This window comes from Nelumbo nucifera, chromosome 2 (genome assembly GCF_055504915.1).
Source record: "Nelumbo nucifera cultivar China Antique chromosome 2, China Antique-T2T, whole genome shotgun sequence".
Lineage (NCBI taxonomy): Eukaryota > Viridiplantae > Streptophyta > Magnoliopsida > Proteales > Nelumbonaceae > Nelumbo > Nelumbo nucifera.
The window spans coordinates 46,252,362-46,324,450 of record NC_142650.1 but is presented as its reverse complement, the minus strand read 5'-3'; the positions used below and the strand labels follow the sequence as shown (position 1 = coordinate 46,324,450).

Sequence of the window (72,089 nt, the reverse complement as noted above, 5' to 3'; positions counted from 1 at the left end):
TATATTCTTCTAGAAGAAATTCTGCACACTTCGCGTCGTGATCATTGCGAGAGGTTCAACCTCCACTCACTTAGTGAAATAATCGACTGCTACTACTAAGAACCTCCTCTGTCTTGTCACTGGTGGAAACGGTTCAAGTATATCGATCCCCCACTGTGCAAAGGGCCATGGGCTGGTAAGGTACTTTAGGTCGGCGGCGGGCTGGTGGTAGATGTTGGCATGCTTCTACACTTGTCACACCTTCTCACAAACTCAATCGCATCTGCCTTCATCATTGGCCAATAATATCCCTGTCGTAGCGCCTTCTGGGCAAGAGCCCTGCCCCCCATGTGTCCGCCGCACAAACCCTCATGAATGTCGTGGAGCACGAGCTCGGCTTCAGAAGGTCGTAAGCAGCGCAGATAAGGGAGCGTGTAGGATCTTCGGTACAGCCATCCGTCTATCATGACGTATTATGCTGCCTGATGCCCTACCCTTCTGGCAGCATTACGATCTGTAGGGAGGGTCCTGTGTAGCAGGTAGCTCACGAGTGGATCAACCCAGCTCGGCTTTGCTTGTACGACAGGGTGACCTCCTCTGCCCCCCCGAGAATGCTAGGCTGAGGCAGGTTCTCTATGTACACGGTTCTCATGTTGTTATCGCTTGTGCTGGCTAATCGGGACAGGGCATCGGCCTCGGCGTTCTCGGATCTTGGGATTTGCTTGATGAAGTAGGGTTGAAAGTTGAGCTGAGCCTCTCTGACTTTGGATAAGTAGGCGACCATGGTTGGCGCGCGATCTTCATATTCGCCGGTGACCTGGTTGACCACGAGTTGGGAGTCGCTGCAGATAACGATGTGCTTAGCTTTTACTTCACTCGCTAGGGTCAGCCCGGCTATCAACACCTCGTACTCCGCTTCATTGTTGGACGCAGGGAACTCGAAATGTAGCGCATACTCCAATTTCACACAGCTTGGCCCGTACAGAACGACTCCAGCCCCGCTACCCCGCTGATTTGACGAGCCATCCACATGGAGGATCTAGGGCTCCTCATCCCAGGTCAGGTTCGGTTTAACCAGGAGAGAGGCCGCGCTGGTTGAAGCTTCCTTGCTGTGCTCGGGCTCGTCCGACTTGGGGACTTCAGTGCTGAAAGTGCATTCCGCGACAAAGTCAGCTAAGGCTTGGGCCTTGATAGCAGTTCGCGGCTTGTACTGGATGTCGTACTCGCTGATTTCGATGGCCCACTTCGTCAACCTACCGGAGACCTCGGGCTTGAGCAAGACTTGCCTCAAAGGCTTATTGGTGAGGACGACGATCGTATGAGCTTGGAAGTACGATCGAAGTCTCTGAGCTGCAACAACTAGCGCGTACGCCAACTTTTTGATCTTCGGATACCTCGTCTCTGCTTCCTGCAACACTTTGCTAACATAATAGATGGGTCGTTGGACCCGATCTACTTTTATCAGTACTGAGCTGACTACCTCGTCACTCGCGGAGAGGTACAGCTCCAAAATATCTCCCTCCTCGGGTCGGGTTAACACCGGGATGCTAGCGAGGTACCTTTTGAGCTCGTCAAAAGCGAGCTGGCACTCTTCGGTCCAATCGAAGCCCTTCTTTTAATTGCCTTGAAGAAAGGCATGCAGTGATCTGCCGATTTAGACATGAAGCGGCTCAGAGCGGCTCTGCGGCCGTTCAACCTCTAAACCTCCTTCAATTTCCGAAGTGGTCTCATATCTAAGATGGCCTTAATTTTATCAGGGTTGGCCTCAATGCCACGTCGGTTGACGATGTAACCTAAGAATTTACCTGAGGTGACACCAAAAATGCACTTGTTCGGGTTTAATTTCATGTTAAACTTGCGCTAAATTTCAAAAACAGAATGCAAATCTTTTATTAAATCATTCGAAAACTGGGTTTTGACGACCATGTCGTCTACGTAGCACTCTACTTTTTTGCCGATCAATGGCTCAAACAATCGGTTTACAAGTCTTTGGAAAGTAGCCCCGGCATTTTTCAGCCCAAAGGGTATGACCTTGTAGCAATACAGGCCTAGTTCGATTATGAAGGCCGTTTTTTCTTTATCGCCAGGGTCCATTATGATCTAATTGTAGCCCGAGTAAGCATCCAAGAAGCTCAGCAACTCATGCCCTAAGGTCGCATCCACCAAACAGTCTATCTTGGGAAGTGGGAAGCAGTCCTTTGGGCAAGCTCGATTCAGGTCGGTATAATTGACGCACATGCGCCACTTACCGTTGCCCTTTTTTACCAAAACGGGGTTGGCTACCCAGCTCGGGTAATGGATCTCCCTGATGAAATCGGCTGCGAGGAGCTTCCCAACCTCCTCGTCAACTACTCCCCAACGCTTTGGGCCTAGGTTGCGTTTCTTCTGTTTAACGGGCCTAACTACAGGATCAGTGTTCAGTTTGTGAGTAATGACTCCAGAGTCTGTGCCGGGCATCTCTTCCGCGGACCATGCAAAAACATCTAAATTTTTAAGTAGAAAGCTTACCAGCTGAGATCGTAGAGGCTCCTCGATTGAAGCACTGATCTGGATAGTCCGAGTTGGATCATTTGTCGAAGTAGGTACAATGACCGTCTCTTCTATGGGCGTAGCTCGCTCTTCATGCTGCTCCATAGGTCGCTCCAACTCGAGGTCGTCGGCCACCTTGGCTTTCCCTTTCAGGGCGGCGATGTAGCATTTGCGAGACTCGAGCTAGTCGCCCCGCGCTACCCCTACTCCGAAGTCCGTTGGGAACTTCATAGCCAAGTAATTGGTGGACACCACTGCGCGTAAAACGTGGGTGATCGGCCGATCTATTATGGCATTGTACGGGGAGGGAGTCGCGACCATTAGAAAAGTGTGGTCGAATCTCACAATACTAGGCCATGTGCCGACCTCCACAGGTACTGTAACTCTCCCCAGGGGCCTGACTTCCTCTCCGCTGAAGCCCACCAAGGGAGTGTTCACGCGCTTGACATCGCTTTCCCGAAGCTGAATTTTGTCAAACGCAGCCTTGAAGAGTATATCCGCCAAACTGTCGAATTCGACGAGGATGCGCTTTACCTCGAAATCATTGATTCTCATCTTCACAACGAGCGTGTCGTCGTGGGGGTACTGGACTCCGTGCACGTCATCTTCGGTGAAGAAAATCGGTTCCTCTATCCTTGGCCGCTTCAGGGGATTCTGCTCTTCTCTTTCGATCTCGCGAGCCGAGGTCCTTGCTGCGGTTGAGGTGCAGCCCACAACGATCGATCCGCCGGTGATCATTTGGATTGTTCCCCGAACTGGCCTCTCTTCGGGTGGTTGCCTCTGCGACTGCTCATTTTGCCTGTTGCTGGACTCGGGAGCGTCTCTACCTTGCTCCCCCTGCCGTCCTGTTTTATTATCACTTTGTACAAAATTTCTCAAATACCCGCGACGGATGAGTTCTTCTATCTCATCGTGGAGGTTTTTACAATTTTTGGTGTTGTGACCGTGATTTCTATGAAAATGGCAATACAGATTTTTATTTCTAGTATTCGGGTCTCCTCTCATTCGAGGTGGCCACTTCACATAAGACGCATCCTTGATCGCCATAAGGATTTATGCTCGCTTCGCGTTCAAGGGCGTGTAGTTCGTCCTTTCAGCTGGAGGAGCTCGGAGAGACTGGTCTGGCTTTCCTCCCCGAGCTGGTTCCTTCTTCCTCTTATTGTCCCCGTTAGTTGAGGTCGCACCTTCTCTTTTCCTCTTCTCCGGTGGGTTCTCGTTCTTTTGGTTCATCTCCTCCTCTGTTCCGATGAACTGGTCCGCGAGCTTGAGGACTTCGGTTACATCTTTAGGCTTGTTGGCAACCACGTGCCACTTGAATTCTTTGTGTGTTATGCCTCTTTTGGCTGCTGTGAGCCTTACTGCGGGGTCTAGATCAGGTATCTGTAGGCATGCATCATTGAATCTCTTGATGTAACTGTGGATATATTCCCCCTCCCTCTGGACTATGCCGAGAAGGCTTTCTTGAGACCTCGGACACCTCTTGTTGGTGATAAAGTGTGAGGTGAAAATCTGTACAAACTGTGCCCAACTCTTGATTGTCTCAGGCGCGAGGTTTCTATACCATGTCCGAGCTACCCCCTTAAATGTACTAGAGAAAGCTCCACACATGCAGGATTCACCTGCCCCGGCTATGTGCATCTGAGACTGAAAAGAATCTACATGATCATTCGGATCGAATGATCTGTCATACTTGTCCAGGGGAGGTACCTTGAAATCTTTTGGCATCGGGACGGCCAGGAGTTTGGGAGACAAGGGAGATGGCACAGAGAGGAGCGAAGTCGCTTTCCCTGCTCTCGAGCTTGCTTCTTCCTTTCCTTTGAGGAGTCCGAGCAAGTTCTGGGCTGTAGCTCGGCGGGCTCTGCAGCGTCTCCATTGCTTCTTTGTCAGCTCCGCATTGGTGCTGCTGGCCTCTGTGTTGTTAGGCACAGTTCTTGCAGGGAGTGGCCCAGACTGCTGGCGATGGCTATGGATCGAGGGACCTTGTCTAGAGTCCGCGGCCAGGACCTCGAATCGGTTTTCTATGAGCGGGATCTCAAACTCTGAAAGCTGAGGTGATGCGGGTCTGTTAGGCTGAGAATCTCCCGACCTAACCATGCGTGGCGAGGTGGGAGTAACTGGTTTCTCTCTCCTGCCCGCGGGACAAGACTTGGCTCTTAGGAGCATTTTGGGTCTAGGGGGTCTCTCCCCAGCGAGAGAGGTGTTCGCTCCGACGGCGAAGCCCAGCTTGTTGTGTGGCCGGATGCCGAGGTGGAACCGGCTGCTAGTTCTGAGGCAGTAGTGGGAACTGTTGTTGATAAACATGGTGCAATGCTTATTGCTGATATAGTTGGAGCTGCTGGACTTGCTGTGTTTGAGCTTGTATAGCTTGCATGCAGTGCATCAGGTCTTTGAGTTGGTTTTGTCCGACTACCGGGGGAACAGACGGTTCGGCGAAGGTTGTACCTACCGTGGAGGGGAGTGGAGCACTCACTGGCACTGTGATCTGAGGCATGTTCAGAGTCGGAACCCCATCCATAGAGAGTGGTAGGGTGAATTAATCGACACACACCATTGGGATCTGAGGTTGCTCCCCGGAAGTATCCATATCCGCACTGCGCCCGACGTTGCTGGAGGAAGCCATGAAAACTTGACTAAAAATGCTTGGCCAAAAGAGGCTTTTCGAAGCATTTCCCACAGACGGTGCCAATTGATGATGCGCTATCTAGTCACTCCTAGCTGGAAGTGGTTGTGCTCCTAGCTGGCGACGGACGAGAGATACCTGTGAGGAAGAAGATGACACAATACCTTCGCCCCTGGGGGTCGGGGTCCTTATATACTAGTATCCTGACATGTCAGGTGCAACCGCCTCCGAATCTTTGTTGTGGCGATCTACTGTCAAATAACGGCTTGGAGTGGCTAGCCATTATTTGTCAGAGCTGAGCTGGCGGGCAAAGGTGATCGCTGCAGAGTACGGTCCTGCCAAACAAGAAACAACCTCCAAGGTTGGTAGGCACAACGCCGCCAGGCGAGAGACGTGGGCGCAGTCTCCAGATTTGGCAGGTGTGGTTGTCAGGCAGAAAACCCCCTACGATACGCCGAACTGCTCTGCAGCGAGCTACCTTGCACCGAGTAGTATCTCATGCTTTCTACCATCTCAGTTCTCAAATTGTTTCTTATATTTCTTATAAAGTATAATTTCAAACGCCTTATATGAAATTGTTAAAGTAAATCATGAGAAATACTAAAACCTTATTTGGGGCGAGTTGCACTAACTGAGCCACTTTGGTTGAATACCCAGATTTCAGATAAATTACTTAGTATGTGTTTGGTATGGTTTATGTTTATTAAATAAATGTTTGTACTTAATTTGTTTTTAAAACCTAGAAAAATACTTGATACACTGTTTATGGACAATTAGGCACTTCATCGGCAAACAGTGAATAAATGCTCAACTGTTGGGGAAAGCATTAAAATGAAGTTTCCCCCAACGGTTGGTGTGCATGTAAATCAAAATCCACTTTTGTGAATATCAATGTGTGCGGATGAATAAGATGGGAAAATGCTGATTTGGTAATGACATGGTGACATTTTGATAAACGTCTATCACAAAACGCCCATGGAGCAAAATACACGCTTAGGGTAATATCATGTTACAATCATGATTTTAACATTTGGAATACCCATATTGATTTCCTACATTTTCACCAAACACAACTTAGGAGGTTTCCATATTGGAAACACCATAAACCACATCTTAAAAACCCTCCCAAACAGTCACTAAGAATGTTTGTCGGTATCCTATATGCATGTACATTAGGGCTGCAAGTCGAGCCGGGTTAGGTCAGGTTGAGGTCAACCCTAGCCCAACCTTATGTTCTAAACCCCCAACCCTAACCCTAACCCAACCCTAACCCTAACCCGAACTAATTCCTTCAACCCTAACCCAACCCGATGTCAACTTTGGGTTGGGTTGGGCTCAACCCAACCTTCCCATCACTTAAAATCTAGTAGAAAAATAAGTACTTATTTATCAAGAGTTATGACTTATGATAGATTTTTTCTAAAAAAATATAAATTCATGAAATCAACCATAATGAAACATAAAAGGAAAAGACAAGTAGAGGTGTAGACAAGTAGTCTAGTACTATAGGGGTCAGGTTCGGATTGGGTCGGGTTGCCCAAGGGGTCCACCCTAACCCAACCCGAACTAATGTCGGGTTCAAGAATTCAACCCTAACCCTAACCCGATCATCAACCTGGCCCAACCCAATCCAACTTTTTCGGGTTGGATTCGGGTCAACCCGGCCCAAGTTGCAGCCCTAATGTACATCATAATTTGTTGAGTCTTAATGGGGTTGGAACACGTAAACCAGTCCAACCCAAATTATAATCCAAAATCGAAATGCAGACCCAGAAATTGACCCAATGGTGACCCACAATGTAGACCTGGACCCTGTGTTATTAGCGTTGGGTACTTGGGTTAGTTCAGAGTGGCCTGGGGCCCTGGACCATTGACAGCCCTAACTACCCGAACCATAAATGAACCACGTATCGGACTCAGTATATAACCTAAAAGTCTGAAAACAAGAACCAGGATGCACCGTGGGTCCGTCCCTTTTAAGAGCTTTGAACATCTTCGAATGGAACAAATAGAAGTAGACAAGCAGTTACGCAGCGGTTTGGATTTTTGAATTTTGACCCAAAGAGTTCCGTTTCCATTAGGGTTGATTAGGTCAAAAATGAGATACGTCTTTTGACAAGTGTGATTCCCTCAAGGATCCAACGACCAGATAAACTCTCTAAGCACGGAGGACCTGGTCTTCATAGTCCACTCTCGGTGACCTGCCGACTTGGTGTTCCCATGGGTGAGGTTGATAGAAGATTTGAAACATGGCCTGAACTCTGAAGTTAACTGAACATCGTCTCATGAATAAGTACAAACTGTTTTCTTGTTGTAAACATCCAAACAAAATCCAATCAAGGTTTTAACGTCATCGCAATTTATGCCAATGTTTTTTTATTGCACTTTTGATTTAATGGATTTTAACGATACTCTGTTCGTTTGATAATAAGTCATTATGTGCAAATGCATTTATCTGGTAAGTATTATGGAAAAATGTTATTTGGCTAAATATATTTAGCCTTTTTTTTTTTGCCAAATGGGTAAATGAGTGAGTTTTCTAAAGGATTTATAATTCTTTCTTTGTTGGAACGAGATGCCATTTTAATTCTACACAGTTTGGCCAATTTCTCGCTGGGTAATTAATTTATCCACCTTCGGTGCCAAACTTACCTCGTTCACTTTTGGGTAAGTTATTTATCTGGGTAAATTTAATTTCTTGAATAAGTTTTTGTTAAGAAACATTTATGTGGGTAAGTGCATTTATTTTCCAAATAAATAATGCAATTACCATTTTAACTATAATAATTCATTATTAAAATGGACATTTTTATCCTATTCAAATATTGGCAATTTTTCCTGATCCCTACATAAATCTGAAAAAAGAATATGGGATTCTTGGTCAATGAGAACCAAAATCCCATTGACCAACTTTTCCCCTCTCAAAATCTTAAAAAAGAACGTCCTCTCAGAGAGTTGTAGTTGACACAGGTCCAGAGGCCCCATTTGACACTGTCAAAGCAAGCTCCCATGTTCGATCATCTTAGAAATAAAAGCTTCGTCGTTGGATGCTGTCAACCTCTGTTAGCAGAGGATGCGGGACGAAACTTTCTTGGGGCATAGCGAATGGGATGTATGTCACATGCGTGTACGTGTATGTGATTCGTTGTTCTAAGATCCCTTTCTGTCTTATTATTCTTCAAGTAGTTAAATATTGTAAATCCTAACCCAGTCAAATGGTTCTGGATTTATCAAATGCTTACTCGGTCCAACTCCCTTATTTTTTATTTCTCCAAATTGAATAAACTTTATTACTTCTTCATTGCCATATCCATCCCTGTTATCTATCATCGTTGTCATTGCCAGCAACAGAATTATGTTAGGTAAGAAGTATTGTTGATGTAAAGAAAAAAAGAGAAAAGCAAAAGATCTTGAATCTACAAGAAGAGAAAACTTGAATTAGACTCTTAATCAGAGTATCAGACTCAACCTCTCTTAAACATTGTATTCGAATGAAAAATGGGTTCCCAATCAAACTTGAACTCAAATATGAAAAAAAAAATGGCAAGGATGTAAAACTTTGCTTCAACTATGATATTGGAAAAGCTTCTAACCAATCAACCTATCATAAACCAGTGGTATTTATTAAAATTCATGAAGGGAGGGCTATTCCCGTATCATATCTTCCCAGCAGCATAGATTTTCCGTGAATAAGTAGAGTATTTTTTTCAGAAAAACCTGTGATTGAAGGCCAAAACGATAGAATTTGCCAATTTGGGCCTGAAAAAGGCAAATAAATCCATAATTTGAGAATGTCTAGTGCTCAATTGCTCATAGAGATTAGAGACTATTGTTTCGACAAATTATATGTCAAAAACATATGCCCAAGTCAAAAGTTATGGTGGCTTGAAGTTTCAGTCCCTGTGTTTTAGCCTCTTTTCTTAAAAACCTTTCACCAACTTGTTCTACAATCTACATCCATTATCCTAAAACTACATGGCCATTCATCAAAAGTGGATTCATAACCCCTATTCACTTGCTCTTCTCATAAATATTACAAACTGCAAATGTTCTCCCAAAATATTAGAACCTTGGACAGCACAATCATAAAGTTTGTAGTATAAACAATTGCCATTATAGCATAAGAATACACCCCCATAGCTCTCTTGATGAAAAAAAGTTGGCAATGGAAGAAAGATGCATAAAGATAATAAGGAATTTAATTTATAGACTAATTAAAATTTATAGGAAATACATCAGAGGAATGGATAAATAATTACAAGAATGGGCTCTTTTCTTTATTCTCCACATTGGAGGTTCAAATAATAAAATTGTAGTTAGATATCTATTAATAATATAAGTCAGGGGTCTTCTGCTACAAGTGTAGACCATCTTTGTTTTGCTGCTATGCTGTTATATCTCAAGCAAAGCCAGTTTGCCACAACAATCACCATCTATGGCCTTTCAATAAGCCTAACTTTTTAGCTTTCTACACGAGCAAGTTCCTTTGTAAAAACACTGGCAGGCCAGAATCAGGTCTCCGTAGCCTATTTGTTTTGAAGGAGCTCTTCTCTAGAAACAAATCTATATCAAATAAAACGACCCAATGGAACTACCATTACACTAACGTCGTCAGTGGAACCTCTCATAACAGACAACTCTACAAGCCTTTTACATGCGGACAAAAGTTTCAGCTTTTGGGTGTCCATGCAAAATGGACGAATTAAATCTACTGCCTCCTGATTACTGACCTGGAAAGAGAGAGAGAGAAGAAAAATATTTAAGCTTCTGAAGAATTGGAGAAAGTTAATCAGGTCTAATTTTTAGGTCTAATTTTAAGCTTCTGAAATTATAAAGCAGAGCGGAATTACCTTATCCCATAGCCCGTCAGAGGCTAGGATTAAGAACTCGCATTCAGGTCTAATTTTTAGGATTTTAGTTTCGGGCTCTGCAATGACCCATTTCTTGAGGTGTCTATCTCCTATTGCTCTGGATACAGCGAGAGAACCCTGTAATCTCCATACCCCATGGCAGCAATCAACGTAACCACCCTGAAAAGATATTTCACTACAACTCGTTAGCATTTGTTTTGGAGAGATTGGAAAACATTTCTTTGGGATTTTAAGAAAGTTTGAATACTAGATGATATAATGGTAGGCTTACCAGGGTCTCAATCCTGTCCTTCTCATCTTCCCTTGAAGGTCGGTGGTCAGATGTGAGGGCTTCAGCAATTCCTTCTCTGCTAATAACAGCACGACAATCTCCCGCATTAGACACTACTAGATCACCTTTCCTGATCACCGCTGTTACACAACAAGCTCCACCATAAGCGTCCTCTTTGAGAAAATCTGAGTCTGTGGTCAGGTACCCATATTTAACTGCATCTTCAATTTCATCTTCTCCTCTTCTCATCAACTCGTCCATAATGTTCTTATCAATATTCTCTGATGCATATGCAGCAGCTTTTGTACCTCCATGCCCATCAAAAACACCAAAGAATGCCTGAAATTACAAATAAAAAAAAAACCCACAAATGATAAGAATCTATCAGATTATGATCCAGAACAATAAGAAGAAAAATGAAAAAGGACAACTGGGGAAGGTGTTCTGCAATTGAATGACCCATCTCTAGGTCACATTTGCTACCTATTCTATGATTTCCAAACTTTTTCGGTATATATTTAACCTCTCTCATTTAAGTTCTTTCTTGATGAAATCCCATCTGTTGGAATCTTTTGTATCCTTACTCTGAGGTAAGACTACGCATTCCCTATCCTAGCTAAATCGCTAATAATAAGATTTCAAAGGTATCAACTTTTTCATTTATTCTTTCAACACTTAAGATATTTTGTTCATACATGTTATCTATATCTTTCCCCATAATTTTTTTTTTATCTCCTTCTAATCCTATATACATATTGATAGCTGATTATAATGAAATTGAATATCCAACAACGTTTTCTTCTTTTTATTTTTACAATTTCTCTATCTGCTCAATTTCTAAAATTTAACATTTTAAGACAGAATCACGATCAACATTGCTTGGATTTCTACTTCATACCAGCAGCTTTCATTATCAATCTAATTCTAGCAAGATCAATATGCAAGGGGTTTAATAAAAGGAAAGAAAATTTTTAACCTACCTGTTTGGAATCTCCTTGAAGATTGACGACAGCAGAATATCGGTCCTCCATGGCCTCCCTCCTCCCTTTCTTGCAATAAACAGAGAATCCATCTCCCTCAACCTCAACCTCCTTCCTCCCATCCGTCGCCGCAGCGAAGCTCAAAGAAGTAACTGGAATATCGAGCTTGGCCGGTCTCTTTCGTTTAAAAATAGAGGACGAAGACGAAGAAGGAGGAGGAGGAGAAGAAGAAGAAGAAGAAGTCGAATCAACACCAACACGGCCTTCCTTGCACGACCTCAAACCACTCAATGATTTATGAAGCCGAATCCTGAAAGGCGAAGGCGGAGAAGACGACGAAGGAGAACCACAACAGGACGACGATAACCCATGATGGTTTAAGGTGAGACTCAAGGGTTCGGGCGACGAGGCTGTGATTTTGCAGAAGAGGGATGAAACCCTGGATGGCGAGAAGACAGGAGAGCTTACCACTGCAACGGCACAGGACATAGTCGTTGTGGTTTGCTTTATTGGTTAATAATTCTCTTCTCTTCGCTTTGCCTTGATTTTCGCTGTTCGTTTCCTTTTCTTGGTGAAGAGTAACTGAGCAAGGTATTTAAAGCAGTTTTTTCAGAAGAATCTAATAGGATAATAGGAGTGTGAATAACCAACCATTAACCATTTAACCCAACCCGTTCAATGGTCGGCTTCAGCCTTCTATCTCAAAATAACGCCTGGCTCGTTACCAAGGGGCAACGGAAGGTCTCAGGAAGTTACCGTTGAAGGCTTCGGATAAGAACTAGTGTGAAGGGTGCGACATCAAAGAGTGAACCCGCTTCCTGCTTCCTTAATTTCAAAGATATGATGACCATTAAGTTTTTATGACGTGGCCCAGCTGGTGATGAGTGGTCCCCCCCGTTTGTCTCGCCACGTTAGTCGTTCCTCCCTCCTACTTCCCCTTTCTCACCTCCTTCATGGCATGATGTTGGAACGAGACCGGATCGACTCCCAGCAAACACCTGTTCTCAGGCATATGAGTTGGGTCCCAAGTCTTATGATGAGATGTCAGATGTGCGGACTAGAAGCTCGTTGGGACAATTTCTGATCCCAACTCTTATGGAACCCCGGTGCAGATCCGGAGTGATTTCCTAATTCTCACTTCAATTTGTTCATCGGGACCGTTAAATAAAAGGGTGGCCCACCATGGTCGATCAGACGAGATGAGACCATCTGGACGGCTCAGTTGGCTCGATAATATGTAATATGTCAGCATGGATGTCACCATGCATTACTCCTAAAACTAAGCATGTGGTGGGATGTGAGTTGTTTCTTTTCTATCATCATATTATGGTCAAATCAAAAACAATGAAATGATCCACAAAAGTAATAAAAGAGGCAACCGTGTTGGTGTTGTGAGTCTCGTGACTCATGTTTGTGATTGAGGCGTCAACCGACATGCCACGATACCCAATTCTTCCGTGTCACAGTGTACCCCACCCGTCCCTCCAACGGTTTATAAATATAATCTTCAAAACACGTTGAACGATCTTGTCAAGAGTGCCAGTATCATTAATTGCGGAGCAGAGTCAATAGTCGGAATTAAATAGAAATGGTGCTGGTGCCACGGTTGCCAGCTGGATCAAGCTTGATAGCTCCCTCTAGCTTACACGCCAAATTTTCCAATGTTTCACTCTGAGAGCTTAACAAAATTAAAATAAGGTATTTGGCGGAAGGGAGACCGGATCTCCTCCTCTCACACCTGGTGCCTCACACGCACATCCTATCATGTATTGGGAACATCTACTTATTTGTTATTATTCACGAGAGATGTTCCCAATGCACGGTGGATGTGTATGTGAGGCGCCCATTTGTTAGGAGCAGATTCCGTCGCAGCTAGAGGATGATGGTTTTCTTTTCTCATCCTATTTGACTATCGTATCCATCGTTTTTTAAAACCAGACTGGACCAGAAAAACCAGGAGCAGTTATCAGACCGGTTTCATTTTACCCCAGAACTTTCATTTTGGACGAAAACCGTTGATTTGGTCAGCAAATGCTAACCTGGGCGGTCAAACCATTCGAACTGCCCAATGGTTTATAGCCTTTTTTTATTTTTTTTTGCCATTAATACGATAGATATATTAGAGATGTATCCACATGTTTTGTATATTTTTTTTATATTTTTATCATTTAATTATAACATCAAGGGTAGTTAGCACATTTGACCCAAAAAGGAAGAATTGTTGACCCCCACCAAACAGGAAAAAAATTTCATTTTTGTTTAATATAATTAATATAAAATATTGTAGATTTACCCAATTTTTTTGCATTGTTTTAATTTATATTTTATAAATTTTATTAGTTAAATGTGACATCATTAGTTGAACTCTTTGACTTGAATGGTTGTAATGCTTATCTGTCACTTAGATACAAGGACGATTTGTTCTTGAGCTGGTTTTAAAGAAGATAGGATTATATTGTTGAAAGTATTGGCATTGGATCTAATTAATAGAATTTGTTGATGAGAATAAATACCATAAATACATGATTGATTGAGAGGGAAAGGGAGAATATTCCTTAAATATAAGACTTAATGAAAAGGAATCTAATGAGATGAAAATTTGTGATTTAAATTATATTTATATATATTTATCCTTACCATTTTAGCCATACCAAATTTAGAAAAAGAGTATTTTAGTTAAGAAAAAAATTCCACACTCTTTGATGAAGGTAGATTTGGCCCTCCAATGACACTGTGACACATGGCATCTCAGAACAGCTAGATGACACCTAGACACCACCTAAGTGATGATTTGGAGTCCTAGATCGCGGCTCGTCTTTACCCTGACCTGGCAACCTGCCTTTACGCCGACCTAGCGACCTCAACCACAACTTAGGTCGGCTTGCAGCACCTTGTCTAGGGTTAGCCTGTAGCACCTCGTCACCGGCCAAAGTGACCTCAATGCGAGGAGCGACCTCCCTCAAGGGCTTGTTGACCTGACTGAGGACCAGGCAGTAACCTGCGAGATGTTCTCGCCGACAAATTCGGCATGCATATCCCGATGCTCCCAGGTTTCTCGGAAGTTGGCCCACGTACCAAATGTTCCGGAGCATGGTCAACGTACATGGCGGTTACCACCGAGGATCTCGGACCAGTTAAGCATGACCTCCCGAAAATCTTGGATGCGATGCGTGAGGCCCACACCAAACAATGCCTATATAAAGGCACCAACCCCAATGACACAAAGGAGAGGCGAGTAAGCACATTCTAGCTTTCATACTTTCTGATTTTTTAGCTTGCGATCTATTATGAGAGTACTAACTTAATCATTGGAGCGACCTCGCCGGGTTAGCCACCCCGAGTCCTCTAACATTGATTCCTTGTAGGTTTATCTGAAGAACTACCCAGCTCAACAATCAATCTAGCTCAACACCCAATCTACCCCCCAGCTCGGCATCCAAGTCTTCATCCAGCAAAAATCCTCCACTTTGGCCACTAAGTCATCGGCCACCTGGAAGTAGTCCGAACAATAGGGTGCTGCCAAAATACCCTTCATCACTCTTATTTGCATTTGTAATAATAGCATAATATGAATATAGGTATAGGAAAAAACTATTCTATTATTGGAAAGACATGATACCAAAAGAACTTTGAGCAATCAAAACCTTCACAAATTTTGATACATACCAGTTGATTGGTTATAATAACTTTTACTATATTGGTTGATTAGGTGCATGTTTTTCCAATATCATATCTTTCTGGTATCATAGTCAAACCCTAAATATACATATCGGCTAGGTCAGTCTACAAATCATCACCCCTAATGAAAATATAAATTATACAGTTAATCTCCAAGATTTTACAGTTGAAGCCCTAATAATAGTGCACCCCAGACAGAATACCTAAATGGCCATGAACTACTATGATACAATGGTTGGTCCTATTTTTCCCTGAGAGAGATGGTGGTATATATATATATTGAAGATGCTAATGTTTGTTGTTTGAAGATGTTAATGTTTTAAAAGTAGCACAAAGGTTGAACTGCTTTACTCAGGGTGGACAGTTCAATCATCCAAATCAATGCATTAGCTTGTGGCATCAATAATTAAAAAATTCAGCATATAATAATTGTTCGGGTTATGGTTGAGCTGGCACCGGATGCCATGTGGCACCTACATGGCCGCCTTATATGCTCGGCCATGATAGCACCATGTCATATCCACGGCCTGCCTTATCTCCTCGACCACGTGAGCACTACGCCATATCCTCGGCCCTATTCTATCTTTCCAGCCACGTTGACTCCACGTCATGATGATAAGCACAACCATGATAGGAGAGCGAATGGGGACAATTTTGCAACGGATTAGGTCTTATCCCAAAGACTTCGACGATTAACCTTGTCCCAACAACCCTGGAAGCCTCATCCGACCAGGACACGGATCTTCGGCTATAAAAGGTATCCCTCGGTCAAGGTAAAGGATCCATCTCTTCACTCTCATACCGTTACTCTGCTTGTACCAGCACTGCTCTCTAGTTGCTCAGCCCGACCACCTACTCCTTTCTACTGACTTGAGCATCAAAGTGTCTACCCGGGGATAACTCCTTGGGCCTCTGACTTCCTTCTTGGTTTCAAATCTTATTGTGTGGCTTCATCCTTCCACCTCGTCTCTGACCAGCTAGCAAGGACTATTTGACTATGACCTCGGTTCTTGCACCACCTATTTCGAGCAACATCAGATTGGTATTGTTTGTGGAAAACACACAAAAAGCCTTTCCCTAATCTTCTCTCACCGCGCAATCAAGAGCTAATCAAGAAAAACTCTGAAAGATCAACAAGTCGATCCCCCCTCAAGGATCCCATTCTCATCGTAGTCCTCCGTGCCATGAGACCCAGCAGCCTCAGCAGCAAGCCGTAATCGACCTTATCCAGTTCCATGTGATGCAAGAAAAGGTCGACAAGATCTTGACAATGATGCAGTCATTGGGATCCACAGTGCCGCCCACTTAAACCGTCCCTCCTATTGACCCGATGCGTATGAAGGTTGATCCTCGCCCCAATGACCCCAAAACGCACTGATTGGAGAAAGATAGGGCACGGTAAGAGCCTGTATTGATGGGATCAGGGGTTCACTGTCTTCAGTAGTGAATTTGGCCAGGCCTAGTAACAAAGGCTAGGCTGAACCCATATGACTTTTGTGGAGATCAATGTTAGAGTCCCACGCCATACAAAGAGAGCCTAGCTAGCCAACAAATTAAAGAGGAAGTGAGCCTAATGACTTAATGGGCCTAAAGCCCAATTCGAACTAGGCTATGATTAATTAATTATGGGTGAATTTGAGATCAAATCTGCTTCTAGATAAGCAAGAGGATAAGATATGTCTTATCCACTAAAGAGTTTTGATCTAAATAAAGATTTGGATCAAAGAACCCTCTCCTAATAGGATTTGGAAGTTGATCTAGAAAAGTTATAAATAGAGGGAGAAATCCTCCCGTTAAACACTTTTTGCAAATCCAGATATTCTCTCTGCTCTTGCTGCCCTGCCCTGTTCGATTTCCAGTTCTTTGAGTGATCAAGATTGGATCTTGAAATTGTTTCTTGTTGGGAGAAACAATCTTGAAGTTATGCTCACATCCCTGTGTGATTCTTGCTGAAGAATTAGGGTTCTTACTGAAGAATCTCTTTGTTGATCCTTCCTCACCCTAAACTGTGTCATCTTCAGTGGAGGACGAATTTGGTGAACTCTTTGGGTGTGAGCACCTACATTGGGAATTATTGTTGATTCCGTATCAGGTATATCCCTCCCTTAATCTTGGTTATAGATTTGGTCCGGTTTGTTTCAAGAACGAACCTTGAAAAATGCAGTATTTCTAAATTAGGGAATTGGATTCCCGGAAGGGAGAAAGAAAATTTTTGAAATTTTGCCCCGCCACCCTGCATGGTTCGGCCATCTATATGATGGATCTCCTTTCCCTTCCATACGAACGTGACAATCGTAGTAGAACTCACCAGTCTGCTTGGATTCCAGCCAAGGAAAGGCTCGTTAAGCGGGTGCCGCATCAGACGGTCTCCATTACCGAGTCCAGTCCGATTAAAGACCGACCAGCACTGCCCAAGAAGGAGAGGGCCGCATACGCTACGACTCCCAATGACAAGGACGTAGAGATCCAAGAGCTTAGGCAACGATCGACCGAACTAGAGCATAGCCAGGTAGACAGAAGCGTAGCCTTACCTGCAGCCCGACCAAAGGAGCCAAACGGCTAGTGCGCAAAAGAGCCACCCTTTATCCAGGAGATTGTGGATGAGCTCCCCCCGGTCGGCTAGCGAGCACTACAGTTCCAAAGGTACGGCGGAAGTGGAGACCCCAGCGATCACCTTGAAGCCCTCAAGGCCCAGAAGATGCTACACGACACGTCCGAAACCCTAATGTGCAAGGTTTTCATGGCAACTCTAAAGGGCATAGCCCTCACCTAGTACTCCTCCCTTCCTCCGCACTCTATTTCTTCCTAGGAGCAGTTGGAGGACTAGTTTGTGGCACAGTTTACAACTAGAAAAAAACACTGGAAGACTTCAACGAGCCTCATGCAAGTGCGGCAAAGGAAGGGAAAGTCTCTCAAGGAGTACTTCACCAGGTTCAACATTGAAGCACTACAAGTCCGACACCTGAACCAGTCCGTGGCCATCATAGCCATACAGCACGGTCTGCGACCTTCTCTGTTCAACTTCCCCATCTCAATAAATCCTCCTTAGACCATAGCCGCACAAATGAGCCATGCACAGAAATACATCAACACGGAAGAAGCCCAAGTACAGCAAAGAGACAAGGAGGAACGATCAAATAGAAAGAGACGAGATCCCAAAGATCGCGGAACCGAGAGGACGGACGGAGGAGACAAGAGACAGGATCACCCGTAAGACCGAAGACCAAGGACCCCACCACCAACTTACAGGAATTTCACGCCATTAAATACACCACGGTCAGAAATTCTGATGTAGACTCGTGACCATAATTACATCCAATGGCCCAAGAAGATGAAGTCTGAGAGCAATAAGAAGAACCACAACAAATACTATGCGTTCCACAAAGACCATGGCCACGACACTGATGATTGTTACGATCTACGCCCCCACATCAAAGACCTGATCAGGCACATATACCTTGATGGTTTTATCGATAGAAAGGGCGAGAAAACAGAAGAACCGCAACCAGCGGACATACCTCCACCCTAGACTCCCCCAGTCGGGGTCATTGCCATGGTCTCAAGTGGGATGAGCATCGGGGAGGAGAGCGACACAGGCCGAGAAAGGCAACCAACTACAGGAACCCTGACGATGAAAGGCTCATACCAGAGAGCGGGATTATCAAGAACCTAAAGATGTACTACTTATGATTCCAATCAATAAAAACAACTTTCTTTTGCACTTAGTTTTTCAACACGCACTACACGGCATGTACTGCACGGTCACGACTCCCGACAGATCGCACGACACACGCCGCACATTACACATCATCCAGGAGAACTCTTAAATGTCTGAAACTTCTGCGCAATGACTTGGACAACCTATAACGGCTAGAGCCTGCAATACAAAGCAACACACTAGCTCGGCATCGTATAGCCGACCAGTTCAGTTGACTCAGCCGTTGACGGCAGAGCCCAAAGCGGAGAAGATCACCCTTGCCTCCAAAGGCTAGAGGGCGGTCACCGAACTCCACACACTCCACTGACGGAGCATCATATCAGAACTAGTTGAGAAACGGCTAGCCCACGAAGAGCCAAAAGCTCCCGAGACTTGCAACTGAGCATCCCTCCAAGAGATGAGAGCCCAAACACTTCGGCTAGACCGAAGACTAATGATCTTGGCCTCAACCGTCCTTGGTCATGATAAGACCGAGGCCTACGACTTCGTAAAGAAAAGAGGGCGAAAGTGACCGACAGAAGTGCACAATCTCGGAACTTAAAAGCACGAGATATATATATATAAGATAGAAATTGAAAATTAAAAAAAGTAACAGAATGATTAAAAATAAACTTAAATATGTATTATTCAATTATGACATCACGGGTTTCTTTGAAAAGTTGGATCACCGACCCACCATCTAAATAGGAAAATAGCTTTGCTTTTGGATTAGTTTTAAATTAGGGAAAATTATAGTCATAGCCGACTATACATTTAAAATTATGCTACATAATTGGTCTATAAACTAACAAAACTCTGACAACCAGCTCTACATTTCAAATTATAAAAACCCTTGCCATGTCATCAGAGGCTTATGTGGTTGTTGCCAACATGGGACTCTTAATCCATGTTGGACACACCGAAAAGCTTATACTAAAATTGCCCATTAATGTCGGGTGATTAGAAAATAAAAAGGTTTTTAATTTCTCTCTCTCTCTCTCTCTCATACTCTCTCACTCATAGTCATCTTTATCTACTCAATGATTATGTGATTTGAAAATAAATAAAAATGGTTTTTGGTTTCTATGTTTACATTCTCTATATCGATTTCTCTCTATCTATCATTCTCCCTCAATCTCTCCCATTCTCCCTTTGGCTCTATGGTTCTCCCTCAATTTTTCTCTTGCTCTCTCTCTCTCTCTTGTCTTTTTTATTTTCTTACACACGTATATGGTATTAATCATATCTTATAAAAGAACATGAGACCAACTTGGTATGGTTCAAAAATTATTACATCAATTTGATAAAAATTCACAAGAAGCTATTGGCAATGAAATTTACATCAATTGGAGAACGATAGAGATTGAGGAAGAATGAGATATTGACCGAAAGGGAGAGTGAGGGAGAAGAATGAGAAAGATTGAGGGAGAACAATAGAGAAAGGTTTTGATTTGGCTACAAAAGTTGAGAGAGTGGGAAAGACAGAGGGAGTGAGAGATCGAGATATGACTGTAAGAGTGAGAGATAAGGGAGGGAGATCGAGAGATAGAGAAAGTGGGAGAGAAATTGAAAACCTATTTTCGGCATAGATTTTTTGTTGTGTCCAACATGGACTAAGAGTCCCATGTTGGCAACAACCACATAAGACACTAATCACATGGCAGGGGTTTTTATAATTTGAAATGTAAAGCTGGTTGTCAGAGTTCTGTTGGTTTCTAGACCAACCTGCAACCTAATTTTAAATGTACAACCAATTTTGATTATAATTTTCCCTTTAAATTATATATTTCATTTACATTATATAAAATATTTTGTACTTATCACACTTAACTTTGGTTTGTCTATGGTATCATTTGACTCAAACCACTAGCCCACCATCTAAAAATAAAAATTGTTTGATTTCTAGATTGACATTAAATTTTGTCTTACATTTCCATCATTGATAAAATTATATCTTATGTATAAAACTTATTTTTTTTCAATATAATGAATGCACAATATTAGATACATACCCAATATTTTATATTTTATAAATATATAATATTAGATATGTGCCCAAAATTTTCTTTATCTTTTTTTATTTATTTTTGTGATTCCTTGCATTTTCTATTATTAAAAATTTTATTATTTGACTATGACATCATTTCATTTCTAGGTAGATTTGAATTTGACATTCCATTTTCATCATTAATAAAAGTACTTCTTATATTTCATAGTTATTTATTTTAATTTTTTATTATTTAATTATGACATTATTTATTAATCCATTTGACCCCAAATGGTCAAATTGCTAACACACCACCGGGAGGTAAGAAAATGGTTTTGTTTTCAAATTACTTTTCAAAATATTTATTTTTATACTATTAAAATTAATATTGTGGATTTAATTACAAGAATTTAATGGTGAGAAAAATATATCTTAAATATAGTATTTAATGAGAGAGAATAGGAAAATATTTTTATTCCCAATTGGTTTTAAATTTTACATTCAATTTGCATTATTAATAAGCACATTTCTTATTTATCTTACTTATTATTATTTAATATGCATGTTAAAAATGTTCCCATTTTTTTAATTTTTTTTTCATTTTATCTATTTTTTAATTTTATTATTTACTCGTGGCAACATGGGTTAACCCATTTGACCCAAAATGATTTAATTTTTTACCACCACCTAGGTGAAAACACTATTTTTGCTAGGTAGATTTTAAAAGTATAAGCTTTTATGTTAGGGTAAATTTCTTAAACTACCCTTGTGGTTTATCTAATTGACTAAGTGTACCCTTACTGTTTGAAATTTGACTAACTCTTCCCCTACTGTTTCTAACAATTGACTAACTCTACCTTTACCATTAACATCTGTTAATATTCCGTCAAAACTCGTACACGTGACATCATGTGACCTTTAAATTTTTTAAAACCCAATGCTACCCTTGGCCTTATCGCCTTCCTCCCGATGCGGCTCTCTCTTTCCTTTATTTTCCTATTACAATCACTGGAGAGAACTGCACTGTATAACAGAACAAAAAACCAAAAAAAAAAAAACTATCAATCTTTTCACAGTCAAGGACCTAAAAGAAAATACAATTCTATCTTTCTCTCTGCAAAATCCAAAGAGGACGAAGGGACGAAGGGAATTATACAAAAAAACAGGAGACAGGCATAGATTTTTAAGGTTTACTTGCGGGTCTTGATGAGAGGGAAATAGAAAGAAGAAGTCCAATTTTTTTCTCTCTCTTTCTCTCCTTCCTCTAGGCGGCAGTGGCAGCAACCCAACTCCCATCTCTCTTTCTCTCTCTCTCTCTCTCTCTCTCTCTCTCTTCTTCCTTTGGGCGACGGGCAGCAGCCCCCTCTAAAGTCCGATCTCTTTCTCTTTCTCTCTCTCTTCTTCCTCTGAGTGGCGGCAGCGGCAACCCCCTCTGATGAAGTCCAATCTTTCTCTCTCCCTTTTTCTTCTGGTCGACGGCAGCAGCAACCCCTCTAAACTCTGATCTCTCTTCCTCTCTCTCTTCTTCCTTTGAGCAATGGTGGCGGCGGCAATCCCTCTAAACTCCCATCTCTCTTTCCTCTTCCTTTGGGTGAAGACAACGGTAATCCCCTTTGAACTTTTGATGGATGTATTCTTCTTTCTCACGAGTAGGGGGCTGGCTCAGGACCTTCCTCTGCTTCTGTTCCCTCCATGGCTTCTTAGAAACCTCGCTAATGGAGGTGGGAACTTGACGGCGATAGCAACCCCTCTAAACTCCGATCTCTCTTCCTCTGAGCACTGGCGGCGACGGCAATCCCTCTAAACTCCCATCTCTCTTTCCTCTTCCTCTGGGTGAAGACAACGGTAATCCCCTTTGAACTTTCGACGGTTGTATTCTTCTTTCTCACGAACAAGGGGCTGGCTCAGGACCTTCCTCTGCTTCTGTTCCCTCCATGGCTTCTTAGAAACCTCGCTAATGGAGGTGGGAACTTATCCATTCGACATGGGCTGGAAAAGGGTTTGGAAGAAAGACGCATGTAATGTTAATCAGAGAAAGACACAAAGAAAGAGATACCCGAACAACTAGATTTCGAAGAAAGTTCTTCCTTTGCGAATTCTGCATTTTTAAGCCACAGGCTCTTGGACCATTGCAAAATCGAATATTTTGGATTATAAAAGGGTAGTTTAGGCATTTTGCATAGGTTTTGACGGAAGTTAACGGTAAAGGTAGAGTTAGACAATTGTCAGAAACAGTAGGGGTAGGGTTATTAAGTATGGATATTGGAATTATTGATTATTGATTTATTAAGGATACACTTAGTCAATTAGCTAAACCATAAGGGTAGTTTAAGAAATTTACCCTTTATGTTATTGGAATTATTGATTTATTAAGTATGGATTTAATTAATAAAACTTAATGATGAGAAGAAACAAAATTGACTTAAATATATGATTCAATGAACATGAATGCAAGTTAATAACTTAAATGTTGGATTTAATGAGAGAGAATTGAATGCATTGAATATCTTTAAATTAACTCTTTTTAAATCATTTAATATCAAGAACCAATTATCCTATTTGCCTTTATTTTTTATCAATAAATATAAATGCAGAGGGGTAAATTTTGTCAATGTAAATATATATATATATAGTGTTCTCTATTTGGCTAATAAGAAACTACTACATGAGTTTGTTGTTTGAAGATGATAATGTTTTAAAAGTAGCACAAAGGTTGAACTGTTTTACTCGGGGTGGACAGTTCAATCATCCAAACCAATGAATTAGCTTGTGGCATCAATAATTAAAAAATTCAGCATATAATAATTGTTCAAGTTATGGTTGAGCTGGCTCCGAATGCCACATGGCTCCTATGTTGCCGCCTTATCTCCTCTACCATGACAGCGCCACGTTGTATCTGTGGCCCGCCTTATCATCTCAGCCACGTCAGCATTACGTCATATCCACGGCCTATTCTATCTTTTCAGCCACGTCGATTCCACGTCATGTGGATAAGCACGACTATGATAGGAGAGCGGATGGGGACAACTCTGCTAAGGATTAAGTCTTATCCCGAAGACCTCGGTGGTTAACCTCATCCCAACAACTTTGGAAGCCTCATCCGACCAGGACACGGATCTTTAGATATAAAAGGTATCATTTGCTCAAGGTAAAGGACCCATCATTTCACTCTCATACCGTTACTTTGCTCAGACCAGCACTGCTCTCTAGTTACTTGGCCCAACCACATACTACTTTCTATTGACTTGAGCATCGAAGTATCTACCCAAGGATAATTCCTCATGCCTCTGACTATGACATCAGTTCTTGCACCACCTAGGATCGAGCAACATCAATAATAATAATAATAATAATAATCGACTCTTTAATTAGTTTAACCATTCAGATTGACGCATTGTTGATCAAGTCATTTCTTTTGTATAGAACATGGAGGATTAGATGTTGACGTGGATCAGAATTGTAACAGGATAATCATCAATCTGATTGACTGTGTCAACAACGAATTGAAAGCAATCGAAAGAGACAACTCATTCGGTTAATATATGTTAACAAAGCAGTTGAAATAATAGGGATGCACTCCAATCCATTTTGCTGTTTTCGGCTTGATAGAAAATAAAGAGCATGCAACAGAAGTTGAGGTAAAATTGTTAGTGCTGCGTTTAGCTGTAATGCAAATTTCAATTGCACTAATGTAAACGATGGATGGGAATACAAATATCCTGAGTTTAAATTATGATTTTACACTTGTGTAAAGTATATCACGAGTCCATAATCAGTGTCACACAAATTTTGTGGACCCCAATACAAGCAAAAAATGTGTGTTGGGGTGGGTCCGATTCCAAACAGGGCTTAGACCCAGGCCGCCTAATCCAAAAATTTCTGTGGCTGAAATATCTGATCAGGGAGGGCTGTAGGGCGTAGATAGTTTCATTCGCACAGTGTTTCCCCCTTCTCCCTCCTCTTCCGCATCTATCACCAGTCACCACTAATGTTTCAACCTGCACCGGCTATCCGCTCTCGGTCTCTTATAATAATTAATTGCGCTTCTTCGCTTCCTTAATTCCACCAAAAAAAAGTTAGAACATTGTATGCTCTTTTATTCGTTTAATGGATTTTCGTTATTTCTACCAAAAAAAAATCTATAAATTTCAGACTTGCCTCGTCCAAAAGAACGCACCTTTGGCGACGAGTACATTGGAGACGATCTGAAGATCATCATTTTGTTGTTGGAGGAGAACTCTATATATACCCTCCATCTCCATGTCGATTAACCACAATTATTATTGATAATGAATTCCTCTTCTTTCATGCATATTTTCCTTAACTCTCATAAATTAGCTAACTAAATTATTGCTTGTAGCATTCGAAACATCGATCCTTGCGTGCTTTTTTGTATCACCTTTCATTTTCGATCTACTTGTAAAGGATAATTACGTACTTTACTCATTGATCAATAAATTTAGTCTTAATTTGGACTTTTTCATATAAAGGAATAAAGCATGATGCATGTAGTAATACCACAAACTGTATACAAGTATAGAAAAAGTTGCAGACGATCCATCTCCATAATGAGGGAGAACTAGCGGAGGGACCCTACTTCGTAGGGGTTGGAATGGAACTGTCGATTCGTTGACCCATTGACTAACCGTTGAATTGGTCAATGATTTATTGATTCGAACGGTTGAACTGTTGATTTGTTTAATGTTTTTTGGCCGTTTTTTTTTATTGGGAACCATCCAAGCAACCTGTTCCCTTTTATCCTAATCTTGGTCCCTAGCCGAAAATCGTTGAATCGATCAACGATGCATTGACCCAGGCGGTCGAACTATTCACTCGTTCAATGGTTTTTTGTCTTTTTTTTTTTTAATTTTTGTTGTCAGAACAGGCCATCCATTCGAACCGAATAACCGGTGGCCAGAACGGTTCCGTCTTCAGGTCATATGAGTCACACACTCGAATGACATAACACATATGGTACTACTTAATAGACCTCAGACACTAAATTTTTTGCCTGTAATTTTTTTTTTGTCAAAACGGGTCGTTTGTTTTTTTTAATTGGGTATCATCCAGGCAACCAGTTCCGTTTTACCCCAATCCCTGTCCTTGGCCAAAAACCGTTGAATCAGTCAATGACTTATTGACCCGAGTGGTCGAACCGTTAACCCATTAACCCATTCAATGGTTTTTTTGCCCTTTTTTATTTTTTTTAATTTTTGTTGTCAAAATGGGTTGTCTTTTCGAACTGAATGGTCGAATCGTCAACCCGAAAACCAATGGCCAGAACGGTTCCATTTTCGGGTCGTATGAGTCCCACGCTCGAATGACATAACACGTATGGTACTGCTTAATGCACCTCACACACTCAACTTTTTGCTTGTAATTTTTGTTGTCATAATGGGTTGTTTGTTCGAACCGGACAGTCGAACCATCAACAAAAGAACCAGTGGCCATAATGGTTCCATAATTTTTTGTTGTTAGAATGGGCCATCTGTTCGAACCAAACAGTCAAACCGTCGACCCAAAAACCAGTGTCTAGAACGGTTTCATTTTCGAGTCGTATGAGTCACACGCTCGAATGACATAACACATATGATACTATTTAATGGAGCTCACAAACTCAATTTTTTGCCTATAATTTTTGTTATCATAATGAATTGTCCATTCGAACTAGATAATTGAATTGTCGACCCAAAAACCGGTGGCCAAAATGGTTTCGTAATTTTTTGCTTGTAATTTTTGTTGTCAAAACGGGCCATCCGTTCGAACTAGACGTTTGAACCGTCGGTTATCAGAACGTTATTAACAATATTTATCAATAATAATAAGTAATTATACTATTTAATTAAATAATCATTAATGATAGTTTTGATAATACTATTTAGTTATTTTTAATATAACAGTAAATATTAAATTTATGAATAGGATTTGTTAACAATATTCATTAAATTAATAATTACCAAAATTAAATTAAATTAACAGTATTTATCAGTAGTAGTAATTATAATATTTTATTAAACAATCAATAACAATACTTTTAATAACATTTTTAATTATTTTAATATAAAAATAATTACTAAATTTATTAACAATATTTATTAATAACAATATTTATAATTTTAATTTAAAGTAAATATCTATTTATTAACAATATTTATAATAACAGTAATTATTAATTATAATCACTAGTTATATATTTATTTAATTACTGTAATAAATCACTAATTACAACAATAATTACTAAATTTATTAACAGTATTTATTAATACCAATATATATATAATTTTAATTTAAAGTAAAATTAAAATAAATATCTATTTATTAACAATATTTATAATAATAATAGTAATTATTAATTATAATCACTAATTATATATTTATTAAATTACTGTAATAATCAGAAATTAATTAACAATATTTTTAATAACAGTATTTATAATTTTAAAGTAAATATCTAATTATTAATAATATTTATAATAACAATAATTATTAATTATAATCACTAATTATATATTTATTAAATTACTGTTATAATTATTAAAAACAATAATTTAATAACAGTAATTACATTAATTAATAAAAATAATTACTGTTATTTATATAACAGTAATTACTAAAATGCTCTTACCTGTAAATCTACTCGCACGAATAAATTCCATTTGCTGCATGAAAAGAGCATCCCAATCGTATTATATATATTATGAATATCACACATCCATCTTAAAAGTAGACATATCACTCACTAATGATATAGGATAATAGACATTGAATAACACATGTGAAGGTAGGGGATATAATTGGATAATAGGCATCGTCACAAATTGATTGGAAGCGATCCAAACTTTAATGGGGAGAATTAGGGGTGCAAGTCGGACTTAGTTGGGACGCAATAAGGTTCTGTACACGCAACGACCAACGACCCAACCTAAAATCCTTCGACCCTAATCTAGGCCCAGCTCTACCTTTCTCCTATTCACTTAAAAATTAAAATCCGTCAAGTCCTGTTAGGTTATGTTTGGTTTGAAGGAAAAGGTAGGGAAAGAAAGGGAAATTTCCCCATGTTTCCTTCCTTTCCCGTCTTAACACACCCTTCACTCCTTCAGTTTTAATCACAAAGGCTATGTTAGGTTTGAAAGAAAAGGTAAGAAGAGACAGGGAAATTTAGAGAAAGCTAGACAAGGACTGTAAAGGTTTTCCTATCTTTCCCTACGTTTTCCTTTAAACCCTTCAAACCGATGCCTTAAGAGGTGACGAGGTAGTATTCATCAAAATTTAAAAAGTGTACCTTTTAATGAACTTTTGTTTGGTGTGGGATGTGGTATACTTCCAATGAAATTCAATCATGTTCCACTCCACATGTCTTTCTATCTCACATGTGCAAATTATGTTTAATTTAGATTGTTTTTAAATAAAGATGAAAAAAAAAAAGAAAACTTATTGTCCAATTGAATCAAGAGACACGTTAAACAAAATAAGAAAACTCAACCCAGTGCTTGCTTGCCCAAACCCTAGATGTGCAAATGCTATTAGCAAGAAGAAATCATTTTTGCAAAAAACTCAACCTCAGAATTGGGGTGGAAATCTTTTTGCTCTGTTTCTTTCTTCTTCGTTTGTTTTCTTCTTTGGGCGCCATTAACAAATGGAAATCGTTTTGCAAGAAACTTAATCCAAGAACTGGGCAGAAATATTTTTGCCAAAAACAGTATTTCTTCTTCACTAGTTCATTTTCTTCTTTGAGTGCCATTAACAACTGGAAATTGCTTTGTAAGAAACTTAACCCAGGAATAGGGGTGGAAATCTTTGTTTCTTCTTCTTTGGGCATCATTAACGACTGGAAATCGTTTTACAAGAAACTGAACCCAAGAATAGGGGCAAAAATCTTTTTGCCAAAAACATTGTTTCTTCTTCACTGGTTCATTTTTTTCTTTGGACGCCATTAACAACCAGAAATCGTTTTGTAAGAAACTTAACCCAAGAACAGGGGTAGAAATCTTTTTGCCAGAAACAGTATTGTTTCTTCTTCACTGGTTCATTTTCTTCTTTGGGCACCATTAACAACCAGTAATTGTTTTGCAAGAAACTCAACCTAGGAACAGGGGCGAAAATCTTTTTGCCAGATACAATGTTTCTTCTTCACTGGTTCATTTTCTTCTTTGGGCGCCACTAACAATCGGAAATCATTTTTCAAGAGACTTAAGCCAAGAAAAGGGGCAAAAATATTTTTGCAAGAAACAGTATTTCTTCTTCACTAGTCTATTTTCTTCTTTGGACGCCATTATCAACCAGAAATCGTTTTGTAGGAAACTTAATTAACCCAGGAACGAGGACGAAAATCTTTTTGCAAGAAACAGTATTTCTTCTTTACTGGTTTATTTTCTTTTTTGGGAGCCATTAACAAGAGATTTGCATATTTCTCAATCATTTGATTTCACCAACATTGTAAAAACAACCACTCGTTGGAGTCTTGAACAACCACTCAAGTGAAGAAACACTATTCAATGTTTCTTATCAAAGGATTTCGGTTCTTCGATTGAGCCTCTTGTAAAAATATTTTTAAATTGGTTGTTATTGGTGTCTACACATTAGGGTTTGAAAAGGTTCAAGTTTCCCTTTTTTTTTGTTTAGCCTTTTCCCTAATTCGACTAAACAGTAAAATTTCTTAATTTTTCTATTTTTTCTTATTTTTTTAGATATCAAAAATTGAATTTAGAGACTAACGCCCCAAATCTTACCTTTAAACCTAATATGCACGTGTGAGATGAAAAGATTTAGAGTGGGACTTAGTTGAATTTGATTGAAAGTGTACAACTTCCCACACCAAATAGAATGCAGGAAATCTGAGTTCAATTTTAATTGGTCAAAGCTCTTTCAGTATCAAGTATCATAGATTTTTTTTTCATGTGTAACTATTTTGAGTTGGGTTAAGACGTCAATCCATATTTGATACTTACGAAAGGGTTCGACTATAACATATAACATCCGAAAAACAACTGACCAATAAACTTAAATTATAAACATCATAACCAATCAAAGCCTCATGGTCTGGACTCTGGACGCGCCCCTTAGCCCACATCTCTCGTTCTTTTTTTTGGTAATGACCCCTCTCGTAAATTGAGAACATCTCCCCCATCAAAACTTTTGGATGGGCTCCACACTCCTCGTGCATGGGGATCCCAATTCACGGGAGGGATGGGCTGGGGAGTCCATTCTGTGTCTCATGGAGCGTGCATACAGTTATCTACTTTGAGAGTGCTGCTAGAGACCATCTCAACTATCAAGTGGGCCAAGGGGCCATTTGATAACTGCTGAAATGATTCTAAGTGTTAAGAAATGGCCAAACAGAGGTCAGAGGAGCCACAATGTCTGATACAGATGTTTTGGAAACTGCACCAAACCTGACCAGAAACTGTTCATAAAAAAGCAAAACATCTGACACGAAGGTGTTTTTTTTTTTTTTTTTTTTTTTTTTTTATGGGTAGAAGAAGGTATGTCAATTGTCAAATTGGAGTATTATAAACTTTGGCGTGGTTCATATGTTGAACAACTCTTAATTTTCAAACAATTTGTCATTTTGTTGGGGTACTAAGGACACAAAACTTGCCATTAAATCAAGATGTTTATAATAAATACTCTAGGTGGTTCGGAGGGTAAATAAAAATTACAGTGCCACTTTATTATTTGACGAAAAAGATATCAGACTTAAGATGATAACATAGCCGATTTGTCTCTCGCCAGCTGCCTCAATGTATAACAAATCCAACATTTTTTTGTCAAGTTTAATTATATAGTGGGTGTATATAATTAGTTCTAAATGATAAAATGTCATTCTTTTCCACCTAAACTAGTGAAGGCGCGTGGTACTCGATCGATACTGCAGAATGGAGAGTCCTGAGGTGCAGAACGTAATTTTAGAAATTTTCTTCTCTAAGCTTCTTCCTTACTTTCGTTTAATTCATATAATTAGTAGTTTTTAAATTTCAAACGAGTTCGTAACAGTTTGAAAGAATGGAAATCGTCGCCTTGGCTGGTTTAATTTCTATCTCGCTACGGTACTTGGATTTGGATATATGGACCCATCATACCTCCAAAGTCTAAATTCTTTCATCTACTTCGTAGGATTTCAATGGTGTTCTCCACTGTGGAATCTGTTCGGTGGCGTTGTAAACTAAGTCCATAAGCTGAAAGGTACGTGTAACTCAGAAACAACCCTTGGAACTGTTCTTTTTACACGCAAAACGAAGACGTGTGTCATTATCTTTCGTCTATCTTCTTGACGCTCTGCGTGTCATCGTTCAATATCTTACTTCTCCTTCCTTTGCCGCGTTTATCATTACGTGTCTGTTTCAGAGTTCGCCGCTCATTAGCACCTTCTCTTATAAGTACTGTTTGTTTTTTTTTTTTTTTTGCTTACTTCCACCACCATCACAACGAGTGTCTAATTAAACACAAGAAATCGTGTTCGTTTCTTTTCGTTATAGTCTGTTATACAGAGAACTTTGTTGGTTTCCGTGGTGAAGAAATCAGTTCGAAAAATGGCATCGGGACAGGATAGAGCCGAACTTGACGCCAAGGCCAGGCAGGGAGAGACTGTGGTGCCTGGTGGAACTGGAGGAAAGAGCCTCGAAGCGCAGGAGCATCTAGCCGATGGTTTATTCTTGTTATTTGCTTTCTTTTCTTTTTTGTCTGTCTGTCTGTCTGTTTAACGATCAAAACTAAATTAATTATTCTTGTTTATGTTTTTCTCTACTACTACTTGCTGGTTGAGTTCGAATCTTCCGCTAACAAGACTTACTCTGGGGAGCCAAGATTTCCTACCCACTCTCTACCCGCCGTGAATAGGAAATCTCAAGTGTACTCTGGGCACTCTATCTGTCTTCAAACATGAGAAAATGAATGGGTGCACATGGTTTTTTGAAAATTCCCTTATTGTGTGTGGCTGTCTGGGTGGGTTGTACTACTGATAACCATGCATTTACACTCGTCCACAGGAAGGAGCCGTGGAGGGCAGACAAGAAAGCAGCAGCTAGGCACGGAAGGATATCAGGAGATGGGCCGAAAGGGTGGACTCAGCACCATGGACCAATCTGGCGGGGAGCGTGCAGCAGAGGAGGGGATCGACATCGATGAGTCCAAGTTCACTAAGAACCGCTAGATAGTGTCCTTGGTTGTGTTGTGTGTTTACTGTTAATGTATCTAGTTGCAGAAGTAGTTTAGTAGGTGTAGGAAGATGCTAGTACTTTAGTAGCCTAATACGTCTGTGTTGTGTCTTGTGGGTTTCGCGAGAGAGGCTATATGCACGTTGTTTTGGCTCTGCTGCTGTAGTCTTTCTCTACTGCGTAATGGGTTGTTTTTACTTTTACAAGTGTCGATCGGCTCTAATAGACGACTAATGTTACGTTAAATCTCTCTCTCTCTCTCCCTCTCCCTTTGCGTGTGGTAGGGTTCAATTTCCCAGCCGCCTGCTTCTATCTGAGTTAAAAGTAAACCAAGAAGAGGGTTGCTACCGGTGAAGTGAGTTTTCGGAATCCAGTCAACCCACATTTGTGCTAGAAAGGCTGAATCCTTCTGGGATCGATCTGCAACCTTACAAGCATTCGTTGCTGCGGTACGTAATGTACCGACTTAATGATTCAGTTCGCCTGAGCTCAGGGTGGGATCGTTCGTGGTGCTCACTTAACATAAACTGGATGAGGATGACAATTGCCTTTATTTGCTTGTAAGGGACCCCAATTGGGAATACGTAGAAGGTAGAACTGGTAAATTCAGTTGGGTACCTTAAATGACGAATAGGGATTAGGGAATGGAGAGGGTTGCTATAGTCCGGGGACGTGATGTTCTGAGCAGCACCTTACAATGCACATCAGCCAGATAAAACAAATATATACATCAGCAAAAAATAAAAATATACAAAAAAATAAAAAACAAAAACATGTTTTTGAAAGAGAAGAAAACAAGTTAAGCATGTTCTAGAACTCCGCTTTGTACTGTTTTTTAAATCAACAAATATATAAAAAAAAAACATTCTTTTTAATATAGAAATTATATGGAACTGTTGAATAATCATGAGAACATATTAAGAACGTTTTGCTAGTTTCATTTTTGAAGACAAAAACACATAAAAGAATGTTTTTTGTGTTTTTGTTTTAAGAAATAATCTATTTTTAAACAAGATGGCTTTGATTTCCTTTTACAACAGTAACAAGAAAGATAATGCATTTTCACGTTGTATTCTTAAAGGACTTTAATAATTGTTTACTTATTTTGATAAATAAATAAATAGACAGAAAAGTTCAATTTGAGCACTTAGTCTCTACCGTAAGTGGACTGCCACGGTGTCACGGGGGTAGTTCTACAGCGGAAGAAACCCGTGCGGCGTCCTAGCTAAGGCAGGCCAGGACAAGCCTTTCTGTGCTTAGAGGCTAGGAGTTGCCCGATGGGATGGCTCCACCAATGTCAGTAGCACTGGATCATGACTTCAAGTCCAATGGTCGGGGCACTCTCCTGGCTCAGACCGGTCCATGGGAGGCGCCGCTTACGTGCTAAAGAGGGACAACCATCATGGAAGGCGACCATGCGCCGATTAGGTGACTTGGCACTGTTGTGAAGGGTCTCCTGTATGCTGGTGATGACAGGCACCTGTGTGCCCTGATGATAGGCAACCGCTTGGGCCGGAACATTCCCGTGCGTTAAGGGCAACGGGATAGCTCAATCAGCTTGGGCAAGGGGCTGGCGAAGTGAAGGGACATGCTTGAACCAGGCCCGCATGCCAAGCCTCCCTTGAGTATCGGTAGCGTAGTGCCGGTCCAACACTGTCCCCATGAGCAAGTGTGCGCCCATGAGGAACCCTGGTAGCCATGCTAGCCGTTAACCAGGGCCGCCCCGCAAGGGGATGAAGGTCTAGGAGTGCCAAGGTTAGGCACCCAAGGAGGTCGACCACCCCTCCTCAAAGAGTACGTTAAGCTTCTAGTGGTCTGCCTGAAGATGACATCAGTTCTCCCAAAAATCTTACAGGCGAAAATGACGGGCATGTCCCTAACGTAAGCCTGCCAAGCGTAGGCAAGGCTAAGCCTGTGCTGAACCGTAACAGGCTCCCCCAATCAATTCATTGTCGTCCTCGACAATGACTCCTTCCGTGAATGGGCGTTTGAGTCCCGCGCCATCCACTCTTCTGCCAGTTCGGGGCTCGCCTGGCCAACCCGGGTCTTGCCTATATTGGTGTCCATTTATGGGGACGGAACCATTTCACCATGCCGGCCTGCCTGGACTTCACCCCCAGTGTCGAGGTTACTCAAACCGTGCAATGGCTATGCCGTTGACTGTGAAAGAAGGGCCCTCGAAGAAATGTGTGTGGTGCTTCGCGGAGGTCCGCCCCATGTATCATCTTACCTCAAGGCTCAACCGTCTTCATGGTAGCTTTTCTGTGATGCTACCAAACACGTTGATAGGTCTACTCCTCATGTTGGCGATGACACGGGTACCCTTTCACCATGCTGGCCTGCCGACTTCACCTCGCCCTGCGCGGGTTACTCAAACCTAGCCATGGCTTATGCTCTCTGGGCCCTCGAAACTACGCTTCGCCTCGCCGACTCGGGCTACATCTTCACTCCGAGGGGGCCCCACTGCTGCTGCCTCAAGGAGACCTGACCGCTTCGAACGCGAGTGTGGCAACTTTTACCCATGAGTTGCCGAACATGCACTCGCCTTAAGATGAGATTCTGCTGCTGCAAGTGTTCCACCTGAAAACTGAGCATGTCCACCTGATACTTTGCCAGTGTAGGGCCGCCATGCTCCAACGGCTAGCGTAACCGCATTCCTAACAAGGCCCACGCGTCTGCCCCCGCATGAGGACAACAACCAATGCGTCTGCACCCGCAAGGGAAGCTGTTTTAGGGTCATTGGAATGGGAACGCGAACATTGAATGGCCTCTTGATAGGCCTGATAAACAATCTGCTCCGGTAGTGTACCCACATTCCTATCAAGGCTCACGCGTCTGCCACTGCATGAGGACAACAACCAAAGCGTCTGCAACCGCAAGGGAAGCTGTTTTAGTGTCATTGGAATGGGGACACGAACTATGAAATGGCCTCTTGTCAGGCCTGATCTGAGTTCTACTCGATCCTGGGTGGAGGTGACTAGGGACCGCACCCCACAAAATGCTGCTTGTCGAAATGACCGCTTCAACTGGCTCTGGGCTAATCTGCTGAAAACCAACTGCTGTTGCAATTAGCCAACTTGCTCTGATACCAACTGTCACGGGGGTAGTTCTACAGCGGAAGAAACCTGTGCGGCGTCCTGGCCAAGGCAGGCCAGGACAAGCCTTTCTGTGCTTAGAGGCTAGGAGTTGCCCGATGGGATGGCTCCACCAACGTCAGTAGCACTGGATCATGACCTCAAGTCCAATGGCCGGGGCACTCTCCTGGCTCAGACCGGTCCATGGGAGGCGCCGCTTACGTGCTAAAGGGGGACAACCATCATGGAAGGCGACCATGCGCCGATTAGGTGACTTGGCACCGTTGTGAAGGGTCTCCTGTATGCCGGTGATGATAGGCACCTGTGTGCCCTGATGATAGGCAACCGCTTGGGCCGGAACATTCCCGTGCGCTAAGGGCAACGGGATAGCTCAATCAGCTTGGGCAAGGGGCTGGCGAAGTGAAGGGACATGCTTGAACCAGGCCCGCATGCTAAGCCTCCCTTGAGTATCGGTAGCGCAGTGCCGGTCCAACACTATCCCCATGAGCAAGTGTGCGCCCATGAGGAACCCTGGTAGCCATGCTAGCCGTTAACCAGGGCCGCCCCGCAAGGGGATGAAGGTCTAGGAGTGCCAAGGTTAGGCACCCAAGGAGGTCGACCACCCCTCCTCAAAGAGTACGTTAAGCTTCTGGTGGTCTGCCTGAAGATGACATCAGTTCTCCCAAAAATCTTACAGGCGAAAATGACGGGCATGTCCCTAACGTAAGCCTGCCAAGCGTAGGCAAGGCTAAGCCTGTGCTGAACCGTAACAACGGAGCAAGGATCCTGGGAGATAGTTTGAAAGGGGTCTTCCTTTCTATGCTTTGGACTCCTGAGTCCTGAGTAAGTGAGTAGGAGTGTAGGACAGCCAGGACGTGAGTGAAGAGCAGCGGTGAGTCGATGACCAGATCGAACATCGAAGGGAAAGGTAGATATGTTCAGGGCTTCCAGCGTTCTCTTTGCTCATTCCATGAAGCACGCAAGCACTCCCACTTACGTAACCAAGTTATGCGTCAGCTTGGAACCACAAGTCATAAGTCATAACGTCAACTTGAAATTAAGATAATAAATAACAAGTCATAAGTCACAAGTCATAAGTCATAACGTCACCATTTGCATTTAATAGACTTAAGATAATAAATAACTGTATATCGAGATTGTTTAGGAGTGAAATTATTAATCCTATTTCTTGAATTAATAGGATGTCACATGTTTGAATGGTGGTAGTGGGTTATGGGCTTTAGTAGTAATTTCTCAAAAAATGTAAGGTGGTTAGCTTTCCAAAAAATTAAAAGGCCATATGTCTAAATGGTGGGGGGCTATAGCCTAGTAGTGGGTTGTGGGCTTTAGTAGGAATTTCTCAAAAATTGCCATGTGCCTAGCTTTTCAAAAAATGAGAAGGCTACTTATTTGAATGGTGGTAGTGGGTTGTGGGTTTTAGCAGGAATTTCTCAAAAATTGTCACGTGCCTAGCTTTTCAAAAAATGAGAATGTCACTTATCTGAATGGTGGTAGTGGGTTGTGAGCTTTAATAGCAGCTTTTCAGAAAATGCCACGTGTCTAGATTTCTAAAAAAATGAAAAGGCCACGTCTCTTAATGGTGGGGGTTGTAGCCTGAAAACCTTTTTTAATTTATAGATAGATAGATACCAACTCATAACGTCAGCTTGAAAATAAAATTTCTAAGATTCAATACAATTTTTTTTCTCCAAGATTGGGCCTATCAACCACCGCTGATGTATTTAGGCCTGTCAACGGGTTGGTTCTGCATTGAAATCAGGTAGAACCAGTCTAAAAACCAATAAGAGAACCCGGAATTGACTATGTAATTTTGGACCTAAAACTGAATCCATCGGTTCTTGGGACTATCGGGTCCAACCCGATGGACCATATTATAATAATCAAGACAATAACACCACGAAAATCCTGCTAAAAAGGCTACAAAAATTTGAAATTAGAGAAATGGTATTAAAAATTTGAAATTCATCAAGAATGAGCAAAAATCGTATTAAAATTTTGAAATTCATCAAGAACTATGAGCAGAAATAGTATTAAAAATTTGAAATTCATCAAGAGCTATTAAATGGATGGACAGGGATGGCAAATGGACTGGATGTCACATAAACGGATGGCGAGTGATGAGGGGTGATTTGGCCTGATTTGATAAGTTGAGGACACGTGGACGTGACCTGCCAACTAGATGATGATTCGACACCTCTCGCCACCTCAGCGAATTAAGTCACCTCGGGTGCCCTGGTCACCTTGGATAGCACCGAGGTTTGGGTACCTCAGCTGACCAAATCTATCGAAGATGACACATAGCAGATTCTAGAAGCCCGCTAGTTGCCTCTGAACCGTCCGAGATCATGTCATGCAATCGTAAGTCTTATCCTCGTCCCGCCCGATTCGGGTGAACACTAAGCCTTATCAACTAGCACGTTGGTCACCTTCCAAAGCAGAATGGGCTCCTACTCAATCTGAAGATCTCGAAGAGGTTCCTTGAGGCTCACGGTAGCTAAGCTATATAAAAGCATCAACCCTCAATACCCAGGTAAGCACGACTAAGTGCATTCTAGCTCTCAAGATTACTGATTTCCAGCTCGCAATTCACCACTAAGTACTAACTTAAGCATCGGAGCGGCCTCACAGGGTTAGCCACCACGGACTCTCTGATCCTTTCTCTTGCAGTTCGACCGACTAGCTAAGAACCGACATCCAAGCTGTCTTCCAACTAAGAGCATCTAGATCACGCACAATCAATAGGGATGGTGGATGGCATCGCTGGCTGCCTTTCTCTATTTGGTGTTGGCCTTGCTTTTCATTGTTCCAAGCTTTACAATTGATAGTTCACTATCTGTTTGGTGTCGATGATAGTGGTCGACCATCAGGGATGATGGTCGGCATTAGGTTTTGAGAATAAATGATCGAAGTGTCTGATAAGAAATGATTGAAGTTGAAAGAGCTGAAGGGGGGAATGTCATTTTGGTAGGGTTTTGAATGAAAACCCTACCGAAATGACTATTTTAGACATGATTTGTTTAAATATTACCTCTATATAATTTATTAATTAATAATTATCATACATTATATATTTAATAATACATATATACAAATAATTATATATAGGGTCAATTTGGGACATGATATACCCAATTCCGACCCAATAATAATCGGAAAAATATATGAGGAACCGAAACCAACCCACCAAGACAAGTTCTAGAACTAGAATCGATCTAGCTAGTCCGAATCCCTAGAATTGGACCCGGCCCATTGATAGCCCTATCATATATTGATGTGGCACTACCTTAAGTGAAGTTCAGATCTGTGTCCCACATAGGGGTGCCCCACAACGTCCCACATCACATCCCTGCCATGTATTGGAAACATTTCCCGATGATAACATCATCAGTTCTAATATTATCATCGGGAGATGTTCCCAATACACAGCAGGAATGTGTTGTGGGACATTGTGGGGCGCAGATCTGAACTCACTTAAGTGAGGCCGCAGCAATCTATCGAGGCCGTGATTCATGTGATTTTTTGGGTGCCCCAGAGAGCGCACACCACGGGCTCATCCCCATGTATTTGGAACATCCCCCCTAATAAATATGGGAGATGCTCCAAATGCACGGGGGATGTGCCTGTGAGACGTATGTAGAACACGCACTGTGGATTGGGATCTCCTCCTTACACAGGACGCCTCACAACGACCTCACAAAGACACTCTACCATGCATTGCATTGGGAATATCTCCCGTAAATAATAACACATAAATACGGGCATGGTGGGATGTACCAGTGAGGTCGGTGTGAGGCGCAATGTGTGAGGAGCAAATCCAGTCTCACGCTCTGTGGAAATACTTAAAAGTGGATGGCGATTTCTCCTCCATCTAGATGTGTCATAACAATAAATAAATCTAAGACCATGGTATTTTTTTTAACCCTGCAAATCGACACTAAAAGCAAAAGTGAACTCCAACAATGGTGTCTGCCGTGGAGTCTGGACAATGGTATCAATACAATAGTGTCTATCTATCTATCAAGGTGGATATGCTCGTTGCTTAGAAGGGGCCTTACTCGTTCGTGCCAGATCATGCACAAACCCTTTCTTAATTGAGAAATGAGATGGTTAGGGTGTTGGATACTCGGATAGCTCATCCAAACAGCATCAGAATGGAATTGAGTCTACAAAGTCAGCCTGTAACAAGCTGAACAGAAGTGTTGGGTCCCGATACCAACTCTGGCTGACACAGTGACACATGAAATCCTCAGGATGGAAGAGAATGGTAAACTAGATAGAGCAGTCAGCGGTGTCGCTAAGAGCACAGAACATAACCAAACAATAAAAAGAAAGAAAGAAAAAAAATCATTAATGTGCTATTGAACAATTGTTGGCGTGGTTTCCCCATAATAAAACATACATGGAAGATGCAATCTCACGCGGATTTTCCAAATAGCATATACTTGATGGTGGACAGAGAGTCTTACGAGACGGCCGACGCAGGCATTACAGCAAATGTAGACATTGCTCACTTGCCTGTATCTCGTATCCGCTGTTCCAGTTTTGCGCATTCTTGTCACTGATCCATTTGCCGTGGGGTTTTTTTTCCGCGTACATGGATACTGAACTCTCTCTCTCTCTCTCTCACTGTCTATGCAAATCAATGGCTTGTTGCCAAAGCCGTCACTAAAAGACCCAGGACGAGGAACGGCTGTGCACTAGCCTGCAAAATCAAACCCAAAATTGAATCGTCGTGTCTAGGCGTGATACCGTATCTCCTCCCAACAAAAAACCATCCCAAGACGTTCTAACTTCCAACATTATTTGTACAGACACAGATCATAGTAGAACCGTGTTGGGACAGTTTTAGTGGGGTAGAAATCCCAACTCCGAATCTAGTCGCCAGTAGTGGGCGACCTTAAAACAGAGTCCATGTGGGTAGTCTAAAAAACCTCCTTGCGGTTTCTCATTATGCTATTAATACAGGAGGGACGAGGATATATTTACCTGATATTTAACATCATACTTGATGGGATCCTTTAGAAAGTATTGAAACTGCAACAATATTAACAAAAGTATCATTATTAGGAGAGCCATCATATCAATTATCAAAGGACAGCTTCACCTAGCATGTATAATAAAAAACATCAACCACCTTCATCATCAGCACAAAGATTAAAGTAAGACTACTGATTCTTGCATCAATTGCTAATACAATGTGGATTTTGACATGGATAATCTTATGAGACTCGATGATGATGGAATGTTCATGACTTCTGGTTTGAAATCTTAGAAACTATTGGTACCAAAGAACTATCGGGTTTTCTTAGAATAAATGGTACCTGAAAAAAATCATTCAACAAGGAAAATGAAGGCCGGCTGATGTTTTTGTTTTTGTTTTTCTTTTTTTTTTTTGTCAATAACAGCAACTTTTATTAAGAAGGCCGGCTGACGTTCAATGATAAGAATAGGCTCCCCTGTCTTTGTACAAAGGGGGGACACAAGCATAATTTATAGCGAAGGCATAAAACATTGCTAACATTACTATAATGAAATAGACAATATACTGTCCCACTGCATAAATACTCTTCCACCTTTTTGTTTTATTTGGTGCCATCTATATTGCTAAATTATGGGCTTTCAAATCATTTCTTACTACCTCAACTCGTATTCCTTTTGGCTTAATCTAGTGGAATGGATACTTAAACTGCTAAAACAGCATAAAGCTCTAAGATGGAAAACGTTAAAAGTCAACAAATATGATAGGTTATTCCATAAGCTCAAATTAGAATAGCATTTCCATGACTCAATTTTGTCTTGACTAAGGAACATAATTCAGCTTTATCCTCATTAGAGTTTGGCTACAGCAATCATTCTCCAGAATTCCATCCTATTAAATCTCAATCTCAGGTATACTAACTTCATTGGAATATGCTTTTACCTGAAAAACCACTTGTGGGATTATCAAAGCAAGTAGAGCTAAAGCATAATAAGGTTTCCCAGACCCTAGCAGATAACCTGCAGAAGTCACCAAAGATTATAGTCAGTGAACATATAGAGTTATACCATAAGAGGGAAGAAGCAACTATGACTTTGGTGGATAGAGAGGTGTATAATACAGTTCACAAAGTGATCTAGGAGGGATTTTTTATGGTTTGTGATATCAAAAAAAAAAAAAAAAAGATTGTGGGAATCATTTTTTATTGTTGTTAAAAGTCTGAGAACCACAATAAGCATGTAGTTACAAATTAGTTGACTTGATAAAGAACCATCTGTCTCGACAAGCAACAGTTGTTATCAGAGTTCAAGACCTTTCTACACAATCATATACCTCAAGGAGATGTCTCTAGCAACTATCATGCTACTTGGAGGCAGGTTACAGGCTTAACTGGGTAAAACACCAAAAATGTTAGGGGTTACAAATCCACCGTTTTATGTGTTGACATACCATGTCAGCCACCATAAAAGGAGGTACTCGCAGTGTGCATGTGTTGTCAACAAGAAAATCATCTTTATAGTTTTAGGTTAGGTGAAAGCCAACATCAACAAGTAGATAATTTAAAATATCATTCAAAAGGAATAATCTAACATACCAGCAACAGATATTTGAGTAATATCAATGGCTCCAACACAGATCCATTTAGCAGTATCAACACCAAAGGCCACTGGAAGAGACTGTTTCAAACAGCATGATTATATAAGACCTAAACCAACTGCTTCTGAAAATACTAGTGACTGCTGTTTCCAATTATAAGAAAGAGAGAAAAGACCTGCAGACCCAATGCCCTATCTCCTTCAATGCTTTTGAAATCATTTACAATGGCAATACCTAACTGACATGAAGAAAATGTTAAACCATGTTAGATCACAGAGAAAAAATGTAAAATTGCATCAATGCTAATAGGCCCCATGCTAGGTAACACAAATGTCTAAGATGAAAGCATACCCCAGCTATGCTGTACAAGAGTGTAAGCACAATAATGTCAGGCGTAAGAGTCCCAAATAAAGCTTGACCAGCCCACCTGTTGATTCATGGATTGAAGGAAAATATTTCAGCAAGCAAAAGCAAGATTTCATAATATTTGCATATAACAGCTCAAGAATAGATAAATTACTGAGGAAATACCAAAATAACTGGCATATAGTCCATGTGGGTGATGTATTAATAGCATAATGAGAAACCACAATGAGATTTTTTTACTAGTCGTGGAAAATGCTGTCTAGGTTTCTTCTTCATTTTCCATATGTAGGAAATCTCCTAATAAAGGGGCTTTTGGATGGGGCCTTGACGGAATGATAGGTAACTTAAGTTTCATTTTATAAGGTCAAATATAAAGAATGGAATCAAATATTGGGTGTACAACCAAAAGATTTTCAGAATTTATCATTATCAATTTTCTAGAAAGTAACAGATATCAAACCATGGCAAACTGATATAGCTTGCTCCTAGTGCAAAGTTTCCAATCCATCCATTCTGCTTCAGCTGCAACATATCAGGAAAAAAGTAAAGCATTAAGAAGCTCTCTTCGTCAACTATTAAGAAACTTCAATGGTCTTACTGACATGCCACAGAAACAGAATCCCATTACCTTTAGAGGCGGAGCAGAATATATGTATGACAACAAGGATCCACCCACAGCAAGGTAAAAGACTACAGGAAAGTTATGTCCTGCCTAATTGGCATTGAAAAATCAGGAACAGAATTTCATGTTGATAATTTTGGAAGAAGTACCACTGATGTAAAATACCTACCCACACATCTAACAGACCAGCCAAGCCAAGCCCTCCTAAAAGCAGCAACCAAATCTGGATAATAACCTGAAAAGAAAAAAGCTTCTGTAATAAATGATGTGCTTTCCATTTAACCATGACAATCTGAGATCTGTTGTGCATTCCCAATGTGTAACCTCAATGTCGCTTTTACAGGGTTTTTTTTTATAGTAAAGCAAAAAATCTTATTAACAAGAAAAAAGAAGAAATTATAAGGAAGAGGTAATAAGAAATCACCCGAAGGAAGAACCAATTCACCCCTACTTCACAATGCAACCTTACAAACATAGGACTCAGACCAAAAATAGGAGATTTACTCTATTGGCTACAAAATAGCTGCACAATATTCTCTTCTATTTGACCTTATGGTTGTGGTTTTTTTTTTCTGTTTTTGATAAGTAATGATCGATTTTATTAAAAACTCAAAAATGACAACTTATATAATGAGCTTCCCACAGAGAGGTACAAGGTGCAGCCTCAAATCTCAACTACAAAATAGATGATCTCTATGCACCCCTTGCTTAGCTAAATAATCTGTTGTGTTGTATTTGATCAGCAACAATGATCAAAAGAGATCTTACTAGGCATGGAAAATGAATAGAAAAATCCAAAACATGGCTTACAATCAAAACACTTGAACACTGAAAGGTGTAAGGTAATAAATAAAAGAAAAAAAAAAAACAACCAAACAAAGATGGCAACAACCCCAGCCTTGAAGCTTCCCAAAACAAATAACACCTCCCAAGATCTTCTATACTTAGGAAGTCCACAAGGTCATTGACAGATATCTTCTTCTTTTTCATGTTACAGGCCCCCATTATCCAGGCTCTTAAGAGAGAAGCTTATGGCATTAGATCCAATTGTTTCTGGGTCACCTTCTATAATAAAGGACCTCAATTCTGAGTTATTAATAGCCTAAAACCATGAAGCACACTTCATGGAATTCTGCTCTTATACCTAACCTTACAGATCTGAGTAGGCTAAGAGGAAGTATCCTCTATGATCTCTGAAGGTTCCTTATGCACCCAGTTCACCAGGATTTCCAACATTAGACCTATAAAAATTAAACTTCGTCTAGTTTAATGGAGGAACCCGTGGTACCATGCTTCTGCTTTATGTCCCTTGTTGAAAACCATGCTGCCACCACTTACCACATCCTCTTAGAATATTGTCAGCCATGAAACACAAGAATTCTTCCCAAGTCTTCAGCCAATGAATAACTTTGATTTTTATCAAACCAATTACATTCTCTTTAGATTTGGTTTTGTTTGAAAAAATTCTCATGTTTCCTGTCCCCAATATCATTTACAATATGGCTGCCACATCTCCACATATATTTCCTCTTTTCTTCATTGTATTTGGAATAATGGTTCAACGTTGTAGGAGGATTCCACCTATCACTAGATAAAGCATGTCTCCAAATGTTGTCAAAAAAAGTGCACGAGATTAGCACGTTTATAGTGGATCTGTAACTTCCCATGAAAAGAAAACAAATATGAGATGAAATTGCCAAAGTATGCATTCTTCTTTGGAGGTCTTACCCTATCTAAGATCTGATTCCCCTTGTTACACACCACATACGACCACCACAGAACTCCCCCTTTCCATCCTACATCACCAAAGCATCCAAAGGCTTGTTGAATTCGAAAGCATCCATTCATTCACAACTAAAATCGCCTTATGTATGTGAGTCATTTAGCCCCAAGGAGAGACCAATTTTCAAACCTTGAACTAAAAAAAGGAGTTCTGCTTTTAGGTAATTACCTTCTCAACTGGATGGCAGAAATGTGAATTCTAAGATGGGATAGGACCAGGAATGAAGCCATCTGTAGAAACCTAGGAGTAGCTTCAATAAGTGATAAAATGAGAGAGAGGGAGAGAGAGAGAGAGAGAGAGAGAGAGAGAAGACTATGATGGCTTGGTCACATGCATAGAAGACCACCAACAGAGGACTTCTTGTTGCATATGCTCTTTTTAATCTAATGAATCAATTTTTGTGTTGCTGATAAAAAAAAAAAAGACCATCAGTTTATATGGCTTTAAATAGAATGGATTGGTGAAACAGGATTTATGTAGCTGACCCCATATAGTTGGGATAAGGCATGGATGATGATGATGGACCAACCTCTTTTCCATATAAATGCTCTGCATGGACCTGAAGGCCCTGAACTGTTGAAGCCACAATTGAGTAAGGTAGGGGCTCTAAAGTTAGATTCAAAGTGAAAATTCAGTTGAGAAACTAGTTGGTTTCTTTTTTATTTTGAGAATTTAATGGATTTATCTGAGAATTATGGATGGTATATGGTATTAGAAAAGGTTAGAGTATTTAGGACGAAGTGATTAGGTTTAAATGAGATTTTAGTATGAAATAACAGATATTTCAGACTTTATCAAGAGAAAGTAAGAAACTTCAATAACTCAATAACTCAAGCTTCAGATGAAATTTTAAGTAGAAATTTTGCAGGAGTATTTGTAATGAAGTTGTAGTGAGAATGGGCCGAATTAGTGTTCTTTATTTTTTGTAAGTAGTATTTAAAAGTTAAGTTTCTTAGTTATGGGCCTTCTTTTATTTTCTTTAATTATTTCTTTAGTGCCTGGCCGCCCCACTAAGGGCATCCAAGTAATTGTACTCAGACTTAGAATTAATAATAAAAATGATGAATGGGGGCTAGAGAGAGAGGTTCAAATTCTTCCTTTCTCTCTTCCCTTCTTTTCTTCTTCCACAACCTATTGCTGAAACTTCTTTCTTCTTCTTTCTCTTTCTCTCTTTTCTTATTTTCTTGCATTATCTGAATTACCGTAATTGTAATTTTCAACTTGGTATCAAAGCGGGTTCTCACTTTTGACTTTTTTTCTCCTTTCTTTGCCCATACATGGTGTGTATGGAGAACTGATTGGTTGATGTTATGGGCCCGGGCGTAGGATCGCATCACGGGTCGGTCCACGGGGAGAACCTCCTGTTTTCCCTTGTTCCTCCCTTTCCTTGAGGAACCTATCTTGGCGCCCTAATGGTGATTTGTCCAAGAGATCACCCTAACTCTCCTTACTCCTTTCTTGACCAAAAATTTGATGCCTTTATTCTTTAATTCCCACTCCTTAAATAGGAGATTACAAGAGGTAGGGATACTCCTTATTGGATTCGACTTCTTACAGATAAGATCCCTATCTTGGGAAGGATAAAGCATTACTGTTCGCCTTCACCATGATTATGGGAACACCACTGAACCCTATAAGAAAATAACATCTATAAGATTATAACTTCCTATCTACTCAACCTATGGTTGTGAAACTTGGAATTTAACCAAATAATGACTAGACAAATGACTCCTACAGATTAGACCCACTACCAATAACTTAAAATGACAAAAACACACTTGCATGCCAAATCAACTTAACTCCCAAGAATTGTCATCTTGCCAAATCAGAACTTGCCGATAATTGAAATATCTAAGAACAAGCAAAAATTCCACCTCCTTACAGATACACGTCATATGAGTATGAAGATGCAGATGTAATTGACAACTAAATCAAAATACGCACCTCACTCTCAGAAATTGCTCCAGAAGGAATTGGACGATAAGGTTCATTGATTGCATCAATCTCTCGGTCATACCAATCATTAATTGTCTACAGGAATGAAAAAAGCAGACATGATATAGTCCAATTGATAAGCTTAGTATTAATTCTGGTGTATGAGCAGTCCAATGAAAAGAGAATACGAATTTTACATCATTGAGAAAAGCTACCTGTGTGTATCCAGTGAGACATGGTCCAGACATTATCATGCAAGCAATTGACTTGGCAACATCTTCCAAGTTCCAGTGGAAGTTTCCTGTGTTATTTAAAATATATGTATGATTTATCAGAAAGATTCCAAGATACTAGAAAACACCTCATAAGATAGCATTGTTTTCTTATAAAGTTAACCACGAGGGCCATGAAACAAGAACAAGGAAGTACTGTTATGCAGTTGGTTCATAAGGGTAGCAATAGGAATACAATATTTGATTTTCAAAATACATCTAAAGAAAAGCAGCATAAGAGCTTCATCCTTGACCATGTAATGATGGTGTAGCCATGTCAACATGGCAATCAGCAAAACATTAAGACAGTTTTTTTTTTTTTCTTTTGAGAAAGAGCAAGGTATTTGTATTATAACCCAAAAAAGGAGAGGGGGTCCCAAAAATACAGTCAAAATATGTACAGTAAGTATCTCCAACAGATAATTGCGTGAAGTGTTAATTACAAAAAAAGATTGGGATCTATGAAATTGTGGCAGTGGTTAGAATTTTGAAACTTGTAGACTGAGCACCAAGATAGGATTCTGCTCACAGTATTTTGGATAATTTTATCAGGTTGAGCAGAAAAATCTTTCAAAATTCTGCTATTTCTCTCATGCAAAATTGTCCAAAAAATGGCATTAGGAATCATAAACCAAATCTTCTTGCCTTTGTTGCTCATTCTCTCCATGTGCTAACACAAGAGTGATTCCAGGGCAGATTTGGGGAAAGCCCAGCAGATGTTAAGACAGTTTCCTTTCTTACCCTTTTGCATACACATAAGTACATAAATAGGTATGGGGTATATTTTGATGACACAGGATTGGATCCTAGGTTTTTTTTGATAGATAGGATTGGATCTTAGGTTGTAATTATGTAGCACAAGAATTTACAAGAAAATCAGTAGTAATGGAGGCATTCGATTAATTTTGTTCTTAAGGTTTAAATAGAAGGTTTACATATTTATCAGTGGTGGATACCCTAGAAAAACAGGGGGAAAATAGATCTACCTTGTACTGGGCAGAACTGTAACTGTTTGTATGTGTGTGTAGATTGGGTTAACGCAGTGCTGCAACCTATAACTATTGTAATTTAATATTTCTCTGTTATTCATAAAAGTCTTATTTGCTGGTCAAAAAAAGGTTTACATATTTATCAGTAGTTATTTGATGGTCGACATAAGTCAGCTTAAGGTTGTTGAATTCTGATATGCACTAAAAGAAATAGAATCAGTGCCAGTGATGTAATTGGGGCAACATTAGTAATATGTATATACCTGTAGTAAGGGCAGTGTGATCATGTTATTGTTTTTCTTTTTTTTTTTTATTATGTGATTATGTTATTGTTTATCTTATAATGAACAAAAGAAAGGAATCAGCTGCCAAGTAGCCCATCCCTGTTTTCCCCAGTTTCCTCTTCTTCTCTAATCTTTCTCCTCATTCTATCATTTTTTTCACTGCTAAGCTCTGATCAACACTTCATATCAGAGCCTCCTTTCTTTCACTGAGTTCAGCTTACCACTCAGTCATCATGGTACCTCGATGATGTCATCACTGTACAGAAACCAATTGTAGGAATTGGAATTCTTCCAGATTCTGGTAGCTGATCATTTGTGGATACTAGTTACTACTGATGAACTTTCCAGGATTTATTGAAGAAGGTAGAGTATTAATTTCTAGTTTTTTTAGAAAATACAAATCAGAAAAATCAAAATTGAGTTTCTGTCGATGGAGCTGAAATAAGGAGTCAGTATTAAAGATAACTCTTAGATTTTATGTTGTTTCACATTTGTGGATCATCCAGATTGTTGAGATTTGACACTATGAAGGCCTGTTTTCTAGATCATATTTATTACCTAGCTCTAAAATTCCATCTTGATTGTGGCTGCTCCTATATGTCTATGGTTATCATGGCTGTGACTATTCTTGGGTTCTATTCTCCTAGATATGAGTTTTACTCAGTCTTCCAAATTTGTCATGTTCATGTGCTGATTCTGGAAAAATCTAGTGTAGGTTGTTACATCCAGGAGTTGTCCAGGAAGTGTGCCTGCATACAGTTGAAGTCTGATTGTGTCTCATCATGTTAGGAGACAGTAGTACTATTGAAACCAAGGACGGTACCATCAATTCCAAAGTCCCACACTTCAATATTCAATCAGATGAACTTATTTAGAGTGATCGCAATCTGCAAGATTATATATTACTAGCAAATGTAAGCAGGAATACATCAATGGAAAAATAAAAGAACCCAATGGAGATGATCCCATGTACGAGAGGTGGGACTCAGAATTCTATGGTGATGTCTTGTCTATCACATTCAATGGTTCGACACAATAGTAAAAATTTCTTGTTCCTTAAAACAGCGAAGGAGATATAGGATGCAAGTGCAGAGACATTCACACAGAAAAAGAATATTGCCCAATTCTATCAGCTGTGCCAGGAAATAGCTCACCTCCATTGGGGGAGAAATCCCTTGCTATTATGCATCTGTTCAAATTATGGGCAGTGTTTTAAAAGGTGTGGGAGGCGTACACCTGGAGGTGCGCTTCCAAGCAAGGCGCCCCCAAAATTCCCTGAGGCGTATGCTAGAGGATGTTTATGCCTCTGAGGTGAACACTTCAGGTGCAAGAGGCATATGCATTTTGCATGAGGTGTGCTAGAGGTATATGCCTCATGCACCTCACGCACACCACATACAAAAAGACAGAAAAAAGAAAAGAAAGGGAAGGGAAAGAAAAAGAAAGAAAGAAAAGAAATGGGAAGGCAAGGGAAGGAGGCTTCCTCCTCCCCCTCCTCCTTCCTTCTCATCCCGCTCCTCTAAAAGAGGCTTACGCCTCTTATATTCTGGACTATACCTCATGCCTCCAAATAGTAGAACACCTCACGTCAGGCCTTTGCGTTTTAAAACATTGATCAAGTGTGCTTAACCATGCAAGTCCTTTTCAGTCTGCCCCTAGCTCTTCTAACCCCCCCCCCCCTTTTGAAAAAAGGTAGGGTATTGTATTGTATTAAGTATCAATATAATTATGAACATCCCAAGTACAAAGAAATTCTATACATTAAACCCCTTGAGAATGGCCAAAGAAATCTATAGGCAAAAAATATTGATGAAGTCCCCAATACAAATCCTTCTAATCAAAAACCAGTCCCTGATTAAACTAAAACAGAGGTTGATTGTAGCTTCTACCAGGTTCTTTTTCTGTTCAAAAAACCTACCCTTTTCTCTCAAGCCAAGTGGCCCAAATAACTGTCACTGGTACCTCAACCCATCATCCCCTCAAGAGGTCAATGACAGAAGAAGGGTGACATCCTTGCCAGTGAATATCCTTCAAGAAGTAAGATCAAACCTTGGTGGTGTAAACACAATGAATAAACAGTGACTGAATAACATTTGTAATAGATCACTTTGTCTAAGAAGATTCATTTACCATTTTTAAAAACAAGTTACAAATGTGTTGACACTCTCAAAAAGGCTATAGAGAAATCACAACTTATTGCAGAATTCAACAAGCTAGGCATGTGTGACATCAATGTACCAGCTTAACGGGAAGTGTTGGTGATGTAACTGGGTCTATATTAATAATATCTGGTCATACTGTAACAGGGGCAGTATGATCATTTGTTAAGAAGGAAATAGAATGTCAAGTGACCTATCCCTGTTTTCCCATCTCTTCTCACTTCTTCTCCAATGTTTCTTCTCATTCTATCATTCTTTCATTTCCAAACTCTGATCGCCATTGTATAAGCACTATTATTGCTTTAGGGTAGCTTCTTTTATCTACAGCCAAATAAAATGGATTTCTTTGAAGGAACAAGGTTGTGCCCTAGGTATAACCTTGTAAGTCTCCATCTCTTCTGGTTCTGTAATGGCTACTTCTGTAAAAGATACAAGTTCACATCAAAGAATGTGCATAGCGGTATCTATCAAAAAAGAAAATGTGCATAGTGGTGGAGATTTATCCTAGCATAACAAGCAAATAAACATCAAGAAACTCTCACCAAAACAAAAACAGAAAACCCCTCAGACGCATGAAGCTTTTCACCTATAAGCCCTTATTTTCTTTAAAAATAAATGAAGTTGACATTTGACAAAAGCATACAAAATTTCAGGAAAGTAACAAAGGTAATAAATATAATGGATTTCACCTACAGAAAAATGGTTGCAGAATATTTTATAGAAAAAAGGAAGTCAATGTTGCACATTCTATAAACATTTGAATGCCTGGTAGGAAAAACCTTTATCTGAAATACTAAAAGAAACAAGTTTGTCAAATATTGAGTTAACCTTTAAAAAGGGAGATCTATTGGTCTAAGTCTTAAGAGACATATATGGGCATCCAAGACTAGTTATTAGTGATCATCAGTATCATTTGAGACTAGTAGATTTTACTAAAGTAAATAATGGAAAACAATGAAATCCCCTTTCAAGGACAATAGAAGGTTTAACCCTTAATGGCAAGTTTAACTACTCAAGATAACAGGTATGCCCATACTGAGATCAAGGATGGCTAAGCACACGGTAAGACAGAAGGCTAGAAGACTAGCAATAAGACAAACAATTGAGATGGAAAGCTACTCCATCATGGTCAACAATCTAATAGTTAGCCTGGAGGAAAGCTGGCCTGGTGATAAAGAATGGAAACTAGGTCCAATGAACAAACGAAAAAATGAGGGACCTTAAAAGACAGTTCAAATCAAAGAGAGAGAGGGTTAGTCTGATTCAGATATCCAATGGCTCTCTGGAACCTTCCTCTATCGCAAGTTATTGACAGTTGTAACATGTATTGGACATTGAGCAACTCCCAGATCCAGTTAGACTTCCGAAAAGAATAAGCAAGTGATCAATAACATTAGATCCATAATTTGTTATTAGGCATATGGCAGGAAATCCATGACAATGCAAATAGCTTTATTGCCTTCTCAATATTGCCTAGATTTTGGTGGCCAACAATCAAGTATCAGCCATATTATCTGAAAGGATTCTAAGTAAGCCTATGCCCTGAATGACTTCACACCCAAGAAGAATGTTTATGTACAAGATAGAATTCACTTCTTCAAAGTTTCCAGGGCTGGAAAGGTAGCATGGAGTATCCTTCCTGCAGCAGTTTTTTTGGGCAGTATGGTGTGAAAGAAATAACAGGCTATTTGAAGGAAGACAAACTCCAAAAGAAGAAGTTTTTAACAGAATTATGGGGATGACACATTCTTGGTTAGCAACTCACCAATTATTCAAAAATAGGCATATGTCTCCCTTTTTTTACTCAGATTTCCTATTTGTAAGGAATCTGTAGTCTTTTTTTGGTCTTTTGGAGGGTTGGAAATCTGTGGATAACTGTTTTCCTGCTGTACAGCTTCTCATTGTACAGAGGCTTCTTTGTATTTTGGCTTTTGATATTAATGAATTACTTTACCTTCCACTGAAAATAAAAAAGTTTCCATATCTTGCATTTCACTAGATAAGCAGTGCTAATAACAGAAATTTTTGTATGGCTAAATAGTGATTGTCTTGTGCCTGGATAGGGCTTTTATGTATGGGCTGTACATAATACATTTTCTCATTATGCATCCTAATTTTTATCATTACCCTTACCTCATTCTCAAAAAATAAAAGAAGAGGAATCTCATAATGTTCCAGAAAAATTCTAGAGCCAGAAAGGAACCTAAATGAATCAACTTAAATTTTGCTCCAGCAGATCTCCTAGGTAGGCCCATTTAGTAACAGGTTGTGACACATTGTGACTGTTATGTGCGACATGTCAAAGGACCAATTTTTTGTGTCTAAGAAAAGAGGTACAAGACATTCCCTTCCTATAATACCAGAGCACCAACAAATGTGGGGAAAGACTTCAGACTTATAGGCTACTCATTTCACAAGATAGGAGGATACCAGAGGCAGCAGCTCCACAGACAACCCCCCAAATCAATGGAGGCCAAGTCACAGGCTTTGTGAGTTGAAGACGGATCTTCCATTTATTCTGCACATTAAGAACGGTAAAATCAAATTTCAGCCTAACCTCCCGTCACAATCACAAGTAGTATTATAAGCTAATTTTGCAAGAACAAGGAAAGGTTGATGCATTTCACAAGCAATATAGCATTAAAGTAGAATATTTCAGAGACACATTCCTGAGGAACTTAGTTGATGCTTGGCATGGCTGTGTTTCTAGTTTCGGTCTTTGTACTTGATTTTTTGCATTGGATTTCAGGAGATTGAGCTTTTTGGGCACATGATACAATCATAATAATTTATTATTGTTTTGAACACGTAGATGAAACCGGGCTCCATTAGGCACCACATAGGACACCCAAAATGGAAGCACCCCTGTTTGGGGAAACAATTTTTCGAAGCTTCCCCTAACACCTCTATGCACATAATACTATGGAAATGGTAGTACAAACACTTGTACTTGATCTTGCCCAACCAAACCAAACAGGACTTCTGGAAGGTAAATCCAAAACACCTATGTGGTGCGTAGCTGGACTTTGGGTACAAACACAATGGAAACAATGCAGCCATTCCATACACTGTCTTAATTTGCATTTGAATACCACATGGGCGAATCAATTCATTTCAGTTTTTATTAGCATTTTAATGCAGAAATTCATTATGTCACCTGGATTTATTAGCATAACGGCTTAAAAAGCCATGACCCAGCTATCCAGAGTCTTGAGAAGGGTAGCTGGATGAGGACCTAACCTCGGGATTTTTTTTGCACTAAGTGGCAACTCTCAAACTGAAACCCGCATTCTCACTCTTGTCAGCATTAGATTTTACCATTACACCAAGCAAACGACCCCAAGATAATGACATCACAATCTGTATGAATTATGACCATCCTTTTAATGGCTTCATTTAGATTATGAAATTAATGCTTTCAAATTTTAAGAAATAAAATGATTTCACACAATGTGGATTCTTAATACCAGCATGGGACGCCTAAGGCCTAACACAATATTTATAAAATATTGATTTCTTTTCTGAAAATCATTATAAATTCTTTTCTCAGTATCACATTTAGCATTCTTCGCCTATGATTCCCAGGGCCTCCGCTTTTTTTCCTTGGAGATATCAAAATCATCCTTAGTTCAGTAATGCACCATTTAATTACTTAGAGCGATTTGTTCTTGCGACAACTAAATTATGAATCCCGGTGAATTTTAGACCATAAATAAATGCAGGGAAAGAAACAGAAAACTCACTGTTTCTTGAGCTGCTCCCTTGATGCCAAGGAGCTGGTTCAAATTCGAACCATTGGCCGCAGGCGCTTTATTGGGTGCTTGAGGTTTTGCTGCTGTCACACCGAAACATCAAAACTTGAATCCCGTGGAGGGATATGAAGTGAAATTCGAGTACGAAATTAAAACAAAAATAGGAAAAATGAATAACGGAAAAGGTAAAATGAACAGAAAAGAGAAGTAGAAGTACAAAGAACCTTCGTTGGCTTCAGTTTCTGCTGCTCTTACTATTAGTCTCTTTCCTGAGAAAATTATTCGTATTTTCTACTCAGCAAGAGGAAGAAGAGAGATTCAAAAGTCGCAGAAATGGATCCTATTCAACAAGCTCTACCCCAAATGGGGGAAAAACACTCAAGTCTCGACAGAACTCACTTGAGTACGAGAATGGAACAGAAATCGGTGCGGCAAGCCTACTGGTTGGAAGACTGTGGACCTTAGCGTTGGCTAATCTAATTGAAGAAACCGTGTTCAATATGGTCGCCATTTGCTAACGAAGCTTCGACAGGGATTTTCCGATAAAACCAGCGAGGCAGATACCGGGAAGGGACAAGGGAGCGCTTTGGGGCGAGGTGATATAGCTAACCAGTAAAGTACCTGCGATGGATGTCGGATAAACAGAAATTAAGGTGTAGCCTAACAAGAAAGCTGCGTGATTAGATAAGATTCAAGTTAACGAGATCCGATGGGTGACACCTGACACGGTCCAATCCCATGAGTCCATGACATACCGATACTATCCTCCGAGCCGTGGTGAAATTCCAGCCCCACGTTAACCGTGTATCAGGAGCATCTTCCAATGATTAATTCAGGAGATGCTCTCAATGCACGCTGAGATGTATACGTAGGGCGCTAATGGAGCGCGCTCAGTGGGGCGCCACTGTCCACTCCCAACTAGACCTGTTCATGGGCCGGGTAGCCCGATGGTCCGGCCCGGCCCACACCCTGGTCGGGCTTGGTCATGTAATTAGGCCCGTGGGTCTGACCTCGGGCCTAACACAATAAGCCCGACTATGTTTCGGGCCGGGCTCAGGATTTGTCAAAAAAGCCCAGCCCGACCCGACTTAGCATTATATATTTTATAAAATATATATGTATTTTATATATTATATAAAATATATAAATAATATAATATTTATTAAAATATATATTTATAATTTAATATATATTTATTTATTTTTTTCTTTATAATTTCTCTCTCTCTCTATTCAGTCGCTTCAGCAGTAGTAATAGTAACAGTATGGGCTAAATTTCGGGCTTGGGCCCAAGCCTGAGCTTCGGGCTTTTTATGAGGACCGGGCTCGGGCCCAAGTTGTAGGCCCGATGGTCGGGCCGGGCTCGGGCCTTAAAAAAATCTATTAATATAGAGTGAAAGCCCAGCCCAACCCGGCCCATGAATAGGTCTACTCCCAACATATATGTACAGGATGATCCACCCCTGCAGTTGAGATAGTCACTCAGTTTCTCTCCCAAAGTGGAGGGGCGGGTTCAAGCCCGGCACTCCATGGCATGACCAGTGGGGCTCACGTGCACCTTGCTTTTGCGTTTGGCCCTACTCGGATTATTCTTGGGGTTTTTATTGATCGGTCCATCCTAACAAATCTTAGCTCCATCTTACGGTTGGGGTAGGTGCTATCTCATAATTGATATCAATATATGGGTGAGTATTGATGTTATAAGTAGAGGTTTTTAAAATTTGGGGGTTTTATAATTCGGTCCATCTCTAGGGTGGAGTTAAGTTAAGATTTTTAGGGGTGGACTGAATACTGCTCGTGGATTGATGCTAAATTCACGGGCAGGATATGGTTTATAGGGGGGCTACTAGTAGACTAGGAGGGGGCTGCAATTCAGATTTTTGAGGTGGATTGCAGTCTATATATCCCTTAAAATTTTGGAAAAGTACAGACAGGCCCATTGCAGATTTTTGAATCCCACTACATATCTATAAACATTCAAAATGTTAAATACCCCCACTCTATGCATGGATGCCCACCCTTAAATTGGCATCAATTCCCAGCTGACACCTATCCCAACAGTACTTTGGGCATAAAAATTCTGACCCTGGGTTAAACCGTCATTCTTCCTTTAAAATTTTGAATTGTTGTAAATTTGGGATGGAATTTAGAATTCTGAAGTGGAATGCATTATAGTTTTTACATTATTCTTCCATTGGTTAAATTCTTTTGGTATAATACCTAGCCTTTTTTTCCATTGATTTAATGGACATTTCAAATTGATCGACCCATGAAAATCATCAAATGCCCAAAAAGCCCACTGAAGATTTTCTATCCAAAACCCGTCTGGCCATCCCCAAATACATAACACCCCCAGCAACAGGATTTCCTAAAGATGTGTAGTTGCAATTCACAACGGGTAGAGGGCAACCCTAACCCTGGTGACAGTTGAATTTGATCTCAAGTTTCTGCTGCAAGAGAGCTTATCAATTGAACCACTAGATGGTTTATATAGGGTTGACTATAATACCGAAAAGACATGATATGAGAAAATTCTTACAGCCAATCAATAAAAAGGTGACCAATCATGTGGTATTAATCACAATTTATGGAGTGCTTTGGTTGATCAAAACTCTTCCCGTATCATAGATTTTTCCCTATTGTAAAACATTATTTGTAAGTTTGATAGGTAATGTATTCTGACTTTCTAGGCATCTTTCCTTAACCCAACTGCCTTGTCATCCCCTCCCTTCTAACAGTAAAGGCATTGGATCAAAACTTGCAAGTCTGCAAGATCTTCATGTTATGGATGGTGGGTTTCACTTGCACCATGTCCTTTATCCGGTTATCCCCATCTTATGTCCATTGAAAAAACGTTGGCTGTTCGGGAGAAACATCCCCGGCTGTGCAGTTTGGGAGTTTACTGTGCTTTATTTAATATCATGTTTCAGCCGCACATTAGGTTGCGTTTGGAACGAGTGTAAATGCCGGTTCAGTGCATTATTACACTCCGGTCCAGAATTCTATGTGATTGGAAACAGTGTAAAAATACTTCTATTGTTGATGGAAATTTGCAAACATCGGATGATTTACATCGATCTACCGGTGGAAAACTACATCGATTTTTTCGAAGTAAAAAATCACGCCCTCTTTTCATCGAGGGAAATAGGAGAGGAGTTTACTCTCTTCCACTGGCCTGGCGCTCTGAGTTCGAAACATCCACCAACAGCCATTTGAGGAGTCCGATCCATTAGCAGCCTTCTAAGATCTGAGGAGTCCGATCGAAACGTCTGAGTGTCAGCGTTTAAGCCTCCGAATGGTGAGAGAACAACGAACCTCTTCTGTCTGCGTTGAAGTCTTGAAATATACACAACAGAGATTAGAGAGAACGACGAACCTCTTCTGTGAACCCAGTGCTGGTCAGAGAACAACGAACCTCTTCTGTGAAGACCCTCTCGTACTACCTGAAAGTAAAAAATAACTTCTTCCCCTATTTTGTGCACTTGCTTTTTTGCGTTTTTAGATTCTCTTGTATTTTCATTTTCTCACTATTATATTGAAGATAAATTGTGTTTTGATGACTGGTATTGGCATTTTCATTTTCAACAATTATTCAGCAGAATCACCATACTCTCCTCTTGAATCAATGGTGGTTCAGGAAGTCGAAGGAAAGTATCTACTGATGAGGGTGGATTTGGCCCTCCAATGATATTGTGACACGTGGCACCTCGGAACAAGTAGGTGAAACCCGGAACCACTTAGGCAATAACTTGCCTAAGTCAAGTTGATGGTGTCCCACATGGCGGCCTAGTCCAGGCGCGACCTGGCGGCCTGGCCCAGGTGTGAACTGGCGGCCTGGCCCAGGCGTGACCTGACAACCTGGCACAGGCACCGACTTGGCGGCCTGGCATAGGCGCCAACCTGGCGACCTGTGAGACGTTCTCGCCGACAAATTCAACATGCATATCTAAACACTCCCACGATCCTTGGAAGTTGGCCCACGTGCCGAACGATCCGGAGGGTGGTCAACGTGCATGGCGGTTACCTTAAGGAATCTCGGACCACTTAGACGACTTCTCGGAAATCTCGGATGCAGTGCGTGAAGCCCACGCCAAACTATGCCTATATAAAGGCACCAACCCCAATGGCATAGGGGGACAAGTAAGCATATTCTAGCTCTCATACTTTGTGAGTTTTAGCTCGCAGTCTACTATGAGAGTACTGACTTAAGCATCGGAGTGACCTCGCTGGGTTAGCCACCCCGGGTCCTCTGACATTGATTCCTTGCAGGTCTCTAAAGAACTATGAACCTCAACAATCAATCCAGCTCGCCACCAGGCAGCTCGTCACCTAACCTGCCTAACTCGACCCAGTCAGCTCGTCACCTAACCTGTCTAGCTCGGTCCAGCCAGTTCGACACTTAACCTGCCCAACTCGGCCTAGTTAACTTGGCACCTAATCTGCCCCCAGCTCGGCCTGGTCAGCTCGACATCCAGGTCCTCATCCAGCAGAAGTTAACTTCGGCCTCTGAGTCATCGGCCACTCGGAAGCAGACCAAATGACGAGGTACTTAACCAAAAAATTGATACATCACCAAAAATTGATTCATCAATTGGCGTCATCTATGGGAAACGCTACAAAAAGCTAAGTTCTCATCCTCCGAAAGGCTAAGTCCTCTTCTTCCAGAAAGCTAAGTTCTCACCTTTTAGAAATTAAAAGCTCTCACTTTATAGTTTCCATTTTTTATGAACTCAAAGACTATGCAGAAAGTTGATGGCCAACAAACTAAGCAACTCTACCAACTTTATTTCAACTCGGATAAGGCCTCATCAGTCCTCTTCGCGAGGTACTCTCTACAAAGATGAGCTCTTCGTGGCTTCCGCGAGAGTAGGTGGCCAACAAACTACATGGACGCCCCAGTCGGTCGAGCCTTCCAAGGCTCCCGTGCGAGCTGATGACCTAAAGTCAGTAGTGCTGCCCCCATAGGTCGAGCTCCTAGTAGCTTCTTTTAGGAGTAGGTAACCGACGTCACTAACGATGCCGATGCAGCGCAGCCATAGCTCTAAGGTGCCGAGCTAATAAAAGACCTCGGCACCACATAAGACCCAGTCGCCTCTTCGGCATGGGCAAAATCAAAGATCAAGGAGAGTGGACTACGAGTCGCTCCCAGAGCCCAAGGGCTAAAGTGTCAAACTGGCAAAGACTTTGGCACCACATAAGACCCAATCGCCTCTTTGGCATGGACAAAATCAAGGGTAAGGAGAGTGGACTGCGAGTCGCTCCCAGAGCCTAAGGAATTGAATCGACGCTTACGAGCTCATCAAATTAGTCATTTCAGGCCAAAAGGAGCAATATACTCCCTTCGCCGAGTTACTTCGGGAGTGGGGGGCAAATGATGAGGGCGGATTTGGCCCTCCAATGATATTGTGACACATGGCACCTCGGAACAACTAGGTGACACCGGGAACCACTTAGGCAACAACTTGCCTTAGCCAAGTTGATGGTGTCCCACTTGGCGGCCTGGCATAGGCGCCGACCTGGCGGCCTAGCCCAGGTGCGACTTGGTGGCCTGGCCCAGGCGTGACCTGGCGGCCTGGCCCAGGTGCAAACTGGCGGCCTGGCATAGGCACCAACTTGGCGACCTGCGAGACGTGCTCGCCGACAAATTCGACATGCATATCCAAACACTCCCACGATCCTTGAAAGTTGGCCCACGTGCCGAACGATCTAGAGGGTGGTCAACGTGCATGGCAGTTACCTTAGGGAATCTCGGACCACTTAGACGACTTCTCGGAAATCTCGGGTGTGGTGTGTGAAGCCCACACCAAACTATGCCTATATAAAGGCACCAACCCCAATGGCATAGGGGGGCAAGTAAGCATATTTTAGCTCTCATACTTTGTGATTTTTAGCTCGTAGTCTACTATGAGAGTATTGACTTAAGTATCGGAGCAACCTCGCCGGGTTAGCCACCCCGGGTCCTCTGACATTGATTCCTTGCAGGTCTCTAAAGAACTACGAAGCTCAACAATCAATCCAGCTCGCCACCAGGCAACTCGACACTCTGGTCAGCTCAGCAACTAATAGGTAGCTCGTCACCTAACCTGCCTAGCTCGGCCCAGTCAGCTCGTCACCTAACCTGCCTAGCTCGGTCTAGTCAGTTCGACACCTAACCTGCCCAGCTCGGCCCAGTTAACTCGGCACCTAATCTACCCCAGCTCGGCATCCAGGTCCTCATCCAGCAGAAGTTAACTTCGGCCTCTGAGTCACCGATCACTTGGAAGCAGACCAAATGACGAGGTACTTAGCACAAAAAATTGATACATCACCAAAAATTTATTCATCACCTACTTAATGGAATCTCAGCTGATACTTATTAGTGATAGATATAGAGTATGAACATAACGCTTAACCTTCATTCATTCACAAATTTTATCTCCAAACATTCCCTCATCCAAATCCCCAACAAAAAGAATGGAAGTACAAGTTTTATGGTTAAAGGAGGAGAATGGATAGTGGGTGGTGATAGTACGTGGCTTAGTCATTCCCTCAGCCCAATCTCACAGTTGACTGTACATTAAGCCCCTTCCCTCTGGGTTCATATTTTCCACTTAATGATGAAATACATCTGAAATTGTATAAGCTTGGCTTTTTCACATTTCCCCACAATACATGTTCTGCCAAAAGAGAAGCAGACATCAGGAGTAAAACAATAGCAATGCCACAAAATGCTTTTTAGGTTTTGGGTTAATACATCTGTTTGATTTTGATCGAAACTTCCATATAATTATTCTTATGGTGCCTTTTGCTTTTGGTTAATACATCTGCTGACTTTGCTTTCATATATATATATATATATATATATATATATATATATATATATATATATATATATATATATATATATATCTGATTTTACCATTTAACTTCAATGCTGAGGATTTTCTTTTTCTTTTTTGTTTTAATTATATATGGTTTGGGGTCCTTCAGAAAAATATGTGAAATTCAAGCTCTGTTTGAGGCATTAAAGTGATTAATTACTGCACAATTGCGTGAGAACCAAGGCTGTATCCACAGGGACCCCATAGGAGTCTTTTAACAATGCTGAGTCCTATTAGCTTAATTCTATGCCATGGAGTCCCACAAGCAGCTACTGATGACACCATGAGGCCACTATTCTCCACCTCTTTTTCTAGAAACCCATCCAAGTTTGAGTGAATGCTCTAGTGGACCAAACCAAGAATGATGCCTCAGGCAGCCCAAAGTTGCCCTATCCAATTATGTTTCAGAGTTCAAACAGCCTAAGCTTGCCCAAGTATGGGAACCTAGCAATGTTTATATATAGGAAATTATTGAGCAACCACATGTTTCTGAGTCTCTTCTGCTAACTCTTTGAATGGGTTCTAACTAGTTCATGCCAATACCAAAAATAAATAAAGATGGATGTCAAGTGGATTAAAGTCTGATGTCTGACCACTGCTAGTTTGCACTTAGGTGATAAGTGCTTCTAGTATCACTTTACCTGTTTGTGTATATAATATTTGCCTTAGATATTGTAATCTATACATGCTCATAGGTGAAGTAATCAATCGCATCTACCAAATAAATAAATAAATTAGGCCTCAATCACATCAACAACTAAGCTGAAATCACATTTTTTATTATTCATTATTCCCTGATAAAGCTATCTATGTCAATCTCTAAAAGGGGAGCTACTCAGAGGTTGAACCCTTGTTTTTCTTTGCTAGACCTAAGGAATGGTGTGATGGGCTGTGAAGAATGAACTTTCCAATTTCTACTTCCTCTCAAGCCTAAGAGACACATGTGGCAGACAAGATATAGGTTGTAATGCAGTTTTGACCATGTAAATTGTAATGCAATTCAAAGCATGAGAAGATAGAAATTATCATCTTCTAATTAGTGTTTAACTAACTGATGACCTTGATGCATGCCCTGAACAGCTCATCGGGGTCTGGGTTTTTTATCATTTTGACTGGATCAATGGCCTAGCCATCTGATTGCGTGCCCTGTTTTACTACTCTTTGAGTACAGTAAAACAGAAACAACATGTCAGATTTGGGTGGGGGTTGTTAAATGATCCATACTACAATCTAGGCCTTGATACATGTTTGTATCATTCACCACACGTCGTTGTTTGAACACCTTCCAATAATATTCACCGAACTCTGCTTTTATTATTATTACTATGGTAGATAGTGCGGATCTTCTAGTAACAAACAAAGCTACATACATCAAGCTTGAACACCTATCAATGTATTAGAATTTAAAGACACACGAACAAGTTTTTTTTCTCATATGTCAGGGAGAGGTGGTACAGAGCTGTTTGTTTTGTTATTAGCAGATGTAGATGTAGTCATGTAGATATAGACTTGGCAATAAAATCACCCACAATCCTCTCCCAATCACAATAAATCGTGTCTACATGATAGAGGTTGATAGACACTAATATATATTTGTTGTGACATTTTGAACCTTGGCTGAACTGAAAAGCTTTGTTGTCCTGTCTTTTGCTAAGTAAGTTTTCATGGAGAGGTTGTGGGTTCCTTAATAATTGAAGTTGAAGTTGGATAGATTACTGTACCATTGAATATTTTATCATCTAACTATTATTACTGTACCCTTGAATATTTTATCCACTAAAAGGTACAAGTCAGTAAGTCATTCAATTAAGCAATTTTAGAGAGTATCGGCATACTTATCCTCAAGGCCATTATATTTATATCTGTGCAGTTTTAATACTGGTTTACACCAACTTCTTGAAGGTGTTTTTGTTGCTTATTCATTTCAAATGGTGTGGCACATTTTGTCTTTAATGTGTACAAGAAGTGGAGTCTGGAGCATTCCAGTTAGCTAGGGTATACAATGTCATTTTGAATTTCATTCCATTCTCTCAGCAAAAAGGCCATTACCTAGTGCTGGTCCTAAAGATACAGGGCCTTGGGAGTTGGGAGGGATGGAACTAGGAGTAGGAACAGTCAATCCTAATCTCTAGTTTTATTTATTTATTTATTTATTTATTTTTTGTTCTCTTCCTTCTTTTTTCTCACAAAGTTGCTGCCCTTAAATCTGGAACCCCCCATTCACATGCTTTTCAGCCCAATATTTTCCAATGTTTTACCATCAGATCAAGCAATAATCAATCCCAAAAATTCCTCAGAAAATAGCCAATGAACAAGGAAAGCTACCTTAAAAATTGAAGATTTTTAACTTAAGGCACTGCCTGTTAAAAGGATAAAATGATCTTCACTTGAATAAGATATAAAAAGTTCTAGCAAGAACGGACTTAACTGATACTAAAGCATTCATCTCTGTTTTGAGATGCATTGATGAAGTGAGTAGCTGAACAATAAATGAATAGCTGACAAATTCATTACTCATTTTTTAACAATTGTGAGAAGGTTTTGGTCAAGAGGTTGTTGAAATCATGAGATACAGGAAATCGGGTACAAGGTAAAGAGAGAAAATATAAAATGACTCTTAACAAAAAAAGCACAAGTTAATAAATAAAATGCCTATACTAAGATATTTATTTGGAGTATTTACCAATTCCCAGTTCCAGTGGTTTGACTGTCTCGTGTGGTCCAATGTAAGCTTTCATACAGGTCTACAACATACTTGTAGATCTTGAATTTCAGTAGATTTTTCTGTGGAATTTTCAGTGAATATTTTTGTGGAATTTTAGTTAATTTTTATGTGGAATTTTAGTTAATTTTTATGTGGAATTTCAGTAGTTTTTTTTTATGGAATTTCAGTACCTTTTTTATGTGAAATTTCAGTGAATTTTATGTGGAATTTCAATAAATTTCAGTGATATTCATACAAATTGGGATATAAGCTGGTCATTGAGCGACATAGGTTATTGGGCCAATGACCAGCTTAATATTTATTATATACCTGGCCTCTGCATATGTGGCAAAAGATGCAGATGTCTCATCTGCATGTAGGACAAATGAGAGATTGTGGCTGATCAATCAATGGTATCCTCTGATCAATCAATGAACACCGGTTGGTGGGCTTTGTGAGAAAGGCAGGTGAGATTAATTTTCAAACGGTCAATTAATTTTCAAAACCGGGTGACACAAGTCTACAAAGTATTTTTACATCGCTTAAGTATCCAAATGGTAGCAAAAGCACACACCGTTGTTTTGTATCTCGTGCCAAACATGAAGAGCGTAAATCAAGCATGCAAAAACAAATCGTTTTACATTTTTCTGAACCGGTGAAATGCAAATTTACACACTGCAATTTTGCATTTACACTCCTTCCAAACACAGCCTTAAGAACATTTTCCGTATTTTTATGTTATTATTCATGGAAAATGTTCTCAATACACAACACAATGGTATGTAGCTGTGAGGTCAGTGTTAGAGCACTCTATGAGGAGCATATCCCAATTTTATCATAAGAAATTCAAATATTAATTGAATCGAGTATCTATGTAACCAGATGTTGAATCAATAACAAATTAATAATAATCCACATCAGTCATAAGCAGTAAGTGAGAGAGAGAAAGAGAGAGAGTGGTCATAGGTCATATACATTTAATAAATGACATGGGGTGTTGTCATTAGTTCCACAGCCCATTACAGAACCATTGCCTTCAACTAGTCCAATCTATATCCTGAGTGTGAGTTGGGATTTGCTCCTTACAAAACACTCTTTACACTGACCTCAGAGCCACATCCCACCACATAATGGGAATATCTCCATTGAATAATAACATACAAGTATGAGAGATGTTCCTAATCTACTGTTGGTACATGCTGTGAGGTTGGTGCTAGTGCTCTATAAGGAGCAGATCTGGACTTAGAGGGTGTGGGACAAAAGAGTATTTGTAACATAAATATATAAATATATATATATGTATATATATACACACAAAAAAAAAGACGAGGAAGAGGCACTAAGGGTGGATTAGAGATGAGTTGAATCGAATATTTATCTATTCAAGATCGACTCGCCAAAAAGCCATGAGGCTCGAGCTTGGTTCGAGCTAGAGAGTTGAGTTCGAGTTTGGCTTGACTCAAAAGTTTGTAATTCAATTCAAACTCGATTGTGAGCCAAGCTTCCTATAAAATTAAAAAAAAATATATTTTTATTTTACATATAAAAAATTTAAGAATTACAAAAACTAGTTATTATTACACATACAAAAATAGTTACTCAAATTCAACTCAAAGCTTGATTTAGACCGAACTGAATTAAGCTTTTCAAAAGTCGAGATCGAATAGCTCATGAAAGGCTCAATTCGCTTCCACTCCTACGAGGAACTGAATGAGATAATGTGTCATATGTAAAAAGCTTCCAAACAGTGTGGACTATTTTCCCTAAATAGGATCAACAAGTCATTGACAACGTCAACACCAAGATGGGGATTGTGACCGGATCATTGGTTCAATTAGCGGGTTGAGGCATTACATTTTTTATCCATTTAATTCAACTATTTCATCACCAAAACAAATGAATAAATAAATATATGAACATCCAATATTAAATTTAAAACCCTTGGGTTAAGTGTTGATTAATTAGGGGAATTGGGATCTGCTCCTTACACCAAACCTCATAGCTACATTCCACCGTGTATTAGAAACATCTATACTACTTTAAAAAGTACCAATGGCCTCAAGAATATTTCTGGAATTTTCTAAGGACAAAACTTACCCATCTATATTTAAATTTATTGATAAAAAATGAGAGCAAATAAGGTAGTCGGTTCTTGATATTAAATGAGTTAAAAATATGTAATTTTAAGATAGTCAATGCATTCAATTCTCTCTCATTAAATACAACATTTAAGTTATTAACTTACATTCATGTTCATTGAATCATATATTTAAGTCATTTTTGTTTCTTCTCATCATTAAGTTTTACTAAGTAAATCCATACTTAATAAATTAATAATTCCAATAACATAAAAGCTCATACATTTAAAATCTACCTAACAAAAATAGTGTCTTCATCTAGGTGATGGTAAGAAATTAAATCATTTTGGGTTAAATGAGTCAATCCATGTTTCCACGATTAAATAATAAAATAAAAAATAGATAAAATGAAAAAAATAGGGAAATTTTTTAACATACATATTAAACAATAATAAGTACGATAAATAAGAAATGTTTTTATTAATGATGGAAATGGAATATAAATTTAAAACCAATTAGAAATAAAAATATTTTCCTATTCTACTCATTAAGTTCTATATTTAAGATATATTTTTCTCATCATTAAATTCTATTAAATCCACAATATTAATTTTAGTAGTATAAAAATAAATATTTTGAAAACAAAACCATTTTCTTCCCTTCCGGTGGTGGGCAAGCAATTCAACCATTTGGGGTCAAATGGATTAATAAATAATGTCATAATTAAATAATAAAAAATTAAAATAAATAACTATGAAATGTAAAAAGTATTTTTATTAATGATGAAAATGGAATGTTAAATTTAAAATCTACCTAGAAATGAAATGATATCATAGTCAAATAATAAAATTTTTAATAATAGAAAATAAAATGAATCAAAAAATAAATAAATTATAGGAACATATATAATGTTATATATTTATAAAAAATAAAATATTTGATACATATCTAATATTATGCATTCATTATATTGAACAAAAATAAGCTTTATACATAAGAAATAATTTTATCAATGATGAAAATGTAATAGAAAATTTAATGTTAACTTAGAAATCAAACTATTTTTCTTTTTAGATGGTGGGTTAATGTATTGAGTCAAATGATACCACAGATAAACAAAAATTAAGTGTGACAAGTAAAAAATATTTGATATAATGTAAATGAAATATATAATTTAAAGGGAAAATTATAGTCAAAGTCGGTTGTACATTTAAAATTAGGTTGAAGGTTGGTCCAGAAACCAACAAAACTCTGACAACCGGCTCTACATTTCAAACTATAAACCCCCAGCCATGTCATTGGAGGCTTATGTGGTTGTTGCTAACATGGGACTCTTAGTCCATGTTGGACAGAACAAAAAGCCTATACCGAAAATAGGTTTTCAGTTTCTCTCCCACTCCATGACTCCATCTGTCTCTTGATCTCCCACTCTTTCGACTTTGGTATGTAGCCAAATCAAAACCTCTCTTTATTTCTCTCTTTATCATTCTCCCTCAATCTCTCATTTTCTTCTCCCTCACTCTCCCTCTAAATCAATATCTCATTCTCCCTTAATCTGTATCATTCTTCAGTTAGTGTAAATTTCATAGACAAGAGTTTCTCGTAAATTTTTATCAAATTAGTGTAATGATTTTTTAACCATACCAAGTTGGTCTCATGTTCCTTTATACAATATGATTAATACCAATATAAGTGTGTAAGAAAATAAAAAAGAACGAGATAAGGAGTGAGAGAGAAACTGAGGGAGAATGATAGAAATTAAGGAAGCAAGAGAGATCGATTGAAAAAAATAATGAGATAAATTAAGGAATAATGATAGGTAGAGAGCGAATGAGAGGAATTTATATTGAGAACATAAATACAGAAACCAAAAACCATTTTTATTTATTTTCAAATCACATAGTCGTTGGGTAGATAAAGATGACTGTGAGAGTAAGAGAGTGTGAAGGAGATTGAGAGAGAAAGAGAGAGAGAAAAACTAAAATCCCTTTTTTATTTTTATAATCACCCAACATTAAAAGGCAATTTTGGTATAAGCTTTTTGTTGTGTCCAATATGAATTAAAAGTCCCATGTTGGCAACGACCACATAAGCCTCTGATGACATGGTGAGGGTTTTTATAATTTGAAATGTAGAGCCGGTTGTTAGAGTTTTGTTGGTTTATGGACCAATTTGTAGCCTAATTTAAAATATACAGTTGGCTCCGACTATATTTTTTCCTAATTTAAAACTAATCCAAAAACAAAACTATTTTCTTATCTAGATGGTGGGTTAATGATCCAAATTTTCAAAGAAACCCATGATGTTATAATTGAACAATCAATATTTAAAAAATGATAGAACACCAGAAATGAAAATGTACAATTTTGTCAAAAACATTTGAGAACATTTATGATGTTATATATTCACCATATTAAATAAAATAATTGTTAAAATAAAAGTTATTTTTATTTATGATAAAAATGCAATACAAAATTTAATAATAATTGTTGTTTGCTACAAGTATTTAAGTTTATTTTTAATCATATTGTTATTTTTGTTAATTTTCAATTTCTATCTTAACTATGATATATTTAGAACTCAAATAATTAATATGAAGAAAATTTTCTCACGTGCAACGCATGTGCTCGATTACTAGTTTCTTCTAAATAATAATATACAAGTATAGAAAAAGCTCCCGATGTACCTTAGATCGGCTTCTATCAGGGCAAATCAGTGCCCACACCATTCTAACAGTATTTTGCAACCTTGCATTGGGAATATCTCTCCATGAAATAAAGCATACAAGTATGGAGATATTCTCAATGCAGGGCAGTAAAGGCTGATCGAATGGGCTTTGCCCTGATAGAAGTCGAATTTGGTTGATACATGTTGTAAAGTCAGTGTGAGGAGTGCTCTGTGAGGAGCAGACCTGGTCTCTGATTAGGGTCATGACACTGTATCTAGACTTGTTCACTGGCCAGACTTCGGGTTTGACTTACACTATGTCAGGCTCGGGCTTCGGGTTGGGGCCCATTCAAATTTTGGCAAAAGCTAAACCCGAGCCTGGCCTATGAACAGGTCTAACTGTATCTAAGGATGCCAACGGGTCAGGTTCAGTATAGATTTGCCCCAACCCGAACCTGACCCTAAAGCAAATTCAACTATCAAACCCATCCCGCCCTGGCCCATATGCAATACACCTATATTCAATTGACACCATTTAAATTGTATTTCCAAAGCTGTAATGCCAACGGATCAGGTCCAGTGTGGGTTCACACCAACCCGAAACCCAAACAAAGCTGACCCAACCCTAACCTGATAGGGTCGGGCCAGTGTGGTTTTACCACCTAACCCAACCCACTAACATCTCTATGTGTGTCCAAATCCATTTAAATATGAGTTAGTGTGATCTAAAGAAAGCTTTTAACAAACTTGCGAGAATGTTTACGTATATGAGATTATGGTGAAGGTCTATATTAACCCTAAATCTGTTATCCCACACTACCCACAAGAGACTATAGCTGTGCATCCGGAACATCTTCTCATGAACGATATCATACAGGTACCGGGAGATATAGATTTTAGGCGATCATAATATAGTTACTTTATGCAACAAATAAGATAATGCATTTGACAACTTTTGTTTGGCTCTATAGGACTACATAACCGGATCGTGTGGTGCATGTGGAATTCGATCCCAAATTTCTGCTACAAGCTTATAAGTTATAACTAGTTGGAGACCTTATTAATCAGCAAGTTGGCACCTTGCAATATCTGTTAATTAAAGTAGGCATTGAAAGGGAAATGTAGAAAAAGCTTCATTTTTTTCTGGTAGGCAAATAGGCATTGGAGTCATTATTTTACCCCACTGAATTTTGTCATTTATCTCTGTTTTCAAATTTGAAAATGTTTCATGTCTCACTTTTCTTGCCTACTTTATTAGTTATCAAACACCACCTAAGACAGGGAAATAAAATATGTGAACTTTGCAAGACAATGGGGCTCCTTCACTCCATTAGAGTTACATGGTCCATGAGATTCGTTATGCTTCTTGCCGTAGAACTTTCAACCATTTGGATGGAATTTGGTTCTTCCTAACCCTATGGTCCACACCCACCTACTGCAAGGAACATCTACGATGGTATGGGTATATTCTTCAAAATCTTTGTCAATACGCCACACAATAGAATGAATTCGTCCAAATTAGTTGCTATTGCTTTTTGATACATTTTCAAATTATCTTTTTTACATAAGTATGCACGCTTTTCAAGTTAGTGCTTGCAATTCCTTATAAAAAAAGAAAAATAAAATGTTCACAATGCACATGAACATTTATACCATATAAAGTATAATTTTGTCTCGATATAATTTGTATAAGTTAAATCTAAATACTATGATTCATGCTTAATTATATTGCACACATCTATATCAGATATTCTTACACCAGTGATGAAAAAGACAACCTAATTATACATTTCTTTATTAACCAAACACTAACTCATTGATGGGAGAATATAATTCTGGGATTCTAATAAAATTCTATTTGCATGTTTGGGCCTACCGGGTGAAGCATTTACTTAAAAAAATAATATTCTTCCAAGGTCCTTGTTATGCTTAGAAAAGGGAGTGGTTTATATTATATCTTTGTCCCTCTGCTACAGAAAAGGACTCCCAGAGAATAAGCATGCTAACTCTGATTTTATTTATTTTTTATTTTTTATAGTCTACTATCATGAGTTTTGAGACAATGGCTTTGGCTTCACCCGATAAGCATAGGTGCAACCTATTGATATTTAGAAGTCTAGAAATCAAAATTTTTCTCACACGACCAGATCAACTAACAAGTTAGCACCTGAAGTAGCCAAGTTTATTTTAAAGAGGAACGTTAACGTTTTTGAAACATGTGACTCAAATCGCTCTTGGGTTAGACCCATGGTTTTGAAAACTAGATCCGATCAGACAGACAGTCAGACCAGTTGATCAGGGAATTCGATCAGGCGGTTGAACCATTGACTCAAACAATAGTTTTTGGCCATTTTTTAATTTAATTATTTTTTAAAACCAAAACGGACCTGATGGAGGTAAATTTGACTCGACCTCTTGACCACCCCGACACGTGGAAGCAGCCAAGGGTGACCTGACAAGAACGACAGCTCGGCACGGCAGTGCTCAAGGCGCGAGCTCCAAGAAGAGGAACCCCGAGCTCCCCCAAGAGGGACCTGTGACCCGAGCTCCCCGAAAGAAGCCCGAACTCTCCCCTTGGCCCCAAACCTTGCGAAGAGCACAAAGGGCCACAACCCAAACTGGCCCACCCCAGGGCAGTTCGGGCCACACTTCTATCCGAACTCAAGACTTTACCTCGTGCACCACTCTAGCACTATCTCCTGGCCACCGAATTGAACCACCGTACCTGACACCAGAGCCCGTATCCTGAGGCGGCGCACCAGACTGACTTGGGATCTGATGCTTGACAGCCGCACTTCAACGACCACCTACCACCGCCACCTCCAGTTACAGAGACGACTCCAACAAAGAGAGCAGTGGCAGTTGCCTGCCCCAACAGAGGTGACGACACCCGAACTGGCAGAAGTGCAGAGGTAATGATACCCGACCTGACAGGAGCTTGGGAGTGAGTGCGCGAAGTGGTTATAAAAGGCCCTCTTCCCCCCGAGAATGGAGGTACGTGATAACTTTGCGCTATTTGGTTTTGATCTTCCCTTTGAGGAAATACTAACTTGAGTTTCGGAGCACTCTCATCGGGTTCCTCCCCGGAGACTCCTCGCCTTCTTCCCCGTTTCAGGCACCTGTTGCTCCAGTCAGAGACAAGGTCGTTGACAGATAGGACCGACCGGATTGCGCTACATCATGACCATCTATTCGAACTGGACAATTAAACCATTTAACTTGAAAACCAATAGTGAAAATGGTTCCATGTCCAGTCCTATTTTTAAAGCTTTGGTGAAATCTAAATCCCACTCTCAGAAAATCTAAATCCCAAGACACCCCAAATTTCACCCTCAAGTTGCTATCTCTATATATATTTTAACGACCAAAGGATACATAAAATAGAAAAACCCAACAGCATAACATAGCGTATTAATATGACCCATAAGTTAGATATTAATTGAGTCCTATTCTTCCACAACAAATTACTATGAAAATTCATGACCCATAAGTAGGCAACAACAAAAATTCATGACACAACACAAAGATTATTACAATAAATCTATTTTAGATGATAGGTGTTGAATGATGATTTTGTGCAACTAGTTATCAGTATATATTAGAAAGAACAGAAGCCCATTAAAGAATATCTGATTTAGAGTTTGAGAGGTGGAATCTTTTGAACCTTTTTCCTTTTTTTTGCAATAATCTCTAAGAGGAAACGCAATCTAGTGGAGGAATCTTATGGTCATGTAAGAAAATCCCACTATACATGCGCGTATCTTTGGTATCAAAGCCAAGTTCTTTGATTTATCTCCTAATAAGAGGCACCATTTTGGTATCATGGTGTCGTGTTCTTGTTTTGACTCCACATAAGTGTTATATTGGCATTTTCATTTCAATGTTCTAACAAGTCATTTGGTTGAGCATATTTAGGTAATATTTGATGCATTTCTATTTCTAATTACAAGGTTTTGAGTTGATTAATGCAAACTGCAGGTGATAGATATGTATTACTACATCACATATAAGAGTTAATTCAGCTAGAACGGTTAATACTATTGTTGTTTGTTTCTGCCTGAAATGTCAACTTGGCTTTTTTACAAACGGCTTCTCACACATGTTTAAGGTATGGCTGTTTCAATTACGAGCAGCTCCCAAATTGCATTAATCAACTCCAATGTTTCTTTTTCTGCCTTGTTTTTT

At 39.9% G+C, this 72,089-nt stretch overlaps 3 protein-coding genes and 1 long non-coding RNA gene across 5 annotated transcripts; 2 read left to right on the top strand and 2 right to left on the bottom strand.

Moving 5' to 3' along the window:
* Positions 1-9,309: 9,309 nt before the first annotated feature.
* Positions 9,310-11,930, bottom strand: LOC104602565 (putative protein phosphatase 2C 25). Its single transcript, XM_010266291.3, has 4 exons — positions 11,251-11,930; positions 10,271-10,609; positions 9,979-10,158; positions 9,310-9,858 (listed from the first exon to the last, which is right to left on the bottom strand). Exons 1-4 carry the CDS (start codon positions 11,737-11,739, stop codon positions 9,697-9,699), a joined length of 1,170 nt encoding a protein of 389 aa, XP_010264593.1. The 5' UTR covers positions 11,740-11,930; the 3' UTR covers positions 9,310-9,696.
* Positions 11,931-31,008: 19,078 nt separating this feature from the next.
* Positions 31,009-32,011, top strand: LOC104602566 (late embryogenesis abundant protein EMB564-like). Its single transcript, XM_010266292.2, has 2 exons — positions 31,009-31,256; positions 31,598-32,011. The coding sequence occupies exons 1-2, from the start codon at positions 31,142-31,144 to the stop codon at positions 31,759-31,761; spliced, it is 279 nt and encodes a 92-aa protein (XP_010264594.1). The 5' UTR covers positions 31,009-31,141; the 3' UTR covers positions 31,762-32,011.
* A 7,101-nt stretch (positions 32,012-39,112) lies between these two features.
* On the bottom strand, positions 39,113-54,277 carry LOC104602567 (chlorophyll synthase, chloroplastic-like). Of its 2 annotated transcripts, none has more exons than XM_010266293.3 (15): positions 53,996-54,277; positions 53,821-53,865; positions 53,588-53,679; positions 52,275-52,362; positions 46,356-46,441; positions 46,150-46,236; positions 42,592-42,657; positions 42,429-42,512; positions 42,261-42,322; positions 41,786-41,861; positions 41,610-41,672; positions 41,433-41,514; positions 40,781-40,857; positions 39,847-39,894; positions 39,113-39,562 (listed from the first exon to the last, which is right to left on the bottom strand). In XM_010266293.3, exons 1-15 carry the CDS (start codon positions 54,105-54,107, stop codon positions 39,500-39,502), a joined length of 1,131 nt encoding a protein of 376 aa, XP_010264595.1. In that variant the 5' UTR covers positions 54,108-54,277; the 3' UTR covers positions 39,113-39,499. The 2 variants fall into 2 exon arrangements, with proteins under 2 accessions (XP_010264595.1, XP_010264596.1); XM_010266294.3 differs by having other exon boundaries at positions 53,588-53,676; positions 53,996-54,253.
* A 1,887-nt stretch (positions 54,278-56,164) lies between these two features.
* On the top strand, positions 56,165-63,295 carry LOC148802165 (uncharacterized). The gene is made up of 3 exons (XR_016082181.1): positions 56,165-57,044; positions 57,192-59,874; positions 61,323-63,295. It is a non-coding gene; the product is annotated as an uncharacterized LOC148802165 (long non-coding RNA).
* Positions 63,296-72,089: the final 8,794 nt, after the last annotated feature.

Bases quoted from the DNA above. Each gene is read 5' to 3' on its own strand.
- LOC104602567 (XM_010266293.3), bottom strand. From the start codon at position 54,107: ATGGCGACCATATTGAACACGGTTTCTTCAATTAGATTAGCCAACGCT. The intron at 52,363-53,587 runs GTGAGTTTTCTG...CTTAATGTGCAG, and splicing joins AGGGAGCAGCTCAAGAAACA to AATAAATGGAAGATCCGTCT. The intron at 42,658-46,149 runs GTGCGTATTTTG...TTTTCTTTTCAG, and splicing joins GAGCAATTTCTGAGAGTGAG to GTTATTATCCAGATTTGGTT.
- LOC104602566 (XM_010266292.2), top strand. From the start codon at position 31,142: ATGGCATCGGGACAGGATAGAGCCGAACTTGACGCCAAGGCCAGGCAG. The intron at 31,257-31,597 runs GTTTATTCTTGT...ACTCGTCCACAG, and splicing joins GCAGGAGCATCTAGCCGATG to GAAGGAGCCGTGGAGGGCAG.
- LOC104602565 (XM_010266291.3), bottom strand. From the start codon at position 11,739: ATGTCCTGTGCCGTTGCAGTGGTAAGCTCTCCTGTCTTCTCGCCATCC. The intron at 10,610-11,250 runs GTAGGTTAAAAA...TTGTAATTTCAG, and splicing joins TTCAAGGAGATTCCAAACAG to GCATTCTTTGGTGTTTTTGA. The intron at 10,159-10,270 runs GTAAGCCTACCA...ATATCTTTTCAG, and splicing joins AGGACAGGATTGAGACCCTG to GGTGGTTACGTTGATTGCTG.